The 72,089-nt window shown below is 47.3% G+C and overlaps 1 protein-coding gene and 1 pseudogene across 1 annotated transcript; both read right to left on the bottom strand.

Moving 5' to 3' along the window:
* Positions 1-45,772: 45,772 nt before the first annotated feature.
* Positions 45,773-68,260, bottom strand: LOC149354318 (carboxypeptidase M-like). Its single transcript, XM_089577491.1, has 10 exons — positions 68,082-68,260; positions 67,158-67,394; positions 66,175-66,272; positions 58,513-58,685; positions 57,574-57,701; positions 49,428-49,503; positions 48,710-48,879; positions 46,865-47,017; positions 46,188-46,330; positions 45,773-45,948 (listed from the first exon to the last, which is right to left on the bottom strand). Exons 2-10 carry the CDS (start codon positions 67,369-67,371, stop codon positions 45,826-45,828), a joined length of 1,278 nt encoding a protein of 425 aa, XP_089433617.1. The 5' UTR covers positions 67,372-67,394; positions 68,082-68,260; the 3' UTR covers positions 45,773-45,825.
* On the bottom strand, positions 61,019-64,188 carry LOC149354319 (uncharacterized; annotated as a pseudogene).
* Positions 68,261-72,089: the final 3,829 nt, after the last annotated feature.

Raw genomic sequence — 72,089 nt, 5'->3', positions numbered from 1 at the left:
GAAACTTAAGAAATTTTAACTTCACCCGTATCAGCTCAAGTGTAGCTGAAGTGTTCTTATTGTTTTCATGTCAATCTCGAAAATAAAGAAAAAAAAAGCATTCGTGGCGGAGTGGTAGTGTCTCCGCTTCAAATGCTAAAGGCCCTAGTTCGATTCCCAGCTTCGACGCATTTTCTTTTTAAGTATCGACGCCGAAACGCGAATCTAGAATTTCGCCTCCATTCGGCCGCCGCGGGATCCAACCCGCGTCTTTCAGGTCAGCAGCACTGAGCCACCCCGAGGGGCGGCGGCAGTAATCTGTTTTCATCAGCTAAATTGCTACTTGCCAGTTGCGCACGCTTGCCTTTTACGTCACGACTCTCTCTTCTGCTGGGAGCTGCAAGCCGTGTCATGAACAGGAAACTTCTTGTCATATCATTGAACAGCTTTTCCAGATGCCAGCGCCAATTAATCCCATAGAGGCCGGAAGAAAGTCAACTACCGCACGCATCGTTGCCATGGCAACAGTATCGAGACGAAAAAAAAAAATGCATCCGTGTGCTGGATTCCATGGCTGGATTCGAATTACCGCCGGCGAAAGCATGGTGGCTTTTTTCTCGGTTTCCGAGACAGTTCCACCATCGGCGCAGTCTCTCGCGTTGCGAGCATGCCCAAGATTATTTATTTCCGCCTTTCGTCACCAGGTGCACTAAAGTAGTTAAAACCGAAACCAACTGGCATTCCCTACCCCTGGCACCCCGGCTTTGTTCCTGCCGCCGTTTTCGGCTGCAGCGTTTGTCAGCTAAAAAAATGATAGATGGGATTCATATGTAAAAAAATGAGCCGATTGCACTCACTATATAAAAAAAATCCGTCGAAATGACGGGAAATATCTTGGCAGCTCTATTTTCCAAGCATCTAACCGTAAAAATGACAGCCGGCCGTCATTTTCAAATGACGGCGTTTTTGATCATTTTGACGTCTTGCTTGTCAACTGGGAATACAACTTTGCCGTCAATATGACGGCCTCACGTCTTCTCATATTACAGTATGGCGTCATTTAAACGTCTTTTTGTCAATCTGAAATACATTTAGGTCGTCATAATGAGGGCCTGAGGCCTTTTTTTGTACAGTGTGGCATCAATTCGGGATAACAGACACCAAATTTATGTTTCGCGTCTTCTTGCAAACAGTGTGTTAAACATTTGATTACAAAGATCAACGCATGGCGATCCATGTATAACCGCAATTTAGAAGTGAAATTCTTGATGTCTTTCAGTTTCACCTTCCAAGCAATTTCTGTGACGTGTATTTGTCTTAACACCACATGAGGCATGAATGAAACTATACTCTAATGGCTGACACATAGTGTTCATTCCCGAAGATATGATAACAAATGATGTACCAGCAGTTGCATCATTTTTTCATGCCTCACATGACCCAAAAAACCTTCTACACACCGCAGCAATCAATCGGCTGATGAAACCAAAACAGTAACAAGACAATGAATTATAAACAGTTTTGCTGTCATAGCTAAGTACCATGTGGTGATCGATTTATTCTAATGTGTTATACATTATTTTAAAGATGAAAACATGCAAGCAAAAATTTGTCTACACTCCAAATTTTGCTTTGTCAATCTCAAACACATTTAGGTTAATATGACAGCCTGGTGTGTTTTCTGTACAGTCTATCTATAACTCTGTACAGTTACGGTCCATATTTGTGCATATTCCTATAGGCCTAAGCAAAGACGAGCTGGTGTTCATCGTTCTTGAACCGATCTCAACAGTTGTTTCTGTAAGTGATTTGAATTTTTTCTTCCTCCTTGATCAAGGGTTTCCAGAATACTGAAAGTCTACAAGCTCGCCTGTATCCTTTGTTAGATTTCTGAAGCTAAAGTTGTTTGGGTTATGCAATATCTTATGAAATATGGTACAAGAATTTATGTTTTGAAGGCATTTATTGCTCATAAGTGCTTTGTTAGTTGCCGAAATACAAAAAGAAGCATTAAACTTGCGGCTCCAGTGTCGCCTTAGGTGCTTGCTCCCAATAACATGCAAGGACCCGGGAATCTGAAAAAACAGAACATAACGTATAGCCAGACCAGATACAAGGATGATACGCAAAGAATATGTACAAAATTGTACAATATGAAGCCACGAGAAAAGGACCACACCAAGACAAAAATAACAAGAAATAATTTTGCTGCCATCACTAAATACTTGTAAATGAAATCAAAACACAATTCTCATTTTTATAAAAGAGATATCGCATCTATCCAACTCCCACTTATGAACTGTGTTGCATTTTAACTGTCATGCACAACAATGAATTTTAATATGACTCTTTGCTACGTGATCTGCAAGGCATGGGCTTTATCAAGTTGCGACGACAGCCCACCGCTGAACTATATTGCAGCTTGCGGTAAAATTTTACACTGTCAGTTCGAAAGGTGTGCTGTCTTGTTCCTTTATTCCATCGTCCTTTTGTTGCTGCAACCATTCAGCCTATATACACGACGCTACCTTTACATTTACCTCTTGAAAGCAACAGTCACTGTACTTTGTCAACTAACTTATCTTGCCTGATCGTCAGGTAAAAGACTAAATTGCTTAAAGTTGTCTCTCTTTCCTAAAACTTCATTTATGGTATGGCTGCTTCAAGGGAACATCACATTTCCTCAAGGCAAAGCTTTGATCGGCAGGCAATGGCACATAAACTAATTTAAGCAGTCTTCAGAGGGCAGGTCCAGAAGTGGAAGGCATTAGAAGCATCTCTTTCAACTGGACAACTCTCGCATATCAATGCATCATTCTGGAGGAAAGTACTTGTGACCATCACAAGGTGTACAACACATGCACTGATAGAGTTGCGCATTGCTTGCTTCAAGTCTGAGCGAGCAGTATAGATGACCAAAAATATACTGAATTACACAAATAATTATAAAAGGTGTTTTCTTGAATGTCATGAAAACCGAGAAATAGAACCAGAAGAAGTCACACACGCACACTTTTGGCGGCCTTACAAAAAATTTATTTTTAGCTCATCCACACACTTGAAGCCATTTTCTCGCGCAAGCGCCCATGCAAATGAAAAAATCAAGTCCGATCATCTTTCCATCCCCGGCAAAAGGCGCCACTCTATCTCTATGCTAAGGACAGATGGCTCGCTTATGCAGGACTGCTCATTCTTTTTGATTAAAATCCTTCAAGTGTTCTCGCTCATGCCAGGACTTCCCCCAGCTAGCAATGATCATGCGGTGAAACAGAGGCAAACATTTGCTACAGTCCTTCACATGCAACTCCAGGTAGCTCCCTGTGCTCGTAAGCAATGTGTTTCCTGAGGCGTTCATTCAGGCATTGCCCAGTCTGCCCGGTGTTTACTTTTTCACATCACATGGGGATTGAATACACAATTCCCACTCTACACTTTGTGAATTTCCTCTGGTGGTTGGTCTTGCAGGCTTGTTTCCTTTCACAGCCAGAGATGCGCGCACAGAGACCAGACATCTCATGAGGGGCTGAAAACACCATGTTGACACCAAAATTTTCAGACACTCTTTCAGTCCATGGCAAATTTTATGGAAGTACGGGATCACCTCAGTGTTTCTTGTCCCATACTTCCTTAAAAGTTCCCATAGGTTGAAAAGAGTGTCCAAAAATTTTGGCACCAAGTTGGTGTTTTCAGCCCCCTGTAAGCTATCTGGTCCTTGAATGTGCTTCTCCAACTGCGAGACACCGGCAAGACAAGCCTGCAAGATCAACCACCAAATGGAGTTCACAATGTGTGCAATGCAGGTTGTGTATGCGATCCCCATGTCCAGTGCGAAAGTATACATCAGGCAGGCTGGGCAATGCCTGAATGAACGCCTCAGGAAACATGGAGAAAGTTGCAAGCAGGCACAAGTAGCAACCTTTCTTTGCATGTGAAGGACTGTAGAAAATGCTAGCCTCTGTTTCACTGCACAAGCGCTATTAGCAGGGGTAAGTCCAGGCACGCACAGGAACTGCTTGAAGCACTTCTAACAAATTATAAAAAAGAATGAGTGGTTCTGCATAAGCAACCTCTCTGTCCCTACCACAGAAAAAGAGTGGCACTTTTTATCAGGAATGCAATGACGACTGGACTTGATTTTTTCATTTGGATACGAGCTTGAAAAAATGAATCAGCTGTAAGACCGGCGGTAGTTTGTGTACCTTCTCATCGACTAGCTGTGTCTCAGTTTTCGCTGTTTTGTTTTTTGCTGGAACACGAAATAAAATGCAACAAATTTGGTAAACGTCGTAAGCGATGATGCATGATATGAATAGCGCCAGCTTGCTGTGCTAAGAGCTGCCAAGTTATCAGGTTACTCCTTAGTGCTTAAACCAGAAAGAGAATGAAAAGGAAGCTGAGCAGAGGTCAGATAACCTTCTTCGTTTGAAGAAAAAGGACGTGATTTTCAGTCATGCACATTATTTGAATAAATTTTTTACCGGCCCTGAAATTCCAACCTTTATCGAAAGGGTCTTTCCCATTATTTCATATTCATTTACCTCTGGAAACGTTCCATTGTGAAGGGGCTGCCGGGCGGATGCCTCGGGGCGCATGCCTCGTGCCATCATTCGACTCCCTGTAGTGCAACTGGACACGTTTAGTTTATATTTCTCCGTGTTTCTAATTTTAACCATACACTCAAGTACTACTTATACAAGTTATTATTTTTAATCACACCCCTCCAGGGTGCATCGTAAATCGTAAGAAGAAACTTTTTTGCAACATAAATACCGTATTTACTCTTATAACTGTTGATATATTGTATACATGGAAGCCCTAACTTCGGCAGTGGAAAAAAAAAGTTGTGATGTCGTATAGGTGGACCTACAGAAGCGTTGAACCTCCAAAATGCCAATAAGGCAACCAGCAGTGCGTGCCACTTATCGGAGCAGCGGTGGGCACCGCCAGGAACTCGGAACGGATTGTGATACCCGTTATGTGCCAGGAGAAACGGACCAATTTTCCTGCGGAATGAACTTCAGTATATTTCCCATTTGCCAATTCAAAGTGGGCTTAAATTCCCAATGTCGCGAATTCACGAAAGACCAGAAATTTACAGATTACTTAAGGAAAATAAGTATTTTAAGTTATTCGCTTCTCCAAAGGCAATGTTCAGGGACTAGAGAAGCGTATTTTTTTTTATCCATCACATTTCGATGTATTCTTTCCTCAACAGCTTTTACAAAAAGAATCACTGAACGCTAGCAGGAAGTTGCACATTCTCACCTCCTTTTCTTTGATGCAGTTTCCGCGCAGTGACTCCATATACCAGGTGTTTCATTTAGGATGTTCTGCAGTTTTTTAAAATAGGCTTTTTGAGTTTGAACAAAAATATTTTTGGGAATAACACTGCCAGCGGTGTAGCTCGTTAGAATACAGCTAAGACGTGCTAACAGTAGGCCAGTTAACTAATATTGAGAGTTAGCTTTTTAATTATTATTGTTAATCTATTTACTGAAATGCGTGTAGCCCATCCATACCAGTTTTTAGAACTTCAAAACTGCAGTTACCTTAGACGTTGTGGCCCAACAAATTTTGCTACATCGCGCCAAAATACATGAGCTTTCGACAAGCTTGCAGGCAAAGCAACCCCTCCAGCGCATGTAACCCGTTGAAATCAAATGTTCTTGGGCCACGGCGCCGAGGTGTGCGCGCTTTCGAGGTTCTAAAAATTTATATATTACTTACGGTTGGCTATACGCCTGTCAATAAATAAGGAGACTAACAGTAATAGCTAAACAGTTAACTACTCAATATTAGTTGTCCAGCCTACTAATTAGCACGTCTTATCTGTATTATGGCCCCGCCGCGGTGGCCCAGTGGTTACGGCGCTGGGCTGCTGGCCCAAAAGACGCGGGTTCGAACCCGGCCGCGGCGGCTGAATTTCGATGGAGGCGAAATTCTAGAGGCCCGTGTACTGTGCGATGTCAGTGCACGTTAAAGAACCCCAGGTGGTCGAAATTTCCGGAGCCCTTCACTACGGAGGCCCTCATAGCCTAAGTCGCTTTGGGACGTTAAACCCTAATAAACTAAACTAAACTAAACCTATCTGTATTCTGATGCTCTACACCTCTGACAATGCTATGCCTCTTCTAACTAAAAGAGAGCTCTTCTAACTCAAAAAGGCCACTTTTCACAACTGCAGAACACCTTAGGTGAAACACTCGGTATTTTGTTCAGAAAGCGCTGGCTATGAGAACATGCTATCATGTGTTTTTTCTCTGGTTCTATTTTTTTTTTTGACGTGCACCAACCAGCCTGCATAGTTACTGTTATTGAGAGCATATTAGCATAGATGTGTGAATAAAAACTCCATATTAAAGAAAGTACGCGGTGTGCAATCAATACGACGCACTTACACTGGGCGTTCAGGGGCAAAGCGCTGCCCCCTAAGATTCCCCACGTTCGTGAGACATTCACCGCATTAGGTGCAACGAATGCGGTGAAGTTTCTTTTTTATGACGAAGACTCTAAAGGTCGCCGAAAGAGTGATGAAATTCTGTATTTATCTTCGTATCGGGCATATCTGAGAACCTTTTGTTCTTCTCTAAGAAAAAGTGACGAAACCTCTGCGCGATAACGGATCGCCTGAAACCTTTTCGCAATAGCGATCCGCTTGAGAGCTTTGCGCAATATGGGAGGTAGCAAATGCAGTAATCTTTCACAGCTCGAATGCGGCCATAACTCTGGGCTTGTCGTTGGAGCGGTTCTCTTCTTTCGTTTGTCGCCAGATTTGCGCCGCATTTTCGCTATTTGATTCGCTTATTCAGGCCCAATTTTGGAAAGCATGATTTGAAAAAAAAAAACAAAAACAAATTAAAACAGGTCAAACCACACGAGGGCAAGCAAAGTACATTGGTACGTAGCCTTTGAGTGTGATTACTATGCCTGCCAAAACTTATTCATAGAGAAAAAAAAGAGCAAAACGCTGAGGCAGCGTATTAGTAATGAGCGCTAGCAATATCGAAAGAATATATAGAGTCATTAGCCGTCTTTGCTCCATCCGGTACAAATTTTTCGTTATATCCGGATATCTACTTTTTTGATGCCAACGTATAAAGCGCAAGATGATGGTGCTCGGCTGCTGACCCGAAAGACGGGGGTTCGATCCCGGCCGCGGCGGTTGAATTTCTTTGGAGGAGAAATTCTAGAGGCCCATGTACTGTGCGATGTCGGTGCACGTTAAGAACCCCAGGCGGTCGAAATTTCCGGAGCCCTCCACTACGGCGTCTCTCATAGCCTTAGTTGCTTTGGGACGTTAAACCCCACAAACCAAAGCAAACAAATCATTTGACACCACTTCAAATGTCCTAAGTCAATTAGTTCTGCCGTAATGGACGTTTGAAGTTTCAAGAAGTCATGGTTAGTGGAACGAAAGGTTGTCGGTTCGAATCCCTATCATGCGCTACGCTCTGGTTCCACTGTTAATCGTATGCTCCGTAACGCGCTGAATCGTTTGATACCAATGTTTGGTCGACAAACGCTGTACCAATGGTACCATCCACTGGTCCCGCTTGAATGACCTTGTGTTTCATACTAACGCGACCTTTAGCAATGCGAGTGTTAGAGCGCTCACTGACTGCGCACTATATTACGCCTTTTTCTGCTTTATGTAATTGCGGGTTTATTTGGGTTTAACGTCCCAAAGCGACTCAGGCTTTGAGGGACGCCGTAGTGGAGGGCTCCGGAAATTTCGATCACCTGAGGACCTTAAACGTGCACTGACATCGCATAGTACACGAGCCTCTAGAATTTCACCTCCATCGAAATTCATAGTGTAATGACGCGTCAGTATTTACAGGCGTAAGATAGATACTTTCTGGCCTAACCCTCACTGGCATGCGAACTAGGCTAAAAAATCTGTTCGAGGTACGAAATGGTTCGATTCCGATCTCAAGATGATATTTTAAGTAGGGTGTAGCTGCACTACTAACAAAAAAAAAAACCCAAATCGGAGTAAATGGCTTGTCCTCTAGCGCACAACCAAAAGGAGGTTTTATTTACTCCATATATATGGAGTGTTTTTACCCCTCATATACAAGGGAGACTATCAGGAGTTCAAGGGAGTAAAAAATTGTGAGTACACTTTGGCAACTAAAGTGTTCAGAGGCGAAAGCCGGGGACAATATGCCGTGACGACTTCCGGTGGATGTGACGTCCCACCGTTCCCGCGGCTATATCGATAGTGAAATTGTATATCTTCCGGGGAACTTAAGTGTTAATTACGCTTAATTACGCATTTTGCCATCTGATTTGCCACAAATCCGCCGTTTTTACGACCCTTCTATGACAATTTTCACTATGCCGTGACGACTTCCGGTGGATCTGACGTCACACCGTACCCGTGGCTATATCGACGTCCTCGCTATTTCGATGCAATTCCGACGTTCTTGCCTATAATTAATTAACTAATTAATCTACAGTCATCAAGCTTGGCTTCTAGGTTCATTTTTTCCTCTTCTATCTCAAGCAAGCATTTGTTTTCTCCTATCTTCTTTAGTTCCCTACTTAAACGCGTGTGACATGCTTTGTTAACGGACGACAGTGTGAGCCATTAAAGGCTTTCGCCTTAAAATTTTTACTGCCCACAGAAATGGAACACAAAATGGCTCCATATTTATTGATCATAATTACGGCTCATTCTAGCAGCAGTGAGAGGGGCAGAAACGGACAGGGAGCTGCGGGGGCAGCCGACAACTAAGCTTGGGCAACTGCGCTGCTCTAATGTGACCTTACGTAACGTGTTCTTTTCGCCGTCTGCGAACCCAGCCGTGGCGTACGGCGGAGGCGGCAGGAGTCGTCTGCTTGTGGTTTTCTTGCGCTTCGCGAGCTCTTTTGGTTGCCTGTTATCGTAGATAAAGCGATATAACCTTAGAATGAATAATTACGAGCTTCAAAGTGGTCTCCGAGGAATTTTCATGGGCATTCACCACGATTTTGTTGTCCAAAACCAGAGAAGTATAAGTTGAAACTGGGATCACCACCGAAAGTAGTCTGGCGTGGCCACGTTTGCTATCATATTCACGTCTTTAAAGCTTGGTTTATTCTTCTTCTTCTTTTTCTTTGTTCTTTCTTTTTCTTTTAATATGATTGAAGAACAATGTAGCCTCATCAGCTATATCAAGATCTCGGCGTTGAAACTCTGCTCTATCGACGTTCCATGTTGTTGCTGCGCATTACAGTCTGCTGCAACGCGCTTCGCTGACCACACCGAAAAAAATTCAGGGGGGGGGGTACTTTGTTGACCTAAAGTGCGGTGAGGCGAAAGTCTTAAACGCGCTGTTGCTGCTTGTGTCACTGATGTGTGGTTAAGATGTTAAGCTTCGCCTCTTAGAGTGAAACGCGGCAGCGTCTTACAACGCTGCCAGGGAGTCCACAGAACGCCATCGCCCGTCCGGCTCTACGCCTTGCTCGTTGGTAGATTGGTTTTTGAGGAAAGGAAATGTGTCTCGCATATCTCGGTGGACACCTGAACCTCGCCGTAACGGGAAGGGAGGAAGATGTGAGTGAAAGAAGACACCTTATTCACTAGACGCGCCTTTGTTCATTCCAAACCATCGAGCTGGCATGGTGGAGTGGTTAGCGTGCTCGTCTTGCACTCCGTGGACCCTGGTTCGATTCCCGAACTCGACCAATCTCCTACTCGGTTTTATTTCTATTTCTGGTCTGACTAGAAAGGTTAATTTGGCTAATTGGCTAATTAACTAATTAGCACGACTTAGTCGCACTTGGAGCATCACTATACCATCCCTTTAATTGGTTGCATGGTTACTAGCCAAAGTACAATTGGCCCCGTTTGAAATTCGCCCACTGTGACGTCACGACCATTTCGACCAACTGAAAGGCGTGACATTTCTGTCGACAACTCCTGCTTACAACGATGAGGCATTAAAGGCTTCCGGCTTAAAATCTGCGAGGATGACGCCTAAGCGGGGCTCTGACGGGGTGACGACGCTAACAAAGGGAGATAAGGTGGGAATGCGCTGGAGGCTTCGTAAGAGCAGTGAAATGTTTACTGCAGAGTAAAACGGCGACAATCTAACATCTTGTACCGCGGCCGGCGCCCCTGAAGCAGCAGAAGCGAACAGCCTTTCAGCGACGATGGTAACAAAAGAAGACGTGACTCATCGCTATTCTCACACGACCGGCCAGAAGCAGACGACACGCTAGTGCGGGGGGCGCAAAATATTTTTATTGTGAAAGCAATATTGCTAGCACTTTTCTGCCGTCGGTGGAGGTCGTTCCTTCGCTCCGGCGCAGCTGCGGCGCACGACCACGTGACAGCGTGACGTCACGACCAGAGGAGAGCAGGGGATCCGAACTCGTCTCTTCGGCCGTAGTCGTTCCTTCGCTCGGCGCGGCGGCTACCACGTGACGGCCTCCTCGGCCCGCCGCAATTAATTTAATTAATGAACTCAAATAATTAATTTAAATAATTGTTTTCATCGATTCAATTACTTAAAACAATTAATTCATTTAATTAATTTTACTTAATGCCGAAGAAGAATATATGAGTACTGCGGAAACGATATAATCACAAGAGAAGAAAACGCCGTGCGGAAGAAACGCCGGAACTGAAAGAAGAGCGGCCTGCTAAAGGAAGATTGCAGTATACAGCCAAGAAGAAAGAGCAGAGCATTGTGGTGATTCGAGACGGTGACATCGTGGCTCAGCGACGTGAAGAAGAAGAGATAAGAGTTGGCGATTACGAGTCTGCTAGGCGTGAATTCGAGAAACGAAACTACCGGCAGAACTAAGCGCAGCCAGGTGTTACTGCTTTCGCAATCAGCCAGGCTTAACCAAGCTAAGCCTTCAGCCAATTTTTTTTTTACTCTATTGGAGACTTGGGGAGCATTGAGACCAAGAAACTCCATGTCAAAATGGGAGTTAAAAAAGTGAATCCTCATATTTGTTCCATTATTCAGTGCAGGGAGTAAAACAACCCTTTACTTCATCTGTGTTCCATATTGACGGAGTAAATGTTTCCGTACATGGAGGTTAAAGGGCGACATGGCCATTCGAACTCCCATTTGAGCTGATTCTTGTTTACAGTGGAGTGTGGGCGACGAATGAGAGAAATGGCAATACAGAATTCTAAAAACTAAAACATAATTCGAGTGGAAGGGCGACCGCTAATAGAAAGCATACACTTTCACGTTCAGACATAAAATTTCAAAATTATCGCTGATTACATGATGCATGTCAGGGTATTTTGCATTCGAGATGATCACACACCAGCAAAGCTACGCAACCGCACCGTAAGGCCGGGCCGGTTCAAGTTGCTCAGTAGCCGGTGGTTTTAAACACATGATAATTATTTGTGCTGCAAGTTTCACTCAGCACAATCGCATAAAATGATAATGAAAATTCACAAAAAAATTCTTCAAGAGATATTTTGTTCTTTATAGACCTCACATTTAGTTAAACAGCCTTAAGTGGAGTCGATGAAAGACAGGAAGTCTTGCTGTTCAGGTTACTCGGGAGGTGTTAACGCAACTGTGACATTTTGGTTACTGCTGAAAGAAAGAAAGAAAGAAAGAAAGAAAGAAATGCACGAGCATAAATATAATCAATCAAAGTGTTTCAATCAATGACGTGAATTCAATCCCTGTTCCGAACAAAGCCTTTTTTTTGATCGACCGGCTTCGGATAACGGCACAGATGGAAGCTTCATGGGATCCCACTTATCCACAGTCAAGTACAAGACTAAATATTAAGGCGGAAGCCTTTAATGCCTCATCGTTGTAAGCAGGGGTTGTCGAGAGAAATGTCACATTTTTCTATTGGTCGAAATGGGCATGACGTCACAGTGCGCGAATTTCAAAGGGGGCCAATTTTACTTTGGCTAGTAACCATGCAACCAACTAAAGGGATGGTACAGTGATGCTCCAAGTAAGTGGGACTGAGTTCAGTTAATCAGTAAATAATCAATTAGCCTAATTAACCTTTCTAGTTAGAGCAGATAAATAAATGAAATCGGGTAGGAAATTGGTCGAGTTGGGGAATCGAACCAGGGTCTCCGGAGTGCGAGACGAGAAGCTAACCACTCCGCCATGCCAGCTCGACGGTTTGGAATGAACATAGGCGCGTCTAGTGAATACGGTGTTTTCGTTCACTCCCATCTTCCTCCCTTCTCTTACAGCGAGGTTCAGGTGTCGACCGAGATATGCGAGACACATACATTTCCTTTCCTCAAAAACCAATTTATCGACGAGCAAGAGAGAGAGAGAATAAACTTTATGTATAGAGTCTTTGAAGAGGAAGGCTCTCTCCTGGCGCAGGCCGGCTACTGTCGCTTGGTAGCCTTGATCTCTTGGATCTCGGCGACCTGCAGCTCTCTCTGTGAGCAACTTTTGCTGCCACAGGTCCGAGCTGCGCAGCGCGGTCTCCCACTGCTCCTGGGTGGTTATTCCGCTGAAAGAGTTTTTACTGCAGGCCCACATGATGTGGTTAAGGTTAGCATACTCTCCGCAGCTTTTGCATTCTGCAGAGCATATATCGGGATGAATTTCGGCTAGTATTGCGGGGCATGGGAATGTGTGCGTTTGGAGCTGCCTGGGAGTGGTTGCTTGCTCTTGCGTAAGCGTGGGGTTGGAAGGGGGATATTCCAATCTTCTTCTTTGATAGAAAGTCGTGATTTCACCAAAAGTGACTAGATGGTCTCTCGCTGAGCTGGCCACGTGGTTTGGGAACGCGTCTGGCCCTGCCCGGATAGTTAGTCCTCGGGCTACGTTGTTGAGCAAGGCGTACAGCCTAACGGGCGATGGCGTACTGTGGACTCCCTGGCAGCGTTGCAAGACGCTGTGGCGTTCCACTCTTAGAGGCGAAGCTTAACATCTTAACCACACATCAGTGACTCAAGCAGCAACACCGCGCTTAAGGCTTCCGCCTCACCGCACTTTAGGTGAACAAAGTGTCCCCCTGAATTTTTTTCTCTGCTAAGGCTCACAGATGTGAGCACGATCTGTCTCGAGCCCAGTGGCATGCATGCTTTTTTTTAAAATAAAATTTTGGAACGGTCTCTCTGGCGAAAGTTCCGTACAATAGAATGTGGTCGTCGTCCTCCCGATGCCGCTGCCGCCGCATGCTTTGTCACCGGATGATATCGGCAGGGAAGCAGCACGCAATCTTCTTTTTCGCTAAAAGACTTCGAGTTAACCCCTCCAGCGACTGTGTCTTGCTTGGCAGGCCTTCGTGTAAAAAGTCGATAAACTTTTGCCTGCAAATGACACCGAAAGCATCGCGATTCTTTTTATCGTGCCAGAGTTGCAGCAATAGACGGTGACAAATGGAACGCAGCGCCCAGCCCGGATGCCATTCCATATAAAGTTTTCAAGACCTGAAGAGCTCCGTAATCCCTCAACTTCTGAACTTCATCAACCAATATGGGTTCGCGGTAGCGTCCCATGAAGCTGAAAAGCGGCTTCTATGATTCCCGTTTCGAAACCAGAGAAGCCACCGGACCTTGGCAATCTTATTCGTTATTGTTCAGGAAGAATGGTGAATATTAATACCATTCTACATCAACTCTATCGCCCTAGCTTAGCTTTTTCATGATGTTACTGGCGGTAAACTGGTATATTTGATTTCATACATTAGTTGTCAAAGTTACCGCTGTTTGCGGTGTCTACATCCGCGATAAAAAAGTAGTGCGTTCCTTGTGGTGAGATAATAATAATAAATGCTTTGCCTGCGGGCTTATTACATGACACATTTGTCCGGAGCTGGATTACGGGCGCTGTTATTAACGCGATAACGTTAAAGGCTCCGTTGTCCAGGAAGTCCAGGGCCGGTGTTGTGAGCGAGAGAGAGAGAACTTTTATTTAGAAGAGATGGATTCGCAGACGCCGGGTGGTCGGGGCCCCTAGTCCAGGGCTCCGCTGGCGTCAGCTGACTTGCGGACTAGCTGAATGATCAAGACTTGCTATTCCAGGTCGTCGTTGGTCACGACCTCCCCCCACTGCTCGTGTGTCGGGCTGAGCACTATTAACTTTCTGTACAGTATGTCCTGGCATTCCCAAGATGTATGGTGGAGGGTGGGGCTTGCTCCGCACCAAGGAGAGCAACTTGGGCATTGTGGGGATCTGATCTTGTGTAAAATGTGAGCACTTGGATATGCGTTTCTTTGCATAATCCTCCAGTCAATGGCATCCGAGGAGGACAGTTGCTTGTGTGGCGGTGAGAAATGTCTTCTTTCTAGCGTAAGGTGTCCTAGCCTGTCACCATACGGTTCTAGGAGGGTGGTGGGGTAGGGATGGGACCGCCCGGTTTGTGAGAGCTCGGGCTAGATCTTTCGCTCCCTCGTTTACAGCTAGCCCTTACAAAAATGGCTATCAACTTTGTTTGGAATTTGTATTAAAATTCTATTTACTCTAGTAACATTGAAGTAACTTTTACATTCTATACAAAATTGGTAGAAGGTTACTTCTTTGTGCCTACTCCTGTCAATAGAAAGTTACTAGAAAATCTGGGTGCAGTTTGACACATCGAAAGAAACGATCGAACAAACTGCATGGTGTTTGAGGTGATTAAAACTATCTTGTTCGCATAATCGTGACGATATCTTGCCTGATTGCATGGTGGAATCTGTTGCAGCTAGTCAACAATTTCACTATATTGAAAAGCGACCAACATTATTCGCAACAAACTAATTTGAAATCAAATCAGGGTTGGAAAAACGTTTCAAAACAGAAGACAGATTCCATTTTAATAATTTATATACTTTGTCTTTATGTACTGTTGTGAGTAGAAGTACAATAAAACTGAGAAAACATTTTCGGTCATGCGAATAAATAATCATGTACTCTAGACCTTCGTGACCAGGTGTCCTTGTTATTCTGTGTGGTTGTGAGAGTACTTAATTTTGTGTTTATAGCTGTGAGCGAAAAATCACGGACATGGCTCTGGGAGGTGGTTCCCAGAGAGCAACCTAGGTGGCAGGCGGGTTACCTAGGTCACGTGACTTTGCAGCGTCATCACAACCTACCCACCGGAGGGTGAGGAAACTGCCCACCCTGACAGGTGGCAGTTAACTTAATGATTGGTCACCCGGGAAAAGAAACCTGGGTCGCACAGGGCCCACCGCTAGGATCACCTGCCATCGCAGGGCAGTGGCGCATCGCTTAACCGCTGCCCTACAGCTCCAAGAGGGGTATGCATATTTTGCGCACGTGCAAAGGCCTTTCCACGAGGACGCAATAGCGCCTTCGTTGATATTTAAATATCTGAGGTTGGCGATCCACCAATTGGTCGGGTTAAAAAGAACAGGTGACTCAAATATTAGCTACACAACCACACAACCACACAACCACACAACACACAGCTCCGCGATAGAATACAAGCAATACGCAACAACATTATCTCCCACTGCAAGACACTCGACACCGAACACTGGACACGAACATGCGACTGCTTAGACGGAACTTTACATAAAAAATAATCCTGGTACCTTCTCCGCTCCCTTCTCGGACCTCAACCTCATCCCACACCCACTCTTGAACGCCTCTTCGCCTCCCATACTCCAACAGAGGTTTTCACTGACCTCCACCAACTTTATTTCCCACCCTCACAATCCTCTTTAAACTCACCATATCATGGTCCAGCCCTTCCCGCACTAGACATCCCCTTCACGCACACAGAACTTGACACAGCACTCGCGCGTTCTAACACACACTCTGCCCCCGGTGCAGACAAAATCACATACAAAACTCTCAAGAACCTTCCCCCCGAAGCCAACACATTTCTTCTTAATGTCATCAACGACGCCTGGACCTCTGGCACCCTGCCAGTGGACTGGACATCGTCCCTGGTCTCATTCATACCGAAACCGAATAAACCCTCCAGCATCAGTAACCTCCGTCCTATTTCCCTTACCTCCTGCGCGGGCAAGCTCATGGAACACATGGTGCTTGCCCGCCTCACTTCCCATCTTCAAGCCACCGACTATCTCCCCCACACCCTTATTGGATTTCGCCGAGCACTATCCACCCAAGACCTTTTCCTTCTCCTTCAACACACTTTCTTTAACTCAAATGCCTCAGACGCTGCGCAGGTCAAAGCCTTAGTAACCGTTGACATACGCAAGGCTTTCGACTACATATCACACGACCACATCCTCACCATACTAGCTGATACACAGTGCGGACACAGCATGCACAATTACATAAGAGCTTTCCTCTCCCACCGCTCTGCCCGTATCCGCTACCTCGACAAACTGTCTAACCCAATCCCACTCACTCGTGGCACTCCACAAGGTGCCGTCCTCTCTCCCATCCTCTTTAACCTAGGCATGGTCCCACTCGCCCGGGCCTTAGCCGATATTCCCAACCTTCATTTCGTCTTCTATGCAGACGATCTCACCTTGTGGGTCACCACTGGCTCACCGGGAGAGGTCCAAACCACACTACAACATGCACTTAACACCATTTCCTCACACCTCTCCCAAGCGGGCCTGCAACCCGCTCCGGAGAAATCAGAACTTTTACTCATAACACGCAGTAAATATCAACGGACGATGAACCCCTCCATCTTCCTCACACTTGCCGGACAGCGCATCCCCCGCGTCGAATCTTGTCGCATCCTGGGTATGCCACTAAACTCCAACACTTTCACCTCTGCCATCAATCAGTCCATACGCACATGCCACTCAGTAACACACTTAATGCGCCGCGTAGTTTTAAAACATGCCGGCCTCTCTGAGACACACGCCAGCCGCCTTGCTCAAGCGCTGGCTCTGAACAAATTCATGTACTACATACCTTACTGCCCACTTACAAGTACACAACAAGACAAACTAACCCGGGCCCTCAATACACTATATAAAGCAACACTAGGACTCCCCCCTGAGGCTTCTACAGACACCCTGTACAGAACAGGCCTCTTCCACCCTCTTCAAGCCCTCCGTAACCTGTACCGGGAGAGACAAATCATCCGCCTGTCCAGTACACCAGCTGGACGGTGGATACTTTCCCAGACTCCCTACACACCCATCTCTTTCCCAGACCCACCGCAGTCTCCGATCTATCCCCCTAACCTCCGCCTCGCACCCATTCCACGCAACATGTCCGCACACACACACGCAGGCCGTCGCCAGGCATACGCATACAACCACAAGCCACCTTTGGACGCTGCGGCGGTGGCCTACACAGACGCCTGTCTCACGGAAACCGCGGGCTCCACAGCAGCCTTCTTCCTCCACCCTTCCCTCTCTACAACCAGCACTCACACAACCGGTCCATACACCTCCCCACCCTCCACGCTCGCCCTAGAAATACACGGGATCGCCGATGCCATCACACACTTTGCCACCCTACCCCCCGCCCCCCAATACGTTGTCTATACAGACTCGCAGGCAGCTCTGCGTGCCTTCCATGAAAGAGCCCTCCCTTTCCCTACTCGATCGGCCTTAGATGCCGCCCTCTTAGCATTAAGCCCACGACCGGTGACCCTTCGGTGGATCCCTGGTCACATGGGCATCCCCGGCAATCAGCTGGCTCACCAGCTTGCCTGCGAAACTATACACCGGCGCCGGGGATCCCATGGACGAGCCCACCGACGGAGCAGGCGGTCAGGGCTTACAAACGTACTGTCGACGAATACTACGCGCAGCAAAAATTGGATTTAGCTGATTTACCACCACCGCACCCATCCTTATCGATTCGTGAAGCTCGCATTCTTCGCCGAATACAGTTTAATCTCCTACATACACCAGCCAAACTTTACCTATACCGGTACACTTCCACACCTCAGTGCCCAAACTGTCCACACACATATGCAGACATAGAACACTGCCTTACACAGTGTCACGCAGCCTTCCAGTCCCCCGCCTATCCTTTCCCCCCACCCCCACCGTGGCCCAACTGGCGCGCCTCCCTGGAACTGAGACTGCAACGTGCCCTCGTCGCCTTGGCCCAGGATGTACTAAACGCCTAACAGAAAGGATGTTCGAATAAAAATGTCACACCACCACCACCAAACGTTGTGTCTAAACCGGCGCGTTGTTCCCGAGTCCCAGTGTTGGCGGCGTCCGCTAACTTGCCGGACGTTATTTAGTGTGGGCTGTTGTGCACCCGCGGCTCGTATACTAAGCCCGTTTCTAGCATTCGACAATAGCACAATGGAATCGCGTTGACGCCTTCAGTAACGATTCTCCGGAAGGCATCGGGATATTCGCAGTCCATCAAATCCAGTTTCGTCGTCTGTTCGCAAGAAGCGCATTACTGAGTAAGATACCCGACCACCTGTCCCATGTCTCCGTCGCTGTCTGCACTGATAACAACATACGGGGCTGTGAGATAAAAATAAATTACGTTCGATTTGCGTAGTTAGGCAAAATGCGATTTAGGTGCGCTAGCACTTAGGTTTTTTCTGAGGTACTGGCGTTCGGATTCATTGTTCACGGATAGCAGTTGTTCGAACAGCGATGATGGGTTAATGCCCGTATATATGCAGAATCAGTCATTATCTATATTCGTAGACCCCTGGGAGTCTTCCTACCACTCCTGGCGCAGTGGTTTAGCGGCCAAGCGATGCGCCACTGCCTTTCTAATGGTAGGTACTGCCATCGTGGGACTTGGGTTGCTTGGGTTGGGTTACGACTCAGGTTGCTTTTCCCGATCGGCCTCTCAGGGTTAACTGAGCTGCCGCCTGACACGCTGGGCAGGCTGCTCACCTACCCAGTCTAAGACTTTACACAATTAAAAAAAAATCAAGGGGGCACTTTGGCTCTCTAAAGTGCTGCAAGGCGAAAGCCTTTCCTTGCGCACTGGTTTGCATTGATTTCTGCATTGAACGAAGACACCGTATTCACTAGACGCGCCTTTGTTCATTCCAAACCGTCGAGCTGGCATGGCGGAGTGGTTAGCGTGCTCGTCTGGCACTCTAGAGACCCTGGTTCTTTATCCAACTTGACCAATTTCCTACTTGGTTTTCTTTCTTTCTTCACTTTACTTGTAGCATCACCCTTTAATTGGTTGCATGGTTACTAGCCAAAGTACAATTGGCCCCGTTTGAAATTCGCGCACTGTGACGTCACGACCATTTCGACCAATTGAAAAGCGTGACATTTCCGTCGACAACTCCTGCTTACAACGATGATGCATTAAAGGGTTCCGCCTTAAAATAGTCAACCTGCCGACGTATACGCAGGGTGTTTCATGTGAAACTTCACACAATTTAAAAAAAATTAGTCTGTTTAAGTAACAAGAGCGCTTTTTTCGCCATAGCATTGTCAGCGGTGTAGTGTACCAGAATACAGCTAAGATGCGCTAACTAGTAGGCTGGCTAATTAACATTGAATAGTTAACTTTTTAACTATAACCATTAGGCTCCTTAATTTTGAGCGGCTTGTAGTCCGCCGTAATTAATATCCATATTATATTTTGGAGTTTAGAAAACGCATAAAGGTTATCCTTTTTTATCCTTTCGAAAGGTTATCCTCGGAGCTGTAACACAACAAATTTTGGCTACATCGCGCCAAAACACATGCGCTTTCGGGGAGCTTGCAAGCAAAGCAACCTCTCAGTGCACGTAACACGCTCGACGTAACTCGGGCAGCGAGCTCTAGGGGAGGTGGTATAACAGCAAGGATAACCCGTTCATCTCAGAAAAGCAGGCCTGATCAGTTCACTGTGCAAGCAGTAATTGTAGTAACTAATTTTGAAGAGGTGAAGCGGTAGGGAGCGAGTGTGAGGTAAGCATAAGCTACGTTATGGATGTTATGAGTGTTTATTCCGAATCGTCTTCCTTTGTAATGTTCTTAATGTCAAGTGAAAGTAGCAAATGGATGTATGAGTGTTCTGCAGCATCTACACGTGGTAAATGTTGCTTTATTACCAATGTATTTACTTCTCCTGTCTGGACAACAGTATTTCATAAACAAGCAAATAAAAAAACGAGGAAGGAGGCAGTTGTATTAGCAAGCTGTCAGTTTCCGTTACGAGTAGTGAGATAGCCTTTTTGCACAAACACGTGCGATGTGATAGGTTACGAAATTTGTTCACCATCATCGCTTGTTGGGTCAGCAGGTGTTACTGGACCTTTATCCGTTAGCTTATTAGTTTGTTCCCGCATTTCTTTTACTGGACTTGTGTGCGTGGGGAGAAAAAAAATTGCAGTGTATAAATATCCGCCTTCTGAGAAGGATGACTACAGCTGACATCCAGTTTCCATTGCTTCTGCTTGTTTGTTCGTCCGTTGTCTTCTTGAGAGCTAGACAAAAGGCATTCCGAGAGGTCACTCGACATAGACATTGATTCAATAGCAGTGACGCTGATTAACCGCACATTGTCCTCACATATGAAACCAGTTTGGAGCTTGGCCTCTTAGTCATCTTACTCGGCGTGCAACGCGGAAGTAAAGTTAAAGCCTTGCCTTGCACCGGTATCTGAGGTGGCGACCCATCCACCCCGTGCCTTTGAGTGTCTTCTCGACGCAGTAACAAGCAAGTAATCTGGCGCATACCTGTATAACAAATAGATAACCAGATTACCAGCAATCAATTCCATCCTCGCGGACGCGGAGTAATGGGTTGCTGAAAAGGTTATACACTGAACCCGTTTGGTTTACCTGATATTCGTTCGCCTCCGACAAAAAAGATATGGAACCTGCGTGGCAGCGCGACTTTAACACGCCCTCTGCACTCCCCATGATAAGGCCTGATTCATGCTATTGCAAATCCACAACACTTGAGCTTTAACGCGACAGAAATGCAGACACCGAACACAATGCTTACTCTTGTCTTATTGCATCAAGGTCCACCTCCCAGTTGCCGCTGAACAATGTTTTGCGCACTCATGACCTTCGGGTACAAAGCATTGTTCGGCGGAAGCCGTGCAACTGTGGCAAGTCCGCAACACTTTCAAATTAGCTTTAAAATTTGTCTAGGCTTTTCATACCTCAAAAGCATTGTTATCGGCGATTGCTGGACAGATGGGATGGCTCCTCCTGGGCCGGTTTGTCGTCAGGCGTCGTAAACATAAATGTCGGTCATACACACACTCTTGCATTATCTCTCTCTCTCAAGGACGCACGCAAACAAGTACGCATAAGTATGAACAGCTCCGCACAGAAGTTTCCAGCACATCAAAGTCACGAAGCCTCGTTTTTTTGCCAGTCCAGCATGCAGCCACAAACTGAAGCTTATGCTCAGTAGTTTTCGCAGGGGGCAGGCTCAGTAATGAAAAGACCAGTTTCATTAGACTGCCGCCGAAGGCGTCCACACTCGTGAACGTCGGTAGCAGAACAGGCGAATGTCGCACTTGAAACGTTGTGACTTCTGAGTGCGGTAGAGCTCAGCACGGCTTTCTCGTGTTTCGCCGCTGCCATTCCGGTCCTTCTTGCATGTGGCTCACTTCCGCTCTTCCTTCAACTCTTACCAAAGTTCCTTGCGCCGAACTTCCACTGTCATTCATTGCATCGACACTGGTGCCCAAGCACCGCTGTCGCAGCGCCCCTATCATGTGCTGGCGATCGAGCACCGGACTATTGAAAAGCAAGTGAACCAAATGCTTCAAAACAGCGTCATTTAGCCCTTATGCAGCCCTTGGGCATCGCCTGTTGCGCTTGTGAAGAAGAAAGATGGCTCCATGCGCTTCTGTGTGGATTCCCGCCGCCTTGCAATAGCAGGTTACTCACAGGGCTGGATGGCAGGGGATCAAAAATAGGCACCCAGTGCGCTGTGCTCTGAACGAGGAAACGAACTCTCTCCCACTTCGTCCTCGCCGTCCGCTAGTCTCACAAGGCTGCTGCTGGGCCATATTTCAGTCACTACAATCCCCCCCCTCCCTCCCCTTGTGCAAAGAGGGAGACATCCCAACAACTCAATGGGAGGGCAAGATGGTGGTCGGGCCTAATACGGCTTCAGGAGGTGAGCGTGAAGAAGTGTCGTGCCTGTGGCGGCGTAGATCAGTAGAAGGTGAGACGGGCTTCACGACGTAGTTAACAGGAGATGTTTGCTCAGTCACACGATACGGGCCTTGGTATTTGGCCAGCAGCTTCTGGAACATGTGCGGATTTGCGGCAGGAACCCACAACCAAATAATAGAGCCGGGTTTAAAAGGGGGTGAATTTGTTGACTTGTTGAAGATGATCGACTAGCTTCAGGAGCCAGAACGTCGGCAACACGTGCTACGTTCAAACTTCATCTTAAGAAACACAAAACATCTAAGAAATTCTCACCTTAGAGATAGCGCGGCCCGAGTTAGGTTGTTTCGAAAACGGCCCGTGTGTTAGCAAACAGCATGGTTCACATATGCGTGAATACACATAGATGTTCTGTCGATGCAACCGTTGTTTAAAAGCAGGAGGAGGAATTTCAGGAAGCTTGACAGGGAGAGGAAACCGGTTTGCGACCCAGTACTGGAGAAAATGATTGAGGGGATACAAAGGGAAAGGAGAAAAGGGAGTAACAGGAAAATTAGGTTAGAAAGCGAAAGGCGTACAGTTAAATCACAGCCTGTCATGCCGGCCCAACGCTGTCAAAAAATGGAGCAGTGTCTGACAGGCCTTCATCGCCGACGATCGCAGCGGCCACTCTCAGAGAATCTTTTTACGTTCCTTTGTGAGCGACCGGGCAAGGCAGCGGCATTCTTCAGCGTGTTTCGCGGCCTGCAAAACTGGAAGCTGTCACGGCGGTAAGGGAGGATCGTATCCGACGTAGACGAGGGCTCACATCCACGCAGAAGGAAGAACGGCGAAAATCCCGTAGTGGTCTGCGTGGCCGTGTTGTAAGGGAAAGTAACGTAAGGAAGGACATCGTCCCAGTTTGTGTGATGTTGGGTTGCAAGACAGTGCTGGCCTTTGGGCCAAAGATCCGGAAACTGTTTGTGCCGCGAGCGTTCCGACCTTTAATCGTCATCGCATGGTGCCGGCCTCGTCACGGACGCGGGGCTCATGTTCGGCGTTCGAAAACGCGAACGCAAATGTCCAGGGACGCGATCGAGTGGACGCGGCATTCGAGAACGCGACCGTCAGCGCCCAGGGACGCTTCCTCCCGAGAACGCGCAGCTTGGTCACGTGGGCACGACGTTCGAGGGAGCGGCAGTGAACGCACGGTAATCAACGAGGAAAATCGTCCTCCAGCAGCGGAAGAGAGCAGCTGATCGGGGAGCCAGCCTGTACCTTCCAAGGGCCTGGGGCCCTATTTTCTTTTGGGTCAAAGTCTTTTAATAAGGACCCATGTCCCAGCCTTCACCGAGTCCACAGCCCGTACCTCGCAAGAGTGATCAGACGCAATAACGTACATATCATGTCTCCCAGCGCGCGGTTCAACCGCTAGGTTCGGCAGTGGTGGCGCGATGGACAGTCTTACAATGTTTGAGCAGTGCTTATACAACTTTGGACAGGAAGGCGCACGAGGTGGGACAGAACTAAAGGCGCCAGCCGCGGCTAACTACAGCGCTGCAGTCTCGGCATAGCGGGTCAGGTGATCAACAGCCACAATTATCCAACGGTTACCGGCGGCGGTGTTGAGAAGGGGTTGTACAATTCGATTCATGAAGGTATTGGCGAGCGCTATCACAATACGGAAAGGGACGAACAAACACGACGAAGCGCTGAATCATCACTATATACACATATTGACGTCATATCATACACAGAAGATGGAAGGGCGCACGTGGCTGACAGGAATGATATGAAGGATAAAAAGGAAAAAAAAAAAACAATCAACACGCGCGCTTACAGCAATGCGTCAGCTTGCCTTCGGTGGTGTTAGAGATTTTTTTTTTGGTTTTTGTGGGGTTTTATCGTCCCAAAGCGACTAAGGCTATGAGAGACGCCGTAGTGAAGGGCTCCGGAAATTTCGACCACCTGGGGTTCTTTAAGGTGCACTGACATCGCACAGCACACGGGCCTCTAGAATTTCTCCTCCAAAGAAATTCTAGCCGCCGCGGCCGGGATCGAACCCGCGTCTTTTGGGCCAGCAGCCGAGCACCATAGCCACTGAGCCACCGCGGCGGCAGGTGGTGTTAGAGAGAACTGAATTGACCTACCTCAAGAATAATAACCTTCGGCTGTTGTAAGCGCACGTGTTGACTGTGTTTTTTTTCCTTTTATCTTTTTTTCTGAAACGGGGTTTCTGCACAAGTAGAACAGGGACGGAGTTCATGGCGGGCGACACAAAACGGTGAGCAGAAAAGCCAGAACAGCGCAGAAGACAGCCAGTCCACTCGAACCGATCTCGTGCAGCGCGGCGGCACTTCGTCTTTCATCGGCGCTTCGTCTTCGTCGGCGCTTCGTCAGTGATCTGCCTAGGCGGTACCAGGCGCGTCCGTCGTGGTTCGCTACATTTCCTTTTCTTACGTTTTTTCTTTCATATCATTCCTGTCAGCGCCGTGCGTCCTTCCCTCTTCTGTGTATGATATGACGTCATTATGTGTATATAGTCATGTTTCTACAGAGAAGAAGCAGTTCTTAGAAGACGTGCTTCGTCCTGTATGTTCGTCCCTTACCGTATTGTGATAGCGCTCACCAATACCTTCAAGAATATATGTCCAACCAGCGCCAGTAGTGGCTCTTTTTCCAAGTCGATGCTCACACGATCAGTGGGTCGGGCAGAACAGACTGCACCGGAGGAGAAGAATGGCGCCGAGAAAAAAATTGGCGGGGGCTTAGCTCAGTGGCGGTCCCAGAGAGTGGTTCTAGGGGGGGGCGGACAGAATTCTGTATACCAAAAAAGAGAAAAAATAGAAAGATTAATTTGTATTTATTTTATTTACACAAAAATATTTGTGCGCTTTGTTGTTGAACAATAAATGGCGAACGATATATATGTTATACCATTACTCATTCTTTGAATGTTAACGTTTACGCGAGCAATATTCATTTAGATACCAGGAGAAACAAGTCGACGGCTGAGATATCCCGCCACGGCATGTCCGCGAAGGTCAAAGCACCTGCCCCGACATTTCACCTGTGGGATTAGCGGCCGTCATTACTCAGTTCTGGGAAGTGGCTTTGTTGCGCCCTCAGTCCTGTTCTTCAAGGCGGCTGGTAGGCGCTCCTTGCCAAGCCAAAAAGGGATGATCCCCTCGCTGGCGTCGCTGTGTCCCACGGTGGGATGAAGACATGAATGGGTGGCTACTTTCCGCCTCGACGACGTTGCTGGCCACCGCATCAGCAGGTGAATGGCACCGATGTCGCCGTGGTCGCCGCGCCGGAGGCATGGCAAGACAACGGTGGGGGCACGGCAGGAACACGATAGCTCCACAATCACTACAAATTGTGCTTGGTATAACTACCAACGTATAGAACGTGGAATTGTCTGAAATAAGGCAGCCGCTAACACGGTGAACGTACAAAGTAGGGCACTACTTGAAACATGACAGGCGAAAAAGCACTTTTACGTCAAAAATTAAGTCTCGCTCTATGAGAGCCCGAAAACGGACGTTCGGGAGAATCTGCGAAGGCTTTTCGAGAGGGCGACCACCGCCACAATCGGTACAGGAGCAGACGTATTTCTGAACGAAAGAGTAGTACATGCCGCGCCAGTGTAACCGAAGGCAAAGCCTTTCGTACCTCTTAAATAGGCCGAACGGGGAACCACAGGTAACCATTTCCCCCTTCAGTCAAGTTGTTGCGGAGGTATGAAAGGTTATCCCGAATGGCAGAATGCGGGTCTTGTCAACGCAGAGCTCGTGGTGCAGATTGCGGTGTAAGCTGAGACAGAAAAACGAGAAGAGGAGTGGTCCAGGGATCTTTGGTCTGTTCGGAGATCATCAGGCTGACAGAAAAAGATGACTTCCGACGTTGAAGGGTTCGAGGAGCTGGTCGTGGGCGGGTTAGGAGAGCGGGACAAAGCATCTACGTCGGCGTCAATGGCATAGCCAAAAATATTTTTCGGAGGGTGTTACGCGGCGCCGGTAAAAGAATAAAAATAAAGAGAGCCTGCGCACAAACAATATATTCGTAACTTCTCTGCTTTAATAAAGCCGAAGGGTAAGTTGTTTCCTTAACTGCAATATTTACACGAATATATGAGTGCATACAGGACTCTAAGGTCATGTAGCGTAAATAACATTTATTCTGTCACAAAAAAAAAAAACCACTCATCCGAAAAATCACAGCTATTTGCAAGATTTTTCACACAGCATAAAGCAACACAAAAGCTTCTGCTATACAACAAAGTCAGTAGTTGTGAACGAATGTCATTTGTCAAAACTTCTATCCCATGCATGCGAACGTGCCCACGGCCGCAGAGTCGCTTTAAAGAAAAAAGCATTTATTATTGTCGCGATAGTTTTTGATGATTTGAGGACAATTCGAAGGATGAAAAAGTAGGCTGACGTGAAAAGCTGTGTTTGATTTTGTGAACTGTGCCTACAATTAAAAGGAGTGCCATACATCGTGCGATGGCGAAGAAGAGTTACTCTTTTTTGCAATGAATTCCGCTTCCCATTAGAGAGCCCCTACTACGTACAGTCGCCGTCAAAAGCAAATGGAAGGCGACTTTGTCAAAAAAATTTAATTTCTTTAAGTCTAAAGCATAATGGTTCATGTTTGTTGGCGCACAGTGTAATTCGCACAATCACAATTAGTCTGCACCTATGTATTCAAGGATGCATGAATTGAGCGGGCAATGATTAAATTTTTTCGTTAATATTTCCTTCCATTTACTTTTGACGGCACCTGTACATCAGTCTTTTAGAGAATAAACAACAGAGAACGCAAATGCATCACAATATTCATGAATAATTACTGAAACACAAAAATAAGGGCCACTGCTTGAAATTCAACTCAGAACTTTCGGCGAGGAAAAAGAACACTGTTAAAATATGGTCGCGGCAATGCATGAAACTTTTGTGAGTTCCTCTACACGCTCAACATTACTTAAAATGGTACGTTCACCTCCATGACCGTAAAATCGGCAGCGGGGAGGGGGACGGGGGCAGCGCTTACAAAATTTCGGGAGGTGTTCTGACACCGAAACACTTCCCGTGGCTACGACCCTGGTCGGCGTATCACTCTCGCCTGTGTTCTGCCTACATGCCCTTATAAGAGGAATAGATCATTCTCAGCTTTAGAAATAAAAAAATCCGCGTGTCGATGGCATTGCATAGCCAGGCCTGGGGTGCGGTCTGATCTCGGTGACCGGAACCGACAACGCACTCCCACACGATAGCAGGATTTGGCCACCCTGGTGTAGTATTTGGCTACAACCTTCTATGAACAATCCAATTAACCCTCGGCCCTCAGTCCCCAGCGGCTCGTGGGCACCTGACCAAGGCTGCGGTCAGACCTGCGACTTAGCAGAGGGAGCTGAGAATCACTGGCTCCGGAAAAGCCGCCATTGGAAACTGAACCTGGCGACGATTAACTCAAGAACCTTCTCCAGTTAGGCTAGCTTAGCAGTGCTGTTGGAGGAATTGTCCGGTATTAAATGAGATCTCACAGGGCTCAGTCAAGTAAGGAGGACAGATGAGGCGCATATAGTACTCAAGGACGGGCACGTACTGTGCTATCGTGGATTAGCGGACAGACGAGAATTAGGTTTGCTTTGGTTTATGGGGTTTAACGTCCCAAAGCGGCTAAGGCTATGAGAGACGCCGTAGTGGAGGGCTCCGGAAATTTCGACCACCTGGGGTTCTTTTACGTGCACTGACATCGCACAGTACACGGGCCTCTAGAATTTCTCCTCCAAAGAAATTCAACCGCCGCGGCCGGGATCGAACCCGCGTCTTTCGGGTCAGCAGCCGAGCACCATAACCACTGAGCCACCGCGGCGGCTCCAGACGAGAATTAGTTGTGGGATTCCTCATCAATCAGGATATAGCTGACAACATATAGGAGTTCTATAATATTAACGAGAGGGTGGCAACTTTCGTAATTAGGCTTAATAAGAGGTACAAGCTGAAGGTGGAACAGGCCTATGAGCCTACATCCAGCCATGATGATCAGATCGTTGAAATCTTCTATGAAAACGTGCAATGGGCAATGAACGAAGTAAAATCACAGTGAACTGTACTGATGGGCGACTTCAATGTGAAAGCAGGCAAGAAGCAGGCCGGAGACCAGGCGGTAGGAGACTATGGCATAGGCTGTATGAATAGCAGGGGGAAGTTATTAGTAGAGCTCACAGAAAAATAATTTGCGGAGCATGAATACTTTCTTCCGCAAACGAGAGAACTGGAAGTGGAGGTTGAATAGCCCCATGGCGAGACTAAAAATGAAATAGACTTCATATTATTCTCCCAGCCTTTCATCGTGTAGGATGCGGAGGTTCTCGGAAAGGTGCATTGTAGCGATCACAGAAATGTAAGGTCCCGAATTAGCTTAGTAGTCTTGAAGAGGGAACGGAAGAGACTAGTGAAACGCAGGCCCATTAACGAGTTAATGATAAGAGGGAAAGTAGTGGAATTCGGGATATCGCTGCAGAACAGATGTGCGGCTTCAACTGAGGAAGACGATCCTAATGTTCAAACAATGATCGATATTCTCACCGCCATCATTATATACGGAGTGCGCAGTAGAAGTAGGGGGTAGGATATCTCTTCAGGATACCGGCAAGCTACCTCAGGAGACGCAAGATCTGATTAAGGAACGCCAAAGCATGAAACCATGAAAAGTTAATACACAAGCGCAAGGTAGCCGATGTGAGGAAGTTTACCATGGAGAGAATCAAGCTGGCTCTAAAGACTGGAGGTAGTTTAAAAGCGGAAACTAGGAAGAGGAAACTATAGGCATAGGTAAAAAAAAAATTGGCTGTGGTTTAGCTATGGTTAAACCTGGTAGAGTGACGAGAGGTACCGTCTGTTGCAAAAGTTTACAGCCCACCGCGCCATTTAATAAACGGTACATACCCCTGGCTACGCCTAGGTTTCGCTTGAAAGCAAGACTCACGGTTTACGTAACGGCTCGAACTTTATTGTTTATACCAATGAAGACGCTCCGGTGGTCAATAAAGTAATGAGACTTTGTTTCCACTTTGTCGATAGCATGGTTTGAATCAGCAGAGTTTCGCTGAAGTCTACACTGTTTCCCTCTGCGTGTTCTTACGTCGCTTATCGAGACACTTAGTGCGCTCTTCCTCGGTCTCCTCGGCTCGCCGCCTCCTCTTGCCTTCGTTCCTACGACGAGCCCTAGATTCCTCCGAGCTGTCCATTTCTACCACAGGCTCCGTATCGTTGTGACATATATACCCGCCGCATCTCTGACGACACTCTACGCATGCGCACAACTGACGAGCCGGGCGGCTTTAATTTCGATGGTGGCTAAATTCTAGAGGCCCGTGCACTGTGCGATATGAGTGTACGTTAAAGAACTCTAGGTGCTTGAATTTTCCGGAGCCCTTCCCAATGGCGTCCCACATAACCTGAGGCGCTTTGGAACTTTGAACTCTCATTAACCGTAACCAAATTCTTTGATCCCACTATTTATGCCTTCCTCTATGGCGCGGTTCGGGCGTCCAGAGATATGTGAGACAGTTACTGCGTATTCCCTTTACTCAAAAAGAAATTTTCAATTATACGAAGGAACGCCATCGACCACTCGACGCGACGCCTTGCCCATGGTGCCACGGCTCAGCGCGTAGCCACGCTGACCTCGCAAAGCGGCTGGCATAGTGTAGCTCTCGCTACAAAACCAGATGTATGCGTTAAGAGACAAAGAGGGCAATGTCATTAGCAATGCGAATAAGATAGTTAAAGTAGCCGAAGAGTACTACACAAATCAATACAGTAGCCAATCTAGTAATATCATTAATGAGAAAGGCAGTAGCGCACATCAATGGGACATCCCGCCAATAACGACAGAGGAAATAAAGAAAGCCTTAGGAGCAATGCAAAGACGGAAAGCAGCAGTTGAGGATGAGGTAACCGCAGATATGTTGAAGGACGGAGGGGAGATTGTGCTATAAAAACTAGCTGCCCTGTATACGCAATGCCTTATGACCTCAAGCGTACCGTAAGCTTGGAAGAACGCTAACATTATCTTAATACGTAAGAAAGGAGACGTCAATGACTTGAAGAATTGCAGACCGATCAACTTACTGTCCGTCGTCTACAAGCTATTCACTAAGGTAATCGCTAATAGGATCAGGATTTGACCACCAACCATGACCGACCAGGATCAGGACAACCTTAGACTTCAATCAACCAAATGATCAGGCAGGCTTTCGTAAAGGATACTCGACAATAGGCCATATTCATGCTCTCATTCAGTTGATAGAGAAATGCGCATAATATAACACACCCCTATATATAGCCTTCATTGATTACGAGAAAGCATTTGACTCAGTGGAAACCTCGGCAGTCATGCAGGCATTGCGGAATCAGGGTGTAGAAATGTGTTATGTCAAAATATTGTAAGATATTTACAACGATTGCACAGCTACCATAGTCCTCCATAAAGCCAGCAATAACATTGTAATAAGAAAGGGTGTCAGGCAGGGAGACACGGTCTCGCCAATGCTTTTCACCGCCTGTTTACAGGAGTCATTCCGAGGCTTGGGGCGCAAATTTTGAACCCCAGGCCTCGGAATGACTCCTGTAAACAGGAATGCCCTTCCCCAAAGGCAGTACCCCCCATCCCCAATCCCACTCATTCTTCCCGGGAGGCTGCTTTACGGACCGCTCAGCCCAACGGCCAGAAATGGCTGGTGGATCGGGCTTTACGTGAAGCACAAGCCCGTGGACTCCTAGACCAGTAGGGGACCACCCTGGAAGATTTTTTGTTTGTTTGTAATAAAGTTGTTTCCATCCATCCATCCGAGGCCTGGACGGGGAACAGTTGGGGATAAGAGTTAATAGAGAATACCTAAGTAATCTGCGATTAGCTCCTACTATTAGATTAGGGACCGAGGTCTCGATCAACCTCTCGCGAGCAATCATTAATTTAACTGCCATCTGCCACGGTGGGCAGGTTGTGGCAAGGTCACGTGACCTAGGTGGTAGGTGGGCCATCAGCTTTTTTGCTCGCAACGCTGACACTGATGACGCAACCGGATTTTCGACTACGCTATCGCTTTAACGCTAATAACGACCCTTATCAGTTACGAAAAATAATGCCGAGAAATGAAGGGCCCTGGCATTTGCTGAGCATGTGAAATCAGAATGCATGTTTTTGAAATCTGTTATCTTGCGGGCACTGCTTTTACGGTATGGCGACATCAGGTTGTCTTTGAGCGACGTCCTTCTCTGTTTCGGGAGTCTCATTCGGATGGCGGTTTCCTAATCTGAGCCCCCTCCCCCCACCCCCCCTCTTCACTTTTTTTTTCAAGTGCATCGTTAAGTCTAGAAGCCTACCCCACTCTTTGACATACCCCTGAGACTGGAGGGCAGTGCATCGTGGTGCGCCTCTGATAAGACAAGCTTTCATTACGCGCTGATAATGCGTCACCGAGGGCTTTTTTTTTCCTTTACATCTATGGGTGAAAGAAACGCTATCAAATTGCACTGTAAGGCTCAGAGTGGACATTCAAGATAGCAGATAGCCTGAACAATTCGAACCTCGTTCCTGCTCAACGTGCTTGATTCAGCACCACTGTAGACAGAGTTGCTTGGGCGCTTCAAGAATGTATAGAGTAATTTGCCCGTTCCCGGGCTTTTGCACGGTCGTCGAGATTACCATCGCCATCAGCATCAAAGCCGGCATATAAAGGTAATCCCTTTCCCAGATTACCTGCCGCCACCATGCATTAAAAAGAAGAATTGCACTCTAGCAAGCGTGTGTTCATTGATCTTGATATGTTTATTCTAATCGTGATGTTCCAGCGTGATAAATGGCCACGTTTTCTAGGCGTTGTCACGCTCTGCGCTTCAAGCTTGGCAGACGTGACAACAGTCTTTCTTAACAGCGCATTAACAGTTCAATGGAAATCAAGCTATCAGGGAATAGGAGAAAACTGAATAGCGTACACGCTCTTCCTCGCTGAAAAAATCGGGCATCTGAAGCAATTGGGAATTACAACTACGAAAAGAACGACAGCTATCTTAGCGTAATTGCATGAACTGATAGGCAAAATTTACCCCTTTTCTCGTAGAAAGGATTGTCTCCGTTTCGAACGCGTGCTCGCCGTTTCATATTCTTTTCTGATAATTTTTAGTGCGCATAAAGGGGACGCGGATTACCGTTGAACGGCAGTGGAAATGCCCTCTAACGGCATTTCTATTGTCCTCCCAGCATTGCGGCATCCGTGACTGAGGAAGCGGAACAGCCTCTCGAGTGACCCAGATAACAACGACATCGTGCTGCACTTCAACGAGGACAATAGCGGCAATGACTTTGAGTCTGTTCTCGGTCAGATGGCTATGAGAGGATCGATATCCGCATCATCCTAAATAGTGCGTCCATAGCGAGAAACCGCACACAAATAAACAGAAAATGACGCTTAACTGGACTAAACATAAGGTTATCCCAGTGTAAAGCTTGCCAGTTCTTACCTTTCGTACCTAATAGCACAATAGTGCCGCGGGCATAGTCATGCAGATATTTAGCCATTCGCATCATGCATAATCTTTAATAGAATTTACTAGCCTTGGGCTGGTTGCTAGGTCATCATGTTATACAGCGCCCAACAAGACGGGACACTTTAAGAATAGCTATACAAACAAGAGCGCGACTAACAGCTAAAATAAATTGGAAACCTTCGCTTTTAATTTAAATTCAAACGCAGTGTGCATCAAAAGTGGAGGTTTCCATCAATTTCATTTGCTACTGGTGCTAGTGTTGGTCGCTTATTTTCTTCTTAGTGTCCCGTCTTGCTGAGCGCCATATTACACAACAAAATCTTTCACAGGTCATGCATGTATTAACGCCGTTTGTGCCAAAGCATCCGCGTAACTGGGCACCTGCGCTTGAACTTGCGAAAATCCTCTGATAATGTGAAGAAAGAAACTGGCTTATGTAAAAGTTGTGAGCTCACGGCTAGAATTAGCATAATCTACATGGTCCCCAAATCGAAAATACTTAATCAGCATGCTAGGATCCGTTCACAATAAAGGCGCGAGTTTCATCTAACTACGGTCCCTATTCGACTATAACGAAGGTTAAACAGGACATCTCTCTCGAGACATTAGATATTCGTTGTTCCATCGCTTTTCTTGTTCCTATTTTATTAAATATTTTCTCAGTGCCAAGGCACCTGAAGTGCCTTCATGCATTTCACGCCGCTTGCTAATCAGTACATCAAGAGCATCCACGCAAGTATCTAAGCTTTCAATTCATCCACGCACTCCGCATACCATTGTTGGTAAATTAAATTGGTTTTTGAGGAAAGGAAAGGGCGCAGTATCTGTCTCACATATCTCGGTGGACACCTGAATCGCGCCGTAAGGAAAGGGAGGAAGGTAGGAGTGAAAGAAGGAAGAGAGGAAGAGGTGCCGTAGTGGAGGTCTCCGGAATAATTTTGACCACCCGGGAAGGTTGGAAAACACGCAGCTCGACTCCCCAATTGCTGTGGATGAGGTTAGGGCAGAGATTGCCAGGCTAAACTGTAAATCCGCCTCTGGCCCAGATGCAGTATCCAACAAGATCCTCCGCAACCTAGATGAAGAGTCGCTACAATCACTAACTGAGTATATGCAGAAATGCTGGTCGGAGGGCTCAATCCCACAAATATGGAAAACGGCAGAGATCATTCTCATTCCAAAACCAGGGAAGGCACTCAGCCTTGAGAACCTCACGCCAATTTCGCTCACGCCTTTTGTAGGTAAGCTCATGGAGCACGTAGTTTATACCCGCCTCAACCGGTTTATGGAGGAGAACGAGCTGTACCCCCCAACCATGATTGGATTTCGACCAAAATTTTCTACGCAGGATGTAATGCTTCAGCTCAAACACCAGATTATTGAGGCAAAAACGCGGGACACCAGAATAATTCTTGGACTCGACCTGGAAAAGGCCTTTGACAATGTCAGACATGATGCGATCTTGGAGAACCTTCATGAACTCGGGGTGGGAGCCCGCACCTTCAACTATATCCGCGACTTTCTCTCAGGTAGAAAGGCGCATTTTCAAGTAGGAGGTCTCCACTCGCATGGCTTCCCCCTCGGCAACACGGGCACCCCGCAGGGATCGGTCCGGTAACCCTTTCTCTTCATCTTTGCAATGTTGAAACTTCCACACCAATTAGCGCAGATCCCGCAACTCCACCACAGCCTCTATGCTGACGATATCACCTTGTGGACCGCCGAGGGCAGTGATGCTGAAATCGAGGAGAGACTCCAGCGTGCCATCGATATCGTGGGGAACTATGTAGACCCCAGGGGGCTGCGGTGCTCTCCTGCCAAATCTGAATTTCTCATATTCCGCAAAATCAGATCCCCTGCGCAACCCCCACTGGCCATCGAACTCAGTATTCGCGGAGTCCCCATTCCTCGAGTACCCAAAATTAAAATCTTGGGTCTAATTCTACAAGAACACGGTTTCAATGGTGACGTAATTCAGAAGCTTCAGGGAACCTCGCAGCAAATTATGCGACTCATTCGCCGCATTAGTAAGCGCCACTCGGGCTTGAGGGAAAGCAATCCTCTCCGTTTAGTACAAGCCTTTGTGATCAGCCGCATCGCTTACGTATGCCCTTACCTACATCTCAATCCAGCTGAAAAAGAGAAAGTGGAGCCATAATCAGAAAATGCGTCAAACAGGCAGTTAGGCTACCCATGCACACAGCGACTGAGAAAGTGTTAGGTCTCGGTCTTCATAACACCCTAAGTGAGATTATTGAAGCGGTAACCGTCTCGCAGTACGAACGACTAACGGTCACACCAACTGGCAGGCACATTCTGTCCACACTAGGCATAACATATGAGCGACAAGGCGGACCAACAACTGACCTTCCCAAACATATATGCGAGCTTCTGGTCGTTTCTCCACTACCTTGGAACATGCACCCAGATTTCCACGCTGAACGTCGTGCAGAGAGAGCCAAATCATTAGACAAACGCTTCCTTAATGATACCTCTGTGGTATATGTTGATGCAGCAGATTCTTCGGCTGACAAGATGGTAGCTGTGGTCACCACGGAATGTGGTACACTCATAACTGGGTGCACTATACGCACTCAGCACACACATGTTGGAGAAGAAACAGCCATTGCTCTAGCCATTGCGGGATCCTCGGCAGAAACCATTGTCAGCGACTCAAAATTGGCGATTCGTAACTACACGTTTGGAAGAATCTCACCACAAGCAGCACGGAATCTGCTAAATTATCAGCCCACGTGGCGCATTCGCCTAATCTGGACGCCTGCTCATGCTTCCCTTGCTGGTAATGAGCCGGCTCATAACCTAGCTCGAGAACTGTCCCGCCGAGCTGGGTCGTGTAGTCCACCCGCCCTATACTCCGGCAAGGACAGGTTGTTTTCTTACAGAGAAATCCTGCAGCACTATAGGCTTGCAAGACTCAGATTCCCCCCAGCAGATAAAACGCTCTCGAAGCAACACGCCAAAGCCTGGCGTAAACTTCAAACTAACACCTATCCAAATCCCGAATTGTGTAGCTTCTATTCGGATGGACTCTACTCAGACAAATGCAAAAATTGTGATGCGAAAGCCGATCTAAATCATATGCTCTGGAACTGCCCGCAGTCCTTACCCGCGAGTCGATTCATTACCGACTCTGATCATTGGGATGCTATATTGCTCAGCCCCGACCCGGGGACACAGATCAAGCTCCTCCAGCTGGCTGAAGACGCCGCCGCTGCCCAAGGGATAGCGGCCGCCGTTTAAGCGTGGGGCGACTTCGGGTCGCTCCTCTATATCCGCTGGAAATAAAGTTCCACCACCACCACCACCACCCGGGGATCTTTAACGTGCTGCACTGACATCGCACAGCACACGGGCGCCTTTTGCATTCCGCCTCCATCGAAACGCGGCCGCCGCGGTCGGGTTCGAACCCGGGTATTCCGGCTTGGTAGACGAGCGCCTTAACCACTAAGCCACCGCGGCGGCCTTCTGGAGTGATTTTTCCGAGATAATCGCATCTATCTCCAACCAGCAACCAGTTGAAGATCGCTGCGCAAGGATTATATGACATTACACCATCGTCATCATCATCAGCCTGACTACTCCCAGTGCAGGGCAAAGGCCTCTCCTATGTCTCTCCAATCAAGCCTGTCCTTTGCCATTTGCGCCCACTGCATCCCAGCAGACTTCTTAATCTCATCCGCCCACCTAACTATCTGCCGCCCCCTGCTACGCTTGCCTTCTCTTTGAATCCACTGCGTTACCCTCAAGGACCGGCGGTTATATTACCTTTGCGTTACATATCCCGGCCAAGCCAATTTCTTTCGCTTGATTTCGAGTAGGATGTCATTAACCCGCGTTTGTTCCCTCATCCACTCTGCCGGCTTCCGGTCTATTAACGTAACATCTATTAGTTTTTTTTCCATAGACCCTCTTCGTTAGCCTCCATGTTTCTGCCCCATAGGTGAGTACCGGTAAGATAGCGCTGTTGTATACTTTTCTCTTGAGGGATATCGGTAAACTGCCGTTCATGATCTGAAAGAAGCTGCCATATGCGCTCCACATCCATTCTTATTATTCTGGTCTGATTAGATAATAAGGTTAATTAGGCTAATTGAGTAATTAATGAATTAACTAAACTCAATCCCACTTACTTCGAGCATCACTATACAATCCATTTAATTGATTGCATGGTTAGTAGCCAAAGTACAATTGGCCCCATTTGAAATTCGCGCACTGCGACGTCACGACCATTTCGACCAATTGAAACAAGGCCAGCGTAGCTACGCCGGCCACCTGAGGTCTCGCTTTGGCTGTCGGAGTGTTGAAAAAAACAAAAAAACTTTCCAACTTCACTGCAAGAAGTATAAGAGTGTTAGGAACACTTTAGGACGAAATAATCGATTTCCCATATTTCACCATCCTTTCTAAAATCGCCGCACTCCTCCTGACCAGAGGCAGTGTACACTTTTTGCAAGAATAGATTGGCTCCTTTTATTAAAAATGTTTACAAAATAAAAAAATTGCGGAGGCACCTCAGCAATTCTTATGATGCGTAAATGCGAGGGCATTGCTTGTTGCTGAGTGTGTCGCTGAGTAATGCCGCCGAGTTTAGTGTTGCGGCGCAAATTTTGCTGAGTTTAGTGCTCCTGCCTTATGCTTACGAGTGTAATGTTGCTGCGACAACTCAAGACTACAAACCTGCCGCATTGCGATATCTGTGCTTAGTTTTATTTGCGGAGTTCTCATTAAAGGAGTGTTTCACTCACACTACGTTGAGTGTTGTTTCTCGATATCATCCTCCGCCGACGGCGCCCTCGGGTCCAGGTTGATGGACAGAAGCATGACCGTGTGTTTGAAGCAGTATGTCGATGCGTGCCTTACTTCGTGCAATGCGCGTGGCATGTTCTCGAAGGGGGCCAGCCGCTCCCATCTTGAGTGTGGTCTGCTTTGTCGACCGACTGAGGCAGTATTGTATAGCCACCCCAATGAGGTGGAGGGGTTTCCCAAAATTGTTCCCATTCATTACGGAAGTCGATTTGCCCTTCTCGCACGGGGACAGTCGCATTCCGCAGAGTGAAGAGGCGCGTTTCCCTGTCTTGCCTGGGCGGCGGCGGCGGTTACACTTACAGGAGGGGTGATGACGTCATTCGCGTGCCGCGTTTCTGCCACGGGTTTCTGACCACGGCGTGGTTTTAGCTCAACGAGCCAATTAATGCGTGAGCTGCTCTCTCCTTAAAAACTTCAGGTGAGGGGTAATCGAACCACAGAGAGAGAGAGAGAGAGAGAGAGAAAGAAAGAGAAAGATAGGAAGAGAAAACATTTATTTAATCAAAAGAAGAATTTGCAGGAGCTGGGAGTTTGGTGCCCATACTCAAGGACTCCGCTGGCGGAAGCTGTACTGCGGGCTAGCTGAATGATCCAGGTTCAGGTTGTGGCTGGACTGATTACTTTATTAATTAGAGGCCAAAAGGTTATTTAGACGTCAAAATCGCCCCGGACGTGCATATAGTGCGCGGACGTGAATATAGCGGTAGACGTCAAAATTAGAAGAAGTATAATGAAAGACAAACAGTCAAAAGAGAGAAAAAGAGGCAAAAAGGGAGGCAAACAGTCGAAAGTTAAGCAAAGAAAGGCGACGGATGTGGAGGAGGCAACAATGCTTTCGCATTCAATCAATGCGGGTCTCTAACGTTTCTTGTTGCATGTGTTTATGGACAGGAAAGGCCTATGTGCGAAAACTATTTGGAGGCAAGCAGCTAACGGCTGCGCAGCAGAAGGTAATCATAGAGCACTACTGCACAGACGTTGTACAACTAACGGTTGGCAAGGAAAGACAACACATCGAGGGTGAAAGTGGAAAGTCTGTTTCCTTATAACAGTCCTGCAGCTGGAGTATCATTTCACTAAAATGTGTTCTGGGGGAAACGACACATCGAGCGTTAGGGTAGAAAAATGAGTGTTTTCCACAGGCTGAGCAGTCCAATCAGAAAAATCGTGTCATAGAGTTCGTAATTATGTTGAGTTGCCAAAAAGTAACACACACCATGGGAATTAAAAAAAAAGTTTCTTTAGCGTCCATTGTAGCTAGTAACGTATATAGTGTTCAATAGCTCTTGTATAGCGGGTGTCTCAGCTAAATGTAACCAAACTTTTAAAAAAGGCGAAGTGTCCTAGTCCAGTGAAACCAACTGAGTGTTGTTCATAATCGCGTGGCCTAGTCTTGAGTAATTTTTTCGCTGTTCAAAGCTAATTAATTAGTTAAGCAACTTTTAAAAAAGGCGAAGTGTCCTAGTTCAGTGAAACCAACTGAGGGTTGTTCATAGTCGCGTGGCCTCCTAGTCTTGAGTAATTTTTTCGCTCTTCAAAGTTAAGTGATTAGTTAAGTTTAATTAGCTAACTTTTTGATTATTTACGTCAGGAAGAAAGTGTCAGTTGAAAATTTTTAGATCGCCTTGAAAAACCACTAGTAGTGCTGTTTCCGTCACGTTACGATTTACGTAGCTTCATTTATTGGCCTTAAAAAAAGTTATCACGTGACCAGCTGCTCGCTCACTTCTCTGCTCCAATGTGCACCCAAAGTCTCATCGAGGAGAGGACTTCAGAAAAAAACGGATTTTATTCTTTAAGGCGCGTCTTGGGACGTTGAAGTGGCACAGTTGTCGTGTGGAAGCTTTTTCTCATTGTGTGGGTTATGGTTAAAGCCGGTAAAAAAACTACTTTACGTAAATATTACTTTGCTGCAAATGTCTCAGTAAGCTGTTTCTCAAAGCGATCTACAACTTTTCCATTGACACTTTGTTCCTCAAGTCAATTCCTCAAGTTAATTAAGCTTGCCTAATTAGTCAACCTTGAGGAACGAAAAAAATACTGCAGACTACGTCACGCGACTATAAACAACCCTCATTTGGTTTAGGACGGCTAGGACACCTCGAGTTTTTTAAAAGCTTGGTTACATTTAGCTGGGACACCTGGTATTCCGCGTTATTGTTCGCGCTCAGAATTTAACCGTAAAATCGGCTGCCGTAGAAGCTTAACCTGCCAACCATTACTTTGTTTGTGGCTCACTAAGTTGTGCAGACCTAGTGACGGAACCTGTGTAGCCTGAAAAACTAATTTCAAGGCTAAATGAAAATATTTGTTAGGCTTGGTGCACTTCAACTGGAAGTCTTTTTTAGCAACGGTATCTCCTGTTGACCTATGCGATAAGCCGATAGAAGAGCTAGAGAGGTTTAAAAAAGCGCTGCCTGAACAAAACGATACAATTTGTATCTTTTACCTTGTTGTTTGTTTCAGTGCTCACCCTTATCTCGGTCTGAGCCGGAACCGATAATATAAACAAATAAATAAGTTAAACGCGCATGTCAAAAAACGTAACTTTGATAAGGAGGGGACGTCACCAGACGTCTGGCAGCAATAAAAAATACTTTGGGCTCAGATGTGGTAAGGTGATAGAAGTGTTGGAGAGCTTTAAAAAGCGCTGCCCGAACAACACAATACAATCTCTATGCTTAGCCTTGACGTTATTTGTTTCAGTGCTCACCCTTATCTCGGTCTGAGTCAGAACCGATAATATGAACAAATCAATAAACTAAATGCCTGTCGAGAAACGTAACTTAGATAAGGAGTGGACGTCATCAGACATACTGCCATTGATAAAAAAATACTTTGGGTTCAATCAAAGGTAGGCCCGAATTTTTCAGACCATTAATGCAAATTTAACCAGTTGAGAGAGTTAGTGCCATAAACCGCTCCGCGCAATGGAAATATTTTCAAGACAAACTTAAAGCCACTGCTTACAGTAGTAAGAAAATATGATCTTTAATTAACAGCGTGAGATACGTTATTACCCTAACTAATATAGAGAGTTACTTTCTGGCGAGTTCATCCAGCGCCGCATATAATATTAATGATCAGTTTAAATTTCCTCTCTCGTGCAATTAGCAATACAAAATTACAGGCAATTTTGTGCACTATGCGACACATCATTAGTAAATCAGCATATCTGCCTTCAGTTTCTCAGAAGGAACTAAGGTTTATTTTTAATTTAAAATGCAATACAGTTCCTGAAATTGACGGTGTTCCCATTAATGACTTGCGCAGAACTTATGAACACCCGAGATTTTTTACTAGCACTGATTAATCGTATAATTTTTAAGTGGGGATATTCCTGTAAAATCAAAACAGCAACAGTTATACTCCTCCATAAAATTGGCGCATGTAATAACATTGAAAATTATAGTTCGATTTCAATTATACCTTCCATAGCAGAAATACTGGAAATAGTGTAAAAAAAAAACCCGCATTGTTAATCATGGCATGCTTTCTAGATAACGACAGCATTTTTTCACCCAGTAAGTTCGTTTTCTGGCTGGGGCAAAACACTCGAACCCTCGTGGAAAATTTTTTCTGATAAATGAGTAGATAGTAATAAAGTTGCTTGCGCTCTCCTTCTTGCTGTTGCTAACCACAGTGAACGTAATCTCATCGTTTAGCGATAGAGCGTTAATTGCTTCGCACAAACTGCGGTAGTCAGGAGATCGTCTCATCTCTGACGTATGTACTCAAGTGCACGCCTTTGCTGAGTGGTAGCAATTGAAAGCCTTTACTTAGATTTATCATGCGTTCTTACCCAGCTACTCAGGAGGAGAGCTCTGTTTTTTACTCAGCGGAACCAGATACCGAAGTATTTTGGGAGAAATGCGGGTCACATAAAAAATGGAGGTGTCAAGAATCTACGACAGATCCTTCAAAGGCTTTTCGTCGTATAATAAGTGCGAAAGTAGTTCTACTCTCTGCAGCACTATTCAGGGGGAGGCATTTATATGCAGGTGAGTGAACAGGGGAGGCAGATGGAAGCGGGTGGAGTGACCAGCTGCCGAAGAGACTGCAACAGCTGGTTTGCTCTTCTTGACATAGTACCGGTTTTCAGAGTGTTCGCTCGGGTCATGAGGAAGGCACTGAAATTCTTCGCTGGAATGAAAGAGGCCTGAAGTCTCGATTTTTTTAGTCTCGGCAATATGTTTTCACAAACTGATTTCTTGCAGGGATCTGCCTATCAACTCACCACAAGCAATCAGGCCCTATGGATACGAATTCCTCATCTACCCCACGTGCGGGGAATACAACAAAGTTCTTGTCTACATCCGCGCAAATCTTGCGTATATTTGCCCCACAATTCATGTTTATGACGACTATCGTACGCGTGTATTCTTTTCAAGAAGAGTAATGTGTCGTTCACACATACTGGAGCATGAGCTTCCCCTTGAAATCAGTTTGAAAGTGAGAGGCTGAAAGTCACAATCGAGGCGACTCATGCACTATGGATTCTTTGTGACGACTTCAGCATTCATCGGTCACCTTGGGAAAGCTTCTGGACAAAGGCCAAGGGGCGAATCTGGCATTGTTTGCCTCTAGGGATGTAGTTTGCTTTGTGAATAATGGGAGTGCAACTTATCTGTGGTGGGGTATTCTGCCTATCAACTTATCACTAGCAATCAGGCTTATCAATACGTATACCTCTTCTCCGCTTCGAGAGGGTAATGAAGCAAAGTTCTTGTCTACATCTGCACAACTCACATCTACATTTCCCACAAAATTCATGCTTATGATAACCAGCGTACGCGTGCATTCCTGTCAAATGCCAGGGGGCGAAGTTGGCATTATTTTGCTTCGTATGCAAATTCCCATAGATATGCCTGCACTCCGGCCAGCCGTGCCAACGCACTCTATCTTGGAGCGTCCTTCTCGGCATCGAACCTGGCGGCCGCAGAAGCCATCGCTATAGCCTGTCGCCATCAAAATGAGCGACACCCAACTTCACGGGTGTGTCCCCTGTGTCCCAGAATATGCAGGTCTTGATTTCAACATTAGGGCCGATGCCCTATCTAGAGATCATACTACCGGGTGGAGCACACTGACTCTACTCTCTACCCCCTCTCAACCCATTTTTCAACCCGCCTAGAGACCCTCCGCCGAAATAGGGGTCTCTTACACTCACTGCTTACGTTCATTACGTTCGCTGCTATTTTCCACCTAGGCCTTGAAGCGAGCAAAAAAATTTTTCAGCCTTTGTAACCAATCGCTGTTCTATCTTGTCGTTACCCTACTATGGAAGTCCAGTTGCCTGATCCCACTCCGAAAACCAGCAAAATCTCCGCTCGATTTAGCATTCTATAGGTCAATCAGTGTGGCCAGCTGCATGGGAAAGATAGCGATCCTGACGCGCCTTGAACGGTACTATACCGGGTGTTTTTTTCTAGAAGGTCCAGAATTTTTAAAAAAGGTAAATTGCTATAGATTTATTTTAGCACTGGGGCTATACTAGAGGCTACGGCGGGCGCCAGGCAAGAGGAAAACCGCTTTAATTAGTTCGCGCATTAACTAAATATGTTAATGAACTTTTCTAATTTTTTTTAGGGGTTATGTTGTATTCACAAAATTGGAGATCGTCCTCCAAACAGTCCAACCGAGAAAAAACAATTTCAATTAAAAATTTTTCACGCACGGTACGAGGCGCGAAAAAGTCACCCTGGTGGGCATCTTCACAGAGCAACTCAGAGGCGGGGAGCGCCTCTGACGTAGTTCGCTCCGCCCTACGCTTTGCGTCACACGGCGGCTGATATCACCTGAAGCCCGGACGGGCGGCCTGCGCTATCGCTGCTTGTTTCGCTTCGCTCCGCGGCCTCACGGAATGCCGCTTTGGAACAAAAACGCACTGACACAAAGCGCAGGGCGGAGCGAGCTACGTCACAGGCGCTCACAGACGCAGTGTTACAGTGTGAAGCTGCCTACCAGGGTGACTTTTTCTCGCTTCGTAACGCGCGCAAAAAATTTTTTCATTCATTTTTTTTTCTTGGCTGGACTGCTTGGAAGACGATCTTCAATTCTGCTAATACAACATATCCCCTAAAATAAAAATTATAAAAGTTAATTAACGTATTCAGTTAATCAGCGAACTAATTAAAGTTGTTTGCCTCTTACCTGGCGTCCGCCGTAGCCCTCAGTATAGCCCCAGGGTTAAAATAAACCTAAAGGAATTTACCTTTCTTTAAAAATTTTGGACCTTCTAAAAAAAAAAAAAACACCCGGTATAGCATCGCCAAAAGTGACCAGGCTGCCGCGATGACTTCTGGCGCTCGCAGGCCGCGGAATATTACTCGGATAACCTGTCCCTCGTCCTCCTTCTCTGGATGATTAAAAGTCACCTGCACATGCGGCGTGCACTTCACGCGTTTGCAGCGTGGTACTGCTGGGATCGGGTGAGCTGTGAACTGCCAAGTTCTGGACTAAAAACTGCACTTAAAGAAAATGGCCAATTGATAGATAACACCGTTAGTTTCACAGACAGTAAGAGCCTTTTGTTGCAGTGCCAACGCCGCTGCACCGCACTATGCGTAGCTCCTTTCAAAACCAGCGCCTGCAGCGGCTCCACGATGAGCAGCGCCACGAACGGCGCGCTCTGTGACGCGTGCTGACAGGCAGCCTGATGATCAGGAGAGCTGCAGGGCGCTGCCTCACTAAGAAAGAGAGAACGCTTCGAAAATTGTCTTCGTCCGCTTCCGTTGTCAGGCGCCACTCAGGTGACACTCTCCCCCACAGACGTAGAGCAGGCGCGAAGGCTAGCCGACGAGGGAGAGTAGGAAAGGAGGATAGGAGAAGGCCTCAGTCGGTCGGATCGGCCGTACTCGGCAGGCGTTGTCTTAGTAACGTGTGTTTGGGATATGTAGAGATGTTATAGTTATAAATATGCTAATTAGGCACCAGAAATTGCGCGGAATGAGAAGGTAGTGCTCTGATGTTTCACTGTTATGAAACAAATGGTGTGTACATGTAGTAGTATGTAGTTGTGTAGTATGTCATGTAGTGTAATCTAGATAACGACTGATAATCCACATTTGTGATTTGTGATTGGTAATCAGTAGTAACCCCGACCACTTTCGTCATTTCCACCCTGGCGAATTTAAAACAATATAGCGGGTGTTAGTTTAGCGTGTCCCATAAGGTGTCTCGATGCATGCGCGCCGCCCTCTTAAGGTGTTGACAGACATTGTCGTCCGCTGAAGCCATTTCGCGCCGGTGCCAGTTCGTGCCCGTTCTTCGATATCGCTCCAGGTAGCAGCATTACGGGGCTACGCGGTCTAATACAGCCCGCTTTTTCAGGGAAACCTCTAGCGAACACTGAAGCGCTAGAAAGAATACGGGGACCAAACTTGGCGTCTTGCTATACTGACACCTGTTTTCACTCCCGAAGCGGGCACTTGGCTTGCGTGCATCGAGGCCTTAGAGCAAGACGGTTTGCACACCTTTACTCTCTCTGTAACCTCGATCCCCTCCATATGCGCGTTAGGAGAAGCCGCGGAGGCGAGGATGTCTGTGCATAGCAATCTGCCTCTGCGTTCGTGGTTGTAGAGCGGGCGCGCTAAGTGCAGGTGTGGATATAAAAAAAACAGAGCATGATATTCTATTCTAAATGCAATTACGCTTTTTCTATCGGAAATGAAGAAACATTGTTTGCTCGTGAGAAAGCGCACTTGCGTCCACTACTGTAATGCACATAACTTGGCTGGCATTTTCAATTGAAATGAGCGAAAAAAATTCGAAGGAAATAGCTAGCTCCGTTTGCTTATGTTCGCACCTCTACATCCGCGGAGAGACGAGAGAATGGATTCGGTACTCTTATCGCACAATCGCCGCCTCGGTTTCGACAGCAAAGCCGGCGAAATTAGCCGCTTGGTGTCAGAATGTACAATGAGTGGTAGTGGCAGCGAGGAACCAGCCATAAGAATGAATTCGAGGGAACAAGTGGCGACGAGAGGATGTTTAGTGGTGACTGTAATAGTAAATGCCTGCCTTCTATTGCAGAGAGTAAGAGCGGGAGTGATCGCTTAGTGTGCTGAAGGAAACGTGAGCCGATGCGAAAGAGCGTGTGGGCAGATGGTATGTGCCTGTTCTAAAATCAGATTCAGCGTTACGTCGCTGGGAAAGGCTGGAGAACGAAAATTCAATAGCGTGCACAGGCTAATTCATATGGCTGGTATGGACTTCTACCAGGAGTCGCAGTTGTTGATGGCAGGTTTTTAAAGCGCGCCAAATTATAAGTAGGACAGGTTGCCCACACGGAAACCAGTGAAGACAGGGTGGAGTACCAGACCCATTGGCTTCGTTTCCGTTCAGGAGTGCCGCTTAAAATATTGACGTTTAAATCTTCGACTTGTTATCAAATGGCCAAAAATTTCACTCTTATTAATCGACAGACACATCAGACACAGTGTGAACCATTGTATTCCGTTTCAATGTGAAAGCCGCTGGGGTACATCAAGCACCGCTGTACAGGTTGTCTGAGTGTCCGGCACTGTGCCGTCGCGCCCAGCACATGGTCGCACACGCTGTGCTGTCCGAGTCCTGCTTAAGCCGAAAGTTGCTCAGACTTCTCCTGTCCCTCTGACTTGAGCGTCACGTTGAGGACTGTGAATCGTTCTTCTGGAACGCTGAAGCCCACATCAGCCTTGTGGAACCCGCTTGCCGAAACCTGAAGGAAAAGCGAGCAGGAAGATTTTCGCCATACAAGTGCCTGTCCAGTGAGAGCAGATGGAATTTCAATAGTTTTGCAGAACTCCTGGTTTATAGGTTTATTAGAAGCAGATACGTTATACACTATCGTGTTCTCGCCCCAATCTGACGAACTCAGGAGGATGAATATTGTCTAGTGCCTTTAATTGTTCTTATCCTAGCCCAAGCACAACGACGTTTCCTGGAAAGTGATCTCACCTCCAACGTGTATTGACCTCGCCTGAGGATCCTCCAGTACTCCCCTCTGGAGGATGTCTTAAAGCCGACTCTTCGGTTGGAGATCTTCAGAGATGCGTTGGCCACTGGATTGCCATTTTCGTCTTTGACGATGCCGCGTACGCCTGCCGGAAAAGAGAGTAAAAAAAAAGTTTAAGAGTCACCTTCATGCTATATAAGTGAACAGTTTTCTTCCATCTGGCTTTTGAAACTATTATAACGATAAAAAACGGCCGGTGTAATACATGCCCCACTCCAGACGTGGCCTCCGTCTCCTAATAGACTTTGTCGTCTTTTTTTTTTTACTACCCAGCCATATTCCGTCTCACGTTTGTCTTTCCACAGAATACATTCTGTCAATTAAGCAGTGCTGCTTATATATGTCTTGAGCATTAGATAATGGTCGTGACACCTTCCGTTCATCCTGCCTATTTCTTTATGCACTATATAACATTGGGAAGACTGTAGTATATATTTCGCTGAAGTTGAAGCAGCGCCGCACCTTCGTTGGGTGTGGTTGCTTAGTAATGGCAGAGATTAAAATGGGAATATTGTGCGGCAAATATATCCCCGCCTCCGACCCATTCGCCTAAGGTTGGAGGGAAGCGGAACAGAGGCTGCCTGAGGGGTCTGCGCGGGGAATGGAAAGAAGCACTCGCCTCTGTGAACTTCGTCCAATAAGTCGAGGAGCGCAGGCTTGTTCTCCTCCCAGTAGTGAGCGAGTTCTCTGCGGGGAGGGTACTTGCAGCAGGCCATCTCAGCGGTCACGTCCATGCAGCCGTCCCACATGTAGTTGTAGTCCGCCATGCCACCTGTGCCCGAAAGTGGCGGAAAAAGAATACTTAATTTGTTGCCGACGATCGCATCATATCCCTGTGTCCGCGAATACGACGCTGTCCTCGCCAGACTGGCTGAAACTGCTCTCACAGCCAAAACTGCTTATTCAAGAAAGGTTTACCTTCTTGAGAGAGCTATCTTTACGGAGTTTCGGAACAACTTGAAAAGCGATCTTTACACGTGATAGTTAGGCTGGATCCAGTGTCTTAAGTAAACTTTGGCTGTTGATTTAAAGGGATACTGGAGCAAAATACTGAAGCAAAAAAAAAATACTATGAGTCATGTTGTCGGGCGGTGTGGTGGTGGGCCACCCATAGTATAGAGCAGAGAGTCCAAAGTTGGCGCCTATAGCTTAAAGCATAGAGTCTATCCCTGTGAGATTAGTTCTGGATGCTTTCAGCGTAACTTGACTATTATGGAAGGAGGGTCTGGAATGAGAGAAAAAAGTGAATGGTGCAAGGAATCCGGTTTAAAGCTATTCTATAGCATCTGTAAGGATCAAATATGGATAAATGCATCATCACGCTTGCATCCATCGCATTACTTATCCTCCTACAAAGACTACGCGTAAAAAGTACAGGAGTACCCTTACAGGGTGACCTTTCGAAATATTCTTTTTTTTTTCGAAGCCCATCAAAGATAGGAAGTGTTCGTCGGATGATTCCGTGAACTGGAAATCTTAACAGATGTTCTTCGATGCAATCTGCCCCCCTTCCACTACACCTTCAGTAATGCCCCCAGGAGCCTTGCAGGATGCTTGAGAATAAAGAATAACGCGAATAAAAAAATGGCTGAGGCTTAACTTGGTTAAGCCTGGAGAATGCGAAGCATCATCGTGTCGCGTAATTTGGAGGCGCACAACCACAGCGACGGCGCGAGGTGGGCCCCCGTTTCTCCACTGTCGTGACGTCATCGTGTCACGTGGTGTGACGTCATGTATCACGTGATTTGGAGGCGCACAACCACAACGACGCGCGAGGTGGGCCCCCGTTTCTCCACTGTCGTGACGTCATCGTGTCACGTGGTGTGACGTCATGTATCACGTGATTTGGAGGCGCACAACCACAGCGAAGCGCGAGGTGGGCCCCGTTTCTCCACTGTCGTGACGTCATCGTGTCACGTGGTGTGACGTCGTTGTCGTGACGTCATCGTGTCACGTGGTGTGACGTCGTGTCACGTGATTTGGAGGCGCACAACCACAGCGACGGCGCGAGGTGGGCCCCGTTTCTCCACTGTCGTGACGTCATCGTGTCACGTGGTGTGACGTCATGTACGTGATTTGGAGGCGCACAACCACAGCGACGGCGCGAGGTGGGCCCCCGTTTCTCTACTGTCGTGACGTCATCGTGTCACGTGGTGTGACGTCATGTATCACGTGATTTGGAGGCGCATAACCACGGTGAAGGGCTGAAGTGGTAGCTAAAGTAGTTTGCTTCGCATAAAAGACGACGGTGGACGTCCTGCTGTCACAGCCTCTTACCCTCAAACGTTTTCATGTACTTTTTTAAAAGTCAACGTGATGGTAGGAGCATGCCATTTGAACGCTCATTGATTAGGCGTCGTATGGTAGATAAAAAAAAATCCTGGACGCCATTGGGAGCGGAAAGTCCTAGCAGGAGGCGAATGGTAAATTGGGATATAAGCGGCCAGAGTGTAGTATACGTTACCTGAGAAAGCGTACCAGGTGGCTCCGTTGACGGTGCCGTTGGGGTAGGCCACCGTCCCGTCTTTGGAGCAGCCCAGTCCCAGGTGCATGTTGGCATGGTTGAACGAGTACACGCTGGCGAGGTGTTTGAAGACGTCATCGTCCGGCGTCAGCGAGGGCTCGTTGCGCCGACTCTCATCGCCTGATGGAAACAACGGGAAAAGTGACGTACAGGCTCCAGGTATTTACACACAAAGAAGCGCGCAGATGCGATGCAGCGTGCTCATTAAACAACTCCATGTGATTGAAATTAATCTACAGAACACCACTATCATGTTTCTTGTAGGCCACGCGGTGCTTTGCAAGGATAATGCTCGCACACTGTCCCATACCAGCACTATCAGCGAGATGAATTCGCCGCGTTGGCTGAGTGGGTATCGCTCGGCTCGTGAGCCTAAGGACGCGGGTTTGATTTTAGTCGCGGCTGCTGCATCTCGAGGGATGCGAAACGCAAGACGCACGTGTAATGTGCGATGTAAGTGCACGTTAAAGCATCCTAGGGGATCGAAATTAATCCGGAGTCTTCCATTGTGGCGTTCCTCATAGCCCATGTGTAACTTCATGACGTTAAACCTCATGCACCAAATAATCCGCGAAACGGTTCGCCCACGTAAGGGAGGCATTCTTCGGAAGCCCGGTGCAGGAAACCGTGTTTAGTTGGAGTAGACATCGGCGAGGACATACAGAATACACGCGGATAGTCGTACGGGTAGTTGACGACCAGAGCTCCCGCGTGGAAATTAGAGGCCAGGGGCGCTATGCCGGAAAGCCCGAGTTTGGCGCTCGCCCGAGTTTCATCCGAGTTTGCGATGACGGCAGACAGTGAACGAAGATAGCGCGGAACGTGCGCAGGCAGCGGACAATAAAATCTAGAGATAAAGCCACGTGAAGGCGTTGCAAGTGCACCCTGCGCGCCTGTTTCACACTTCAAACACAATACACTGCGCAATACCAGGCCGCAGCGCTACCTGAAGTTATCAGCGCCATATCAGCCATCGCGAAATCGCGACTTCTCTGCTATCTATCTGCACACTCGCCGCTAGCCGTTTGACACGCCTTTTCGGGCGCGTCAAAGGCGTGCATAAGGCGTGTCTTCTCTTTCAGGCTCTATCTGTCTCTCCATTTCCGAAGACGAACAGTGCGCACTAGGTGCACTCTTGTATCAACCCTTTCTCTTCTCTTGAATACGTTAAAAGGCAACACATGAACATTTTGTTCATTTCCAAATGTATTTTAAAATCTGAATCCAATGAAGTGTTGTTGAAAAGCATAGCTTTAGGAAATTAACAAAGATTTGACACTTTCTGCCGCTAGCATGGAGGAAGAATAACCTCCATGGCCGCTAGTGGCGATAGTGAGGCCATTGCTTGCCGCGTGGCTTGCATACGAACTAGAGCGGCAGCCCACCGTGCCGAAAACGAGAGAGCTCCTGCGCTGACACGCCGCCGTTAGCGCTGCCTTCGACTGGAAAGACTGGGCAACTACTACACGCTGAATCTGTCTTATTTTTCGGCCATTGCGATAATATATTTTATTTTGTCGTGTATCAAAATATAAAAGTCATGCATCTTCCGGCTTGAATAATACACAAAAGCAAAAAACTGAACTGCACTGCACTGCCGCGTTACTGCTGCTCTCTGCAGTGACCTCAGGTGGAGTTCTCCGCTGCTACGGCCGCTGCCGCACCCCGCTATGGCCAACCATTGGTTTTAGTACGCTCTTGGCGAATCTCACCGGTAGAAATTGGCCGTGCGAGCGTCTGTGATGCGATGTGAGAAAAAAATTGCTGTTTGGCTGTATTCAATGATTCATTACGTATGCCTGTTGTGTGTGACGCCTATTTAGTGCACTGCGGATGCGAAGAGCGTGCTACCCAGCGACACAACTCATCCTATGCCATCAGACGCCGACTAAAAGCTGTGAAGGTGGTGGCGCACGTATCTGCGTAGTATTTGTTTACGGCGCGCACTTCAAGGTTTTGCGGACTGGTTTTTTCACTAACGTCGATCGCCGTTGTATACCGCAGTGACATCGCAATAATATCGTTCCGGCAGATGAGGGATCCTGTTTGTAATAATGGAATCGGACTTATAACAGAGAAAGGTGTTACGGTTGTGAAGTACGCAGTTCTTGCGTACTGGAAATTACAAACTTTATTGCACTGGGTCTGGAGCAGCGACCGTTTTGTCGATCCCGGATGTGTTTGACACATTGATGCTGAGCTTTATCACCGATGAAAGGACGGCCAAGCCAAACACCTGTGATGTGATGTTGTTGGAGTAGGACGTGCTCCAAGCACCGTTTCGTCGACGTGCTCCGTGTTTGACGACTTGCAAGCAGGTGTGACGCGCCGTCAGCGTTGTGCTGTGTCTTACGTGGTTGCAACAGGCTATAGTGTTGCGCAATCTTGGTATGCGAGCGAAGAAATCGGCGGCTGTCGCCACGTTGCGTGTCCTTCGCAGAGGTGCTTAGATTAATCAGCGATGACGTCCGTTTTGCCTGTTGTATTTCGATGGTCAACATCGTCGATGTCTGTCAGCAATCAGCACAGCCGCGCAGCATACCTGTAGCCGGCAGGGTTGTTGGGAGTGGCCCACCCATAGCGCGTACGCCTATAATTTATGTACGGCACGCCGGGGGCGTGACCAATGGTTTTGATTGACAGGTGAACTCGGAGCTAAACTCGTGAACGGTGAAGTGCCCCGAATTCATCTCGGGACTGTCATGGCGACAGCAGCAGCAGCCTGGGTCATCGCTTCCTCTGACGGCAAATGTCAGTACGGCCGGCTGGACCCGTTTACTGCCATGGCCGACGACGAATTCCAGCGACATTATCGCCTCTCCAAAACATTGGTATGATGGTTGTGTAAAGAGTTAGGCCACGACCCACGCCTGCGGAGAGTGCGTACCGGGCTTCATTCGCTTTCGGTCGAAGAGCAAGTCCTCTGCGCCCTCCGGTTCTTCGTGACCTGGAGCTTCCAGGGGAGCGTCGGCGCAGACCGCTTTATTGGACGCCACCAAAGCAATGTGAGCCGCTGTGTGAGGGACGTCTCCGACGCGCTTATCGACGCGGCTGTGCAGAAGCGGTGGCTCGCTTTCCCCACGACTGCGGCCGAGCGTGCGTATGTTAAGGAGCGTTTCCTTCTGCGCGGCGGCATCACAGACGTCGTGGGATGCGTCGACGGGACCTACATTGGCGTAAAGGCCCCTTCGAAGTCCAGCGCTGACATGGTGAAGGCCAACTATTTCACGAGAAAGGCACATTATGCATTGAACACAATGGTTGTAAGAATGATCTGTTCTTGCTTTCATGCATGTCATGGTTAATAGAATGTTCTCCCATTTATTAGTGATAGTGGTCCGTGTACTGTGCAGTGTCAGTGGATGATAAGGAACCCCATATGGTCGAAGTTATTGGCAGCCCTTCACCATGGCATGCCTCATCGCTTGAGTCACCTTGGGGCATTAAATCTAAAAAACCGCTTCCGTTTATCAGTAACTGAGCAGTTTTACACACAGTGTAGATAATTTTTTGTTTTACCTCATGTTTGCGCATGTTATGAGTGCATGGATTTTTCCAGCTATATATTGCCGCCGCGGTGGCTCAGTGGTTATGGTGCTCGGCTGCTGACCCAAAAGACGCGGGTTCGATCCCGGCCGCGGCGGCTAGAATTTCTTTGGAGGAGAAATTCTAGAGGCCCGTGTACTGTGCGATGTCAGTGCACGTTAAAGAACCCCAGGTGGTCGAAATTTCCGGAGCCCTCCTCTACGGCGTCTCTCATAGCCTTAGTCGCTTTGGGACGTTAAACCCCATAAACTAAACATAAACTAAACTTTTCCAGCTATATCATGCATGCATTTTAATGGGTTTTTAAACGGTAGCATTTATATCGCTTGGCAGATCGCATTCTTATGCAATATTCATAGTCGCAAAAAATGTTTCACTTTGGCTGCAGTGAAAAAGCTCCTGCCGGAAGCACTGGCGTCTGTAAGCCAGGAAAACTGGCAAAACTGTTGTGTTCATGTGGAGCAAGTTGAGGCTGAAGTATGGCAACGCGATATGATTGTTGACGCTGAAACTGAACCGGTTGTCTTCAGCATTTCTTACTCGTGCAACTCCTCCTCGGATGAGTCGAGCCCTGATTCCAGTGATGAAAGATTGAGTGGCATCGAGGAACTTGTCTGACTTTGAATTTATGTGTAATACATATGCTACCGAGGAAAGAGAGAGGACTCATCGGCTTGCTGTGAACAGCTTTGTACGTGTGTGGGTGGAAATGTGAAATATGTGTGCATGTGGGTGTGTGTGTTGATCAGCCTACTGAGGAAATTGTAACATTTCCATCAAAAATTGTAACATTTCCATCAAATCATTGCATCATTGCAATTCATTGCATCAAATGGTATCGGGCAGTAACTTGTAGTGTAAGTGGGGAGGTGGTCGTGTTAATAGTGTCTGTATAGATGTAGAATTTGTAAGGGAGTGCAAATAGTATTTTTCCAATTAGAATATGTATACTGGTACACGTCGTCAATGAGTGCAATTTTTTGAAGATTAATTGGAGAAAAATACGGTGGAGCTTAATCAAGCGTTGTGTCAATTATTCGAAAAGTATGAAAATTTGAGAGCAAATTTGATTCATTTAAAATAATTTTGAACATATACTGTTTGATTCGTTCAACTAACTGAACAGAAATTTTTTCAATTTTGCTGTCCAAAAAGTTCGAACATTCACAAACCCCTAGGCATTGTCCTGATTTTGTGTGGGAGGGTTGGGAATGGTATGTATGGGTGTCTGATCTTCATGTCCTGAAAAGGTATTCCTGGTTTGGTTTTGTCTTGCATTACTGTCAATCTCTGGCCGTTTTGACATGTTATGCAGTGCCAGTGGTGAGGTAGCCAGCACTGTACGTTTTGTCCTTAATTTTTCGGAGGTGTGAATGATTTCAAGCTGGCTCTTGCTCAGTTGAGTGTGAATTTGTTTCGAGTCATGTCTTTGTTAGTACATTGGTCAGGTTTTCGTTTTGTCAAATAGAGTTGTTCGATGGCTCCACATTTTTGTTTTAAATTTTGGAGAACTTGACTGATTGTGTGTTGGTGTACATCCACTGCACGTGTGCTTTAATTTGTATGCACTGTGATCCATGCCACTGGCTGTTTCCAGAATAAACCATTTCTCGCAAACACTGCGGGGTCAGAATTCTTTATTGTCCTGTCTCATTTATTGTTTGCTCTTTCGAAATATTTTTCCGAGCGTTGTACAACTTTTTCTGCATTCTCACTTGACGCTCCCACAGCTTGGAACTCTTTTTACCTGGCTGCATGAAAATACTGTCTGAGCAGCTTCTGCTCTTCTAGGAGAGCAGGGAAATCGAGTCAAGCTGACTCTTGAGGCAGTACTATTTTCTGTCACTGTGTGAATCAACACTATGTTCAAAATTTAACACTTAACATGGGATAACAGGCCATATCGAGGTGGTGTGTGTACAAATAATTTGACCAATCAGTTTAAATATACTGCTCTTTTGCCGCATATAATAGCCAAGTTATAGAGCTCTCTTCAATGACAAAGGAAAATGTGCTTTGCTTAAGAACGAAAGATATCTTATCAAAAACAAAAGAATTGCAGATATGCACAAGAATGTGACACATATACAGTCAGAAAATAGGCGATTAATAAGTCTAGAACATGATTTCTGCGCTCCTGCATGATAAACCAGCATTCTAAATTAACAGACATCTTGCTTCTGAACTTTGAGATCAGTAAAAAATAATTGTTCTCGCCAAGTCCTTTGGGCTACTCTACAGCACAGTGGCAAAGTCGGTCCCAGACTCTTTTGGCGAAGACTGGATCAGCAGCTAACCGGTTGCACAGAACAATTCATAACATATCAGGTACCTTAAGAGAGGCCCACAAAAAGTGGGCTCTTCGGCAACGGCGAAATCGAAAGTTGCAGACGGCCACTTGTTAATCGGGCCACTGCAGAGCACTCACCACTGTGCTAATTAATTAAACCCGACGAATGAATGTCATCTTTCGCACAAACCTCTCGCTTGCATCTAAAAAGTATAGTCACAATGCTGCAGAATCGGGAAGAAAACCGCCACTGCTGACCAAACGCCGGTGCGAGCTCACTGACAACGAATTTCGGACAGCTCACATTAACGCGGTATGCATCAAATGAACAGATGCATGGAGTTCATTTCAGAACACGGCATAATATTCAAGCGATTCTGAACAAAACGAGTTTTCTCATTCAAGTCACGCGAAATTCAAGTTGCGTTGAAAAAAAAAAATCTGCGAAAAAAAAAGTTTCACCATGCGGGATTTGAACCCACGCACTCCCATTGCCTGTCGACTCTCCGGAGCGACGCGTTAGACCACACGGCCACAGAACCTTTTTTTTTTCTTTATTGCATGAATGAATACAAAAGTAAAATATCGTAGTTGTCATGCCCCTTGGCAGACAACCGTGTCTAATGGACTTTCATTAACACAAGTTGGTCCATCAGACTCAATACATCCTCCGCGTAATCTTGTTGCTTCAAGACTTCTCTCAATTTGTACACATGTTCCACAAAATAATCACATACCGATCGTGCATTCACGTCACAATGTCTAACAGCCATTCTACTCCTCCAAATGCTTTGAAGGCCCAATAACATAATCTGGTCATACTGTAAAACATCACTTTCAGTGGTCAAGTACCGAATTCCGCGCGGTGTCAATGGCAAGTCCTTTTTTAGGGTTCTTTGCAAAACATCCCAGTAGAACACTGCATCCCAACAATCCAGGAAAACATGTTCTACCGTCTCCGGTTTTCTACACAGGAGACAGTTCGAGCCCCAAGGAACAAAAAGGCCCTTTTCCTCTAGCCATGTTTATACTGGTAGGGTTCCTGTATGCAATTTGAAAAAGAATGTTTTGACGCCAGGTGCAACAGTCATATTTTTAACTCGCCTGAGAACGTCTTTCCCAGGGCCTTCACAGTATAAGGTTCTGTACAGTGGCTCTGGAAACAACTGTTCAATAAGATCCTTGTATAATCGCTTCGGCGTTACATTCGCTAAATACTCTAGAGAGAACCGCACTTGCAAAAACCTGAACGACCAGACAACCTCTCGCAGGAAGCGAGACACTGTGTACCGCCGAGCATTGCACGAAGAGACAATGAATTCTGGAAGTGCACTAAATAACATGATTTGTATGAATGTTCGCAGGAAGGCGTCATTTTGGTCACGCAGGAAACAAAACCTTAAAACAACCTGCCGCACATAGAGATGCATTAGAGACAGTCCCCCGACCTTCACTCTCCGGAAGAGATTATCTCTGCGAATTCGTTCCCAATTAGACGCCCAAATGAAAACCGCAAAATGTTATCTGAAAGAATTGATGTGAGGGCATCTGTTCGACAAGGATGTCCACTGTCCCCTTTACTTTTTGCAATTTATTTGGAGCCGTTTTGTAGGATGATAACTGCGAGCGAGCGCATCCGAGGGTTTAGGTTGGGAGCGTGTGAGGTGAGAATACTGGCATATGCAGATGATGTGGCCCTCTTTTGTGAAGACCGCAAAAGTATTGTAGAAGCGTTACAAGTAACCGAAAGGTTTTGCAGGCAAACTGGTAGCGCTGTTAATATAGATAAATGTCTCGGACTCTGGCATGGGCAATGGCACACGGCCACAGAACCGTTTTTTTTTCTTTATTGCATGGACGAACTTCCGTAGAAAGGAGGAAAACTTCAATCAGACTGGTTCGCGTCTTTTTCCAACTACACACAGCTACGCTGCCTGTCAAGACATTTCTTAATGACAAGGGGATGTTTGTACCCTGGAATGTGAATTGCCGTCTGTGTAATGTGCCTGAGACAATTGATCATTGCTTCATCCTGTGCCGTGATGCCATGTTCTTTTGGGACATACTACAACGAACTCTTAAGAAGGACATTGAAATTACACCATACACTATTAGATTTCTGCCTGTTGACAAAAACTCTGTTGTGCCTCATGATCTGTTTATGTTGATGGGACTATTCAGTCTTTGGAAAAGCCGTATGATGGACAGACATGCCGAGCCACCAAGATCGTCCAAATCTGTGTTTCGTGAACAGTGTGCTTTGGTGAGGAGTGTATATGCTGCACGCGAAGAACCTCCAAGCTGGCTGCCGTGCCTAGATGCATGTGTGTGCCTCCCTGAATTTTGATGTTTTGATGGGGATGCAGTGTTGAGTTAGGGCTATGGCGGGCTCCTATTAAGCAGCCCGGTAACTTGAGACACGGCCACAGAACAGCGCGGAGCGATACAGCTCTCTTTATTTTTTTTTCCCGGACTACTTCCGTAGCCTTCACAGCGTTGCACATGTACCTCGTCGCCATTGGCAGTCAGCTGATGACGTGACCGTAGCGTTGGTAGCGTTCCCTCGCGGTACAAAGCAAAATTTAATAATGCATGAATCACTCCAAACCGTTTAAATCCAACTCTTGCACACCATAAAATGCTTATAAAGGCGTACTAAATGCATTATAAAATTCAACAAACCTCGTTTGTCTAACTGCCCACGCAATGCACTTGGTGGAGCTACACACAAATGAAAAGTGCACAGGCAGTTGGCTCACGTGACCCGTTCTTTGTAGACCGCCCAAGAAGCCCATGAGGTGGCGCCGGTGTGATGATAAAGTACGGAATATATCCAGATAACCCAATGAAGTTGGAGGCGTGACGAGGGTGGGATTTTGTCTTGCTACCATTAGTTCACTCATCTAAGGGCGTCGCCAGAGCTCGGGAAGATTCCGAGTTTCAGAAAACTCGGGCCTTCCAGCATAGCGCCCAAGCACGAAGGGAATCTGTTTACTCCATCGCCTCACTGCCTCGGTTTCCGGCTGCTCCTCTTCCATCTGTGTGTTGAAGAGGGTCGGGAAGTTGCGGTTCAGGTCCACGCGGCGGGCGTTCTGCCTGCATCGGGGAAGGAAGGTGTCAGGCGTGTGAGTTTAGAGGTCTGTGCTGCGGTATAAGCAAGAATTAGCATAATTGCGGGTTAAATGGCAGACGCAGCCCTTGAATATCCCTGTTATGGATAAATTACGCTATCGACACAGAGCGAGAATGCAGAAAATGCCCATTTTACTTGCAGTCAATTATGGAGAAAAATGTAAGATTATCCTATCTATAATTCCTATTTTGAAATTCGGTTTTTCTGTCTAAATACTCCTCACATCACAAACAGAGGAAAAACTCCACTCTGCACCATCCACATCGTCACACAGCATCCCGCCTGCTTCTGTTCAGTCGAGCGGTAATGGTGTTTGCATAGTTGGCTCGCCAGTCGTTTCAACTGCTTCACCACTTTTTCTACAATCGCCGCACTCCTCCTTACCAGACCGAAAGACGCGGGTTCGATCCCACCCGCAGTGGTCGAATTTCGATGGAGGCTAAATTCTACAGGCCCGTGTACTGTGCGATGTCAGAACCTCAGGTGGCGGAAAATTCCGGAGCCCTTCACTACGGCGTCCCTCACAGCCTCAGTTGCTTTGGGGTGTTAAACCCCCATAAACCATAAACCAAACTAAACTTACAATGGGAAGTCAGAAGGTCTCATTCCCAACTTGACCAGCGGCACAATATTTCCGTTCCATTATTACCCGGTGACGTGTGGCGGATCGGTCATGGAGGAGCTGCCACCGGAGTTAGACTTATAATACCTGGTCGACCACTCCCGTCGGTATTTCCCTCTTAACGAAAAGGCGAGCTGTGCACAGCAACGTACCGTCCTTCAACGCCCATGCAGACGCCCTCCTTGGACATCGAGAATCCGTCGGGGTTCATGCTGGGCATGATGTGGATGCGTGTGTCGTCTAGCAGGTGTCGCACGTACGGATCCACTTCGTAGCGAGTCAGCAGGTGAGAGATCAGGTACACCATGAACTGACGCCCCAGCACCTGCCCAGTTCATGTATATGCGGCGAGTAAGAAAAATGCACTCTGGTGTACAGGCTCTCACAATGCGCTTATTGGGTGCACGTCGGGCATACATCGCGAAAAGCCCGAAATGCATACCAAGGAAAGTTGCTCACCGCAGGGACGAGACAGCGATAGGTTGTGTGAGCGTTTGAACACGCGTTAAATCAATCAATCGGTGGTTGAGGAGGAAGCTGAGGTACTTTTAAGCATGAAATGCTTTTAGCTCCCGTTGCCGGCATTGTGGTGACGTCACGCCGAGACCGAGAGCCATCATCCGGGCACTGAATTCCACTCATCCGGGCACCGTACGAGACTTACCGAGATTCAACGAGACTCTCTAAGCCCTCCTACGGGACCGGCATACAAGCGCCGGTTGTTCTCCAAACGAGTCACAAAAAATAACTGCTGTCAGTGTCTTCTCAATGTTTATCAAGATGTCAGTCGAGCTGTGCATTTGATAATGCACAGAATTATAATTTCCGATTTCTAATAACGCATGGAAAAAGCACATACATGCCACAATACACTTCGTTGTCATACGTGATCTGTTAGGGGCTTTGAGAGAAGGCCGCTTAGAGAAAGAGGGGAGCTCCAGGGCGCGAATGGCTTTCGGCGGAAAACTTTCGCTCCCTCCCCAAGGATGGCGCTGCGGTCCCACACTCACGCATGTAAAAGACCGGCCGCTTGGCCTTCAAGCCCTTTCCCCCTCTGGCAGGCAGATGTACTTGCATTGGTAAGCGCACCTGAAGTTTGCTCCCACTGCACCAGCGCCACTTCTCCCCTGCCGGTCATTTTGGCGTTTCCGTCCGGGCACGTCGCGGGCGGAGCGCATTGAGCCAGCAGCCTGTCGACTGGTATGCGCGTGCTGCTCGCGCAGCTGGCACTCTCTCTTTCATTGTGAGCACGTGCCGTCCTGCTCGCGGGCGCACAAAAGTGTTGTTGCCGCTCGCTGTGAATTCCGCGACGTTCTAAGAGTGGAGACACTTGTTGTGTCTGGGGCTGTCACAATAGTTCTCTGAAAATCGACGGCCAAGGACTGCCCGTGGAATTCTACAGATTTCCTGGACATGTCCTACATTCTTGGGGGAAAAAAATTTAATATTGGAAAATTGTAACGTACAGTAACGGAAATATTGAAGGTAATGGTCCACCCTTTCTATATGCAGCAAAATCTTAAATATTTTTCATCGCTCGTATCGAGCAGTTGACGATAGGAAAAACGTTAATACGAAAAAAAAATGCAAGCCTATCGATGGGAGATTGCTATAGTGAAATCTTACAGTATATGAAAAAAAAAATGCGTTCATACACTTGTTTCTATTAAAAAATGTTTTTGTCCGGAATTGTTGGGTATGAAATGGATGAGAACGAGAAACGGCAGGCCTCGATAACTGCTATGGGCAGGGTGAAGTAAGCTTTTTCCTGTTGCTAAACACGTTTGGCATGTTGCACGCGTAATATTATTTCTGAGCAGTTTTTGCTGTAATTCACTAAGCATGCAGTGTTTAGTAAAGCTCGCGCTAACGAAACTCATTTCTTTTGTTGTAGTAAGTGGTTATTTATTGTGCATTTGATACGGAAGGTAAAAGAATATTGCTGCCCCGGCATCTGCTATCGCGACGGGAAGCACCTGAGCTGGGGCAGCGAAATAAAGGATAGCAGGCAGAGAGTAGAAGTGAAAGAAAAGTGGTGAGGGGACAGTAGAAAGGACAGGGGGAGGGGAACACTTTCAATGAATCTATTTACATATCTACAAAGGATAAAATATACATATATACAATGCGCACGCGCGTGGAGATCTGGGCGAGCGCTGCTCCATCATACGCGCACGACTACAAGGTTAAAATATACATATATACAGGTCGCACGCGCTTGGAGATCTGGACGATCGCTGTTCCATCACACGTGCACGACACATAGCACAAAACAGCTGGAGTGGGGGCGTCCAGCTGATCATCGTCCGAGGTAGCACACGCGGAGCGTTCACGTTACTGCGCGTAACTACCTGGCGGAGAACAGACGGGACGTCAAGCCCACCTGTTCGAGGAATTCACAGAGGCTCACCATTGTTCGCTCACGGGTGCGCACACTGCCTTGCGGCCACAATAACATTGCGAGGGAGTCTGGGAGAATGCCCAGCGCCCGATAGGCCGCAAGCATATCGCGACGGGCATCTATGAGCGCGGTGCAGCGAAGTAACAAGTGTTCGAGTGTTTCGTCAGCACCGCACCCGACACACACTGCACTCGTCGCGAACCCATGGCCCGCACGTCGTTCCCCGTGCCACACGCATCCAATTCGCAGTCGAAGGATCATTGCGCGCTGCGCCCGCGTGAGCGAGCGACAGCCGGTGATGTGATGAATGCGCTCACCTTCTGCGATGCGGGGATCGGGGTGCTGCCGTCGGAGATGAGTCTGAATGACCGCACGCACGTCCTCCAGCGCAAGAGGTGGGTTGCTGGAAGGTAGCTGGTGTGCGGCGGTCGCGAGGTCGTCAGCTTCCTCGTTGCCGGCGATTCCACAGTGGCCGGGCACCCACTGTACGCGCACAACACATCCGAGCTGCGCCAGTTGCGCAAGGCACGCTCGAATTTCGCGCACTAATGGTGTACCACGGCCGATGTTCTGCAGCCGGCTGAGGGCGGCGCGGGAGTCACACAAAACAGCACACTTGGGCGGCGGAGGGACGACGGTGAGCACTAGTTCCAACCCGAGCTGGAGTCCCACCAGCTCCGCCGTGGTGGAGGAGCCCAGATAGTTTGTGTGCTGTTGGCTGTGCAGTCGCAGGGCAGGGATGGTGGCGGCCGCTGCGAGCGAGCAGCTTTCACGAACCACTGAGCCGTCTGTTTATTTTGGAGACTGACAACAGCTAGCGGCATTATGCAGACGCGTGTGAGGCAAGGTTAGTGATCGCCTCAATGTTCCGACTTGTGACGCCTGGCTCAATTTTCGAAGTTGCTTTACATGTAAAAAATTTCTAAAAGAAAAATAATCAAAATGTTTGCTTGCACATGAATGAACGTTTGCATATGAGCGATGGCTCTGCAAATAAATTGTTTTGGGGATGCGCGTGCGCTGTAATCGGCATTAAAATAAATATACCAACCGCTTATCTCCATTGTAGCGATTGACCAAACTAGAGCATTTTTTCTCTTTGCCGTATATAGCAAGAAGCTGGTAGACGCATTTCGTGAGTGTTTTCGTTTTTCTCCTCAGCCTCGCGTGTCACCTTAAGGCCACTTTATTTTAAGTTAAAATAAAAATTATTTCCATTATTTTTCAGCGAAACACATAACAAAGTCCTTATTATTTGGCCAACAAACCTGCATGCACCTAACTGCTCAGCCACTCAACGAAATTAAGCATCTTGCGAAGATGGCCGCGCCAAAAAAAAAAAAGGTATTTACCTCGAATTCCACGTCTTAAATCACCTCGTCATTTACTTGCGATACACATTTCGCCGTTACGGTACCGGCTTTTTCGTCAACAATCTGCTTCACGTAGTGGGCCTGATCCACTAGCAGTTCATTTTTCAAGTTTGCGCACCGAAAAAAAAAAATTCACTGTCCACTATTTCTGTTAACCTACGTCTCAGAGCGTACTGCCGCGACAGAAAGAAATGCGAACAGCGCAGTGCCTAGGCGCTCCGCTGTTGGAATTTATTTTCGTCACGCTTATACTTGGCTCGCAACACAAATACGCTAGAGACATCCGTGATACAATAATGTACCACTCTAGCGTCTTTTTGTTACTACCGAGATAAAAACGCATTGAAGATAAATTCCGACTGCGCAGCGCGTGGGCGCCGTGCTGTCCGCATTTTTTTCTAGCGCCCCTGTACATTTTGCTAATCCTCTGAAGCTCGTCAGCGTTCAAACACGAGGGAGAAAGCTCGCGGCTGCACAAAGAGATTTGCAGGCTGGCCAACACGTGCAAAGTACGTGCAGAACTGGCTTTTTTTTCAGGAGAAAGCGCGCTGCTCGCGCAGCTACTCAATGGGAGGGAGACCGGTTTGCCCGGTCAAAAGTGCAGAGTCGGCTGGAGAGGGCGCTTTTCAGTGGCGTCCGCAGCGCCCCCCTGCGAAGCTGCCACCTGCAATAGCCAGGCGGCGCCGCTGTCGCGCTGCTTACAGCGCCGCCACCATATGTTTTTTTGGTACTGGGTAGGTGGTCGTTCTTTGCGGCGTGCATGCCCACTACGAATTTGAAAATGTCGGTTGTTTTATATTGCGGATTCAAGCCTATTGATGCCATCGGTGTGTATTTTCGGCGACCGGAGCTCTAAAAAGGATGTCGCCTTTCCGAAAGCAACCATGTGCACTCAGTGAAGGAAACGGACGGCGCTGAAATTTCTTCGAAGTGTCAGTCTCAGCAGGGCAAACACGTGTACGACGTTCAATTTGTGCATGTACAGTGCATGTGTAAGCAACCGTCTCGCCGCTTTGCGTTAGTAACTGATCTGGAAAAGAGATTTTGAAAAACATAAAGGGACAAAGTTTAGATGCACGGGACCCGTGAATATGTGAATTTTTCCCGTAGCGTGTAATCGAAAGCACAGTAAACAGTGGTGGGTGTACAGAAAGAATTGCATCTATCGAGCCCCGACTGAACGTCCAAGCAACCACACAGTGAGCCTCTTTATGACTCCCGCGGTATCCAGGTGTTTACAGCTGAATTCAGGTTGTTAATAATGTTAGGGCAGTTTCATGCATGACCTTGCTTGTCGGGAGATAACCGGGATGCGTTTCAATGGTACTCTTTTCACCACGGACAAAGTGCTTTGAACATATTTTTGTGTTGTCATTTGGGCTGCAGTTGGAGAAGTCTTCACCACTCAAATATAATGCAACCAAATTTGTATGACACACAGCACTGCAAAATCAATTCACCCCTTAGACAAAGCATGCAAATCTGCGCGAGACGGCCAAACACATAAGGGAACGACATACGGGAGTGGGACCTGAATTAATCACCTGCGACTCACCCCGCGAGGCGTGTTGCCTTTAATTCATGGTACCTCGACACGTACACGCTAACGTTGAGCGCACGTACTTGAGTACCAGTATAGGACAAAACCGCGACCAAGAGCCCTGCTTTCGAACGCGACGAATCCTGATTTGAGTACCGTTGTTCTGACAGAACCAGAAAAACAGCTTCTTAACGCGGGAGCACGACCGTAATTCGACGATACCAAGCAAGAGAACTACTAGCGGCGAATTTAATGAACGCTCAATATTATAGCTTCATTCAGCCGCTCCGCATTTATACTTTTTTTCTCCTCTTAGCTTCACGTGAATTACAACACCAGTGCAACTTCCTTGACATGACACACTGCGACCATCCACTTCAGTCGCCGGGTTGACCCGTGCGGCCTTGCAGGGAAACGAAACAGCTTCACGTCTCCGTTCCCTTCTCGGGTATGACAGTCCTTCCCGCAACAGTATCTCCGGGTGGTTTTTTTTCCGAGTGCGACCGACAGCCATGGCGTAGGATGGCCGAGATAAAGCTTCCAGAAAATCCGCAAAGCTGCACAACCTCGCTGTTTGCGCCTTCCTCGGGAAGCGGAGCCGGTCGGGCCGCGCCGAGCTGCCTACTCAGTGCTTGTCTCTTCGGCCACGAGTCGGCGCCACATGTACCTGCAAACTACACTGCAGGTTGCCTATACACGCGTCTTGTCGTGTCCGCGTACGCTTCTGCATCGTCCTGGATTTCAATGCCGCCACCGTCACAGCTGCTTAAGCCGAGCAATGGAGCCTGTGTTAGGCCCGTAAACATTTCATGCTTACTCTACTCTCGCTTACGGGAGAGGCGCAATTTTTTAATAAACAGTACAGAATGCTGCTGCTGCAGACGCGATAATGAAGCGAAACACACCCACAGAAAGCTCCAGCACACACACACATACATACACAAGATTGTCACAGCGTTCAGGTAAGATTCGTGGTCAAGTTTAACTGCTGTGATGAAGGAAAAGGAAAGCAAGAAAAACTAGCAAAGCACTGATAGTCTCTTTGTTTAAGTGCTAGACACATGCGTGGTTGCGTAAATAAGTGCGCTACATTTTGTATCTATTCGTGATAAGATTGATAGGTACCCGTTGTTTCAGAACGCTAAAAAATTATGGCTGAAGCACAGGTATTTTTAATGCACACAGGATGAAACAACCTGCTACTACATGGAAGAAAAGTTTCCTCCTATTACAGCTGGATAAACGAACCTGTCTCATCATTCTCGGTAGTTGGCAGCAGAGTGATAAAAAAAATGGCTGAGGCTTAACTTGGTTAAGCCTGGAGAATGCGAAGCATCATCGTGTCGCGTAATTTGGAGGCGCACAACCACAGCGACGGCGCGAGGTGGGCCCCCGTTTCTCCACTGTCGTGACGTCATCAAGCCACGTGGTGTGACGTCATGTATCACGTGATTTGGAGGCGCACAACCACAGCGACGGCGCGAGGTGGGCCCCCGTTTCTCCACTGTCGTGACGTCATCGTGTCACGTGGTGTGACGTCGTGTCACGTGATTTGGAGGCGCACAACCACAGCGACGGCGCGAGGTGGGCCCCGTTTCTCCACTGTCGTGACGTCATCGTGTCACGTGGTGTGACGTCATGTATCACGTGATTTGGAGGCGCATAACCACGGTGAAGGGCTGAAGTGGTAGCTAAAGTAGTACGCTTCGCATAAAATAACCTCGAGGAGCTAGGGAGGTATTTTATGCCGGTTCACTTCGTTTCGATGCCATTTCAATTTGATTTTAATGTGCTGCAAATTGCGAACGGCTCATCACTGTCAGGACCGATCTGGGCGCTGCTCCGCCGCTAGCTATATACCCTATACACTGCCGCAGCATGCAGTCCGGCCGAATCACAAGGACCACGCTCCGGTAGTTCACTGCAAAACGACAGCACAGTGCCGATAGAGCTCGTCAGGCGTGTCGGAAGCGATGTCACGCTCTGTCCCTCACCAGTGTCGGCGCCATGGTCAGACAGTGCTGCACGGGCATATAGGCCGCGTTTATTCAGGTCATTGACATCATAGACATGCTTCTTCCACGTGCAGTGTGACGTCAGCCCACGTGGCCAACACCACCGGAAGAAGCGACCAATGACAAAGAACTAAATGCAATAAAAACGAAACGCATCGGTTCAAAATCGCCACCAGGAACGATTATTTCTCCTTTTAGTTGGAGTTTGCTCCACGCTTTTCGGTCAATTGAAGAGCGTCGTGTCTACCGAACACTCTAAACAAAGAGCGTGCGATAGATTACAGCCTAAACCCTTTTTACTCCCATATAGGCGTGTTTGTGCTTAGATGGGCAGGCCGACAGCTGGAAGAAACTCTTCAGCAGTTTGATTGCTTAGCGACAGCTGTGTGCACTTTCCCCGGGTTCATAGGTCCGCATTAGAGACGCCACAAATTGGATCCTGCGTACAACGCAGCAACGGAACTTGAATGTGCTAGTGGACTTACCTCGTCGCCGTGTATGTTGGCGACGTATTTAATGTTGGGCTTAAGAAGCGGCTCCTCGTGCGGGTCCTTGGTGACGAGTAGTAGCCATAGGTCACGTCCTGCAGCACATAGCGTGAATAGTTTAAATGGCGATGAAAGGAATTCACGCTGTTTGTCTCCTCAAGTGTGCCATTCCCATCATACTCGATGAAAAGCTAATCTTTTTTAGACTCTGTATAATCCCGCGTGCTCAGACACTTTCTGGTAATTATGCCGCATTCGAGACACAAATATTTATATATTTCTCTCTCTGTCCATTTCCTTTTCAGGGAGAGATGGAGAAGAAAGGCGGGTGCGTTAATCTGAAGAAGCTTTTGGTTGGCTATTCCACACTGGGTGAAGGGGAGAGGCAACGTAAAGGGGCAATAGGGGGTTAAGTAAGGATCAATGACGTCATTTAAGTGGTGGAGTTTAGATGCAGACCTGTAAGCGTAAACTTTAGGGGTGAATAGACACTTAGCAACGTTTTAAGTAGGAATCGCATTTAGCTCCAATTCTCGTGAACCATGCCGAACATCGTTCGAACCTGACACCGAACTTAAGAGCAACCTTATCCAAATTATACCGAAACTTTCCGTTCGAATGACGTCCAGCATAAAAAATTATTCAGTCCCGAGCAGGATTTGACCCTGCCTTAAAGGGTTGAATGTTTCTTGCATTAAAAACAACCCTCTTCATTAGTTTTTTCGCCGCAGACATAGCTCAAGCTATAGTTTTTATACGAAATCGATTGCATTTCGCCTAATTTTGCATATACGGTGCCAAAAAATAAAGTTTTCAAACCTATTTCTGGCTCTCAGTGTCAAAGCACTGGAGCAGGGCAGAATGGTGGGCCTGTTGGTATGGCGTGTGATTCTTCGTCTTCTCAGTGTCAAAATGTCAAGCTCTATTTAGGTGCCAAATGATAAGCTCTCAGTGCTAGCGATGCTGGCCTGCAAACCCACCTTCCACGGACTTCCCGATGCTGTAGATATGAGTGAAGTTGGGGTAATTGGTGCTGATCTTCTTCACGAAGGCAGTCATCTCCTCGTGGTCGTAGTATTTTAGCTCTGCAGGCGTACCCTCTGCCGTAGGGGTGACGGACTGCGCGGCCGCTCCGCGCATCCAGAACAGGACTAGTAGCGGCAGCGCCACAGAGGTCAAGCTGACAGACTTCATCGCCACAAGCGTTCTTGCAGCTTCTGGACAGAGGCAGAGGGAAGGCAGGTGCGGTTCACCAACACAAGTCATTCGTAAACAGTTGAGGGAGTTGGTCAGACATCCTACAAAGAAAAGTACAGAGCAGCGGAAAACGATAGACATGTAGACGACACACACGGTGTCGCCTGTGTCTTCTTCATGTCCCGATCGTTCTCGCTGCGCTAGTTTTTTTGTTGAAGAACGTCAACCTTCCACTCAATGCAGGAATGAGCAGTAAGTGCCTGTACATCCGAGGAATGTGGTAAGCGCATTTTCGCCTGCGGCTGTCGCAGGTTTTAACTCTAGTTGTATGGTAATGAGCTGCACGTTTTGGAGAGAAAAGTAGACGTTTTTAAGTTGAGCAGAGAACAAAGAAAACAATATGAATGAATGAATTAATTAATGAAAACGGAAATAATGGAATAATCCAAGAAGGAAATAACGAAGGAAGCAAAGTTTTGTTATGAGCTGCACGTCTTGGATAGAAAAGTAGACGTTATTGAGTTGAGCAGAGAAGAAAGAAAACAATAAGAAAGAATGAATGAAAGGAACGAACGGACGAAGCAATGAAAACGGAAATTAGGGTATTATTAAAGGAGAAGGAAATAACGAAGGGAGGGAATAAAGCAGTAAAAAGTACGAAATAAGTAAAAAGGAAGAAGGAATTAAAGAAGGAAAACGCAAATTACCTCTTCCAAATGGATGCCTGAGATGTTGTCAGGTGCGAGGTCGGTAACACAGGCAGCCGCGACACTCGGTGTATAAACGCGCGACTAAAGACACGAAGCAGGAATATACAACCGCTATTCGCATGTCATTGGTTTCCGCATCACCGCCGGTGCTTCACAGCAACTCGACAGCAGCACTTGAGTTTTTATACCCAATCGTAGTTGTGGCAGGCTCCGGTAATAATCACTTGCCTAGATGCAACCGCGACCGAAGATTCGTTGCGACCTTCCTTATCCGTGACCCGCCCAGAGATAAGCCCGCGAAGAGCAATGAATGAAGGAACGTCATTTCACAACAATAGGTGGGCGTTTAATGAATGTTAACATTACCGTCTGCTTTGCACAACAACGTCACTGGTGCATAATATCAATGAAATGATGAGATTGTTTTTTTTCTTACATGCACCCGCCCCCTTAGTCAAAAGGTGTAGGTGTTCTGCTACTGGTCATGGATACTTTTCTAGGCCTTGGGGTGCCGAATTTTTGTGGAAGGGAAGTTGGACGTGGCATGGGGAGCCAGATTTCCATACATACTGCAGCGCAGCGCGGTGGCCGTGGTTTAAGTCTCCGCCCCGTATGCTGAAGCTGCCGGGTACACATCGGTTTTGCATTGGGTGAAGTTTGTCCTCACTTGGTGCTAGGCTTCTCAGTGGTGAAATGCTTTGCCCTGCTTTGCTCGCCCTTCGATACATTTTGATTTAGTGGACCCTTCCCGCACCCCCCCCGCCCACCCCCCGCTCCATTTTTTCTTTCTAATTGGCTTTTGCTTGGAAGTTTTATTTGGACGGTAGTCCTGATTCTTTCTTTCCTTCAGTTGGCTCATGCCTGCTATAACCCTGTGTTAGGCGCGGGCTTTCTCCCAGCTTTATTTTGTTTGTGACTTTAACCATGGAAGTTGGACACAAAGGGTGAAACGCTTGTGAAATTGTGTCTTTCCCTTATAAAAATAATCTACAGACAGTCTATAGACTTTTTATAGACTTTATTGCCTTCCTATAGATATTTCTTTTTGTTTATCATGGACAGTCTAAAGACAAAAAGTCTACTAAAAGTGTATGACCATTAATCTATAGATTGTCTCTAGACTGTCTAAAGCATTTGTATTGCCTTGAGACTGTTCTCTAGGATTTGTCTATAGAGAGTGTTTAGACTTTATAGGCAGAAGTTTGTAGAAAGTCTATAGTATTCGTGAAAGGAAAACAGTAACGCCGAAAAAACACACAGCTGAAGAACGACGTAGGGCAAGCGCGTAGGAGTGCGCTTGTCCTATGTCGTTCTTCAGCTGTGTGTTTTTTTGGCGCTACTGTTTTCCTTTCACGAGTACAATGAACCATCTAGCCCAAACAGAAGTTCTTCTAGACAGTCTATAGCTTGCATAATTTTTTTGTAAAGGTTGACCCCACCTCGTGCGCGCTGAAAAGACGTTAACCATGGCGCTCTTTGGTCAAGTTATCCTTCTGCCCACTAGTTCGAACTTGTCATCATTAGCAGCAACTACGTACATGTTCAAAGTGAAACAAAAATTATTTAAGTAGCCGAAATTAAACTTGTGATATCCACACCGGCGTCTCTGGTGACGCGCACGGCATTTGAATTGACACATAAACTGAAGTGAGAACTATAAAAATGATTCCAGACTGAAGGGACGGAGCAGAACGTTATTAGGCTACAGAATATGCAACAACGGCGGAATTCAATGCTTAATCTATAGACAACAAATTACAGGAACTAAATAAGGCGATTTTGAAGGATCCTGCATCGTAACCGAGCGTGAAGCAGAGCGTTTGCCGAGGACGTTATCAGATTTATGACATGTTATTGCGGATATTTTCAGTCCGGTTTTCAAACGTTGTGTTCTCACTCGTCTACGCGAAGCTCGACACTACAACGACGCCATGAACATGAGTGAGTACTATAGCCTTCAACATAAAAAAAATGCGACTTAAAGGCTTAAGCACTGTTAACAGAATACATCAAGACCACCTGTTCTATTTCGGTAGTTCTAATAGCATGCGTTCAATATGCCAGTCTGTCTATAAAGGTCTTGTTGACGTCGCGCATCATCTGTAAGAGCTTTGCCGAAGTCATGCGCTGTCTATCAACACACCGAAGGTCAGAAAAAGAAACAGACGCTAAACTATCGCAAACCGGATGAGCGCGTCTATCTCTGATGACGACAAGCATACGGCGTAAACTGGACCTTTGGCCACACCCTCCGCTGTTCGCATTGCATTTGGCATCCGATAGCACATACAAAGAAAACGAACAAACCTTTGAGACCAATGAGACATATGAGCCCGGAAATCTGCATCGCGTCAGAGACTGATGTGATTATCAAGTGAGCGTCAGCAGCATAAAAATTGGCAGTGGTTTAGCTCTGATTAAACCTGAAGAATTGCGAAAGCAACGAGGAGATAGAGAGAGGCGATGGAAAGCGCGCGGTGGTGGTGGTGAAAACGTTTATTCAGAAGGGACAGAAGGTCTTTGGATCAACCCGTAAGGGACCGATCCTTACAAACACTAGGTGGAGGTCCCTGGTATGGGACCCCAGAGGCGGTGGCCGCCGCCCGGGCGCGTCCGACTAAGGCTTGTTGGGCCTGTAGGTCGTGGCAGCCGAGCAGGGTCGTCTCCCAGTCCTCCCGGGTTGGGTTGGGGATGGGGGGAATGGCCGGGTTGGAGGGGCAGGCCCACACTAAAGTCACTGGAACTCTGAAAGTACCGCAGCTGTTTTCTCTTCGCCGCCGCGCCGCCTATTGGCCAGTTTTGACCACGTGATTAGGCACTTCCATAGATGGTCCACTCGCTCTAGGAGCCGACGGGGCGCAGTGCTTCCGAGGTGGTTGGACGGCGTGTTTTATGAAGTAGCACGTTCAGTATAGCGTCTGTGTGCGTGTGTGTGTCTGTGTGCGTGTGCGCGCGTGCCTGTGCCTCTATCTGAGCGTATGTCTGTGTGCGCGCATGTGTGCTGCGCGCCCGCGCGTGTCTGTGTGCGTACGTGTGTCTGTGCATGCGTGCCTGTCAGTGCGTGCGTATCTGTGTGCGCTCGTGTGTCTGTGTATGCGTGTGTCTGCGTGCGTATCTGTGTGCGCGCGTGTCTGTGCACCGCGTGTGTCTGCGTGCGTATCTGTGTGCGCGCGTGTCTGTGCACCGCGTGTCTCTGTCAGTGTGTGTGTATGCGTGCGTATCTGTGTGCGCGCGTGTCTGTGCACCGCGTGTGTCTGTGTTTGCGTGTGTCTCCGTGCGTATCTGTGTGCGCGCGTGCTTTGTGCACCGCGTGTGTCTATGTATGCGTGTCTCTGTCGGTGCGTGTGTCTGCATGCGTATCTGTGTGCGCATGTGTCTGTGTGCGTCGTGTGTTTGTGTGAGTGTGACAGCAATAAATGTCTTCGAAGACGTTGCTTTACGAGATTTTTTCCCTGCTGGTCATCGATATTGGCTAATGAGGATTAAATAAAAATAATAAATTGCAGAGTTTAACGTCCCGAAGAGACACGATAGCTATGAAGGGTGCCGAAGTGGAGCGCAGTGGGAGAATTTATGCCACCTGGAGTTATTTAACGCGTACTTACATCGCACTGCGCACGGGAGCTTTTGTATTTCGCCTCCGTCGAAATACAGCCACAGCGCGTCAGCATGCTATCTGGCTATCTGGCCGCACAGTTAGAGCGTTGGAGCCGTCGTCGACCTTGGGGTCGCCCAACTACCTCCCACAAGCCTCCGACCGGCGACTGACCACACGGAGGGAAGAACAGGAGGCAGGAAACAGCAAGCGCACAGGGAACGTTTTATACGCATCAGACTTCCAAGTGAACCGATTTACTAAACGTTTTGCTATATCCCGCTCGTATGTACGCAGCCTGCCGGCTATAAAGTTTTCCGGGCCTCGAAAACATGCATTTGCGAGCCTCTCACGGAAGCAAAATAGGACAAGCCTGCTTCTTACGTTGTTAGCTCACACCCATGGGCTAA

Source organism: Amblyomma mixtum, chromosome 3 (genome assembly GCF_055824585.1).
Source record: "Amblyomma mixtum isolate Tamu chromosome 3, ASM5582458v1, whole genome shotgun sequence".
In the NCBI taxonomy this organism is placed as follows: Eukaryota; Metazoa; Arthropoda; class Arachnida; order Ixodida; family Ixodidae; genus Amblyomma; species Amblyomma mixtum.
The sequence above is the reverse complement of the archived record's forward strand: the minus strand, read 5'-3'. Positions and strand labels throughout refer to the sequence as shown.

Coding starts and splice junctions, on each gene's coding strand:
- LOC149354318 (XM_089577491.1), bottom strand. CDS start 67,371: ATGAAGTCTGTCAGCTTGACCTCTGTGGCGCTGCCGCTACTAGTCCTG. Junction 48,880..49,427: donor TATCCGCGTGTATTCTGTAT/GTCCTCGCCGAT, acceptor AGGCGATGAGAG/TCGGCGCAACGAGCCCTCGC. Junction 47,018..48,709: donor CACCTGGTACGCTTTCTCAG/GTAACGTATACT, acceptor TTTCGGGCACAG/GTGGCATGGCGGACTACAAC.